This window comes from Antechinus flavipes, chromosome 3 (genome assembly GCF_016432865.1).
Source record: "Antechinus flavipes isolate AdamAnt ecotype Samford, QLD, Australia chromosome 3, AdamAnt_v2, whole genome shotgun sequence".
Classification (NCBI taxonomy): domain Eukaryota; kingdom Metazoa; phylum Chordata; class Mammalia; order Dasyuromorphia; family Dasyuridae; genus Antechinus; species Antechinus flavipes.
The window spans coordinates 400,801,745-400,873,833 of record NC_067400.1 but is presented as its reverse complement, the minus strand read 5'-3'; the positions used below and the strand labels follow the sequence as shown (position 1 = coordinate 400,873,833).

The window sequence follows — 72,089 nt, the reverse complement described above, 5'->3', positions numbered from 1 at the left end:
CAGGATGACACGCTCACTGCTGCAGCTCTGATTGGATGCAGCTCAGAGTGCGGTGTGTGTTTCACGGGAGTGGGGGCGGGGGAGAACGGTGCATACAGAGGGTACTGTAATGTAGCATGTAGCACAGGGATCACCTTCACTACAACAGCAATCTCAATAGGGCTTATTTTCGGGGGGAGGGCTTATTTTAGAGGAATCTTACACAGTAAGGAGAGGGCTTATTTTCGGGATAGGTCTTATTATCGGGGAATTCACGGTAGTGAATTCAAGTAATGAATTCACTATATCTTCAGAGAAAAAAGATGCAAAGAAGAACAAAACTACAATTATTATGTTCTAACCTGGAACTTGAGAACCAGGGCAAGTGGAAAAAAGGAAGTACAGAGAAAGCTGTTTGTATCAACTGGTTATGTTTCTTGCCCTTCTATTTCAATTTTATTGAAAATCTGCTGAATTTCTTGCTCTCAAAATAATGCTTTATAGTCATATAGCACTTGAAGGTTCAAAAAATAACCTAATATGGTCATTACATTTTTTTTTACAATTAAAAAAATTTGTTTCATAAAGAAGCACTTTCAATCAATCAATAAGTATTAAATAACACCTATATATTAGCTACTGTGATAGGTGCTAATGCTATAAATAAAAATAATTAGATAATTTCTATTCAGTAAGATCTTAAATTCACTTGGGAAAGAAAATACCATATACAAGGTGTGTGTATGTATGCGTGTAAATACAAAGACAAAGAAGGTTGTTGGAAAGGAAAAAAACTTTAATTGTCAGAATCAGTAAAGGCTTCATGTAGAAGCTGTTATTTGAGCCTATCTATGTACAAATATACACACACACACACACACACACACACACACATATATATATATATATATATATATGAATGGATGCACAAATAAATATTTACACATGTAATCACATGCTTCATTTATGAAGCTCTTAATATGTGCCGGACACTGTGCCAAGCACTGATAATTATAACTATAAGCAAAAAAGCAAGTCAGTTCCTGTCCTCAAGGAACTTAAATTCCAATGGGAAAAGATGGCACATAAAAGGCAGCTGAAAATCTCAGTGGGAAGGAAAAAAGTAGAAAAATACTTCAGTTTCAAAAGCTGAACTAGCTTAAAGGTGAGCATACCTGACACAGATACTTTCTCAAATGGAGGTTCCAAACGAATATATTGAGGAAAGAGAAGAATTCTATGAGCCACAAGTGAGGATAGAGTATATTCCAAACATGAGGATTGGCTAATACAAAGGCATAGAGATAAAAAGTGGACAGTCATGAGTGAGGAACAGAGGTTAGTTTGGCTAGATTATGGAAGGAGGGAAGAAGAAGAATATATAATGAGACTGGAAAGATAGCATGCATCAAGGTTGTAAAGGGCTTTAAAAATCAAAGGAATTCATATTTTCTTCTAAAGGCAATAAAAAGCCACTGGAATTTATTGAGTAGAAGAGTGATATGATCAGACCTGCTTAAGGAAAACCATTATCAGCCATGTGAAGGCCCAGAATGGCGTGAAGAGTTTCCAGGCAGGTAGACCAAAAAGGTCATTGCAACAATCCAAACAAGAGGTGACAAGGGCCTGAAGTAAGGTAGTGCTTGCATAAGTAGGGAGAAGAATGAATGTCAATATTTAAACCTTTTGATAGTTTGAGACTATTTCCTTTGGTTTAGTGTTTTTAAACAGGTTGAAAAGAAGCTTTTAGCTTAAATTCTGTTTTTTAAAAGATGATCCCACTTAAATGCTTTAGATCTGTTTGTGTTAGAAACTGAATTCAAAGAGAAGCAAAACTACTAATGAGAACTCAAGGGAAAGATCAAGAATAGCAACTGATGAGATATATATGATAAGAGTTAGAGTCAAGGGTAATGTCACAGTTCTGAATCTAAGAGACTGGAAGAATGGTGGTATCTTTGAAATAAATAGGCAATTTGTAAGGAAGGTAGGTATACAGAAAAAGGTACTAAGTTCTGTTTTGTATATTTTGAGTTTGACATGTTCAAAATGCTCATTTAAAATACTACTTAGACAGTTGGTAACACTGACAGAAGGTCAGGGAAGAGTTAAGTACTAAATATATAATCTGTAAATCATATATATATGGTATCATATATATATATATATATATATATGGATACATACATATATATATATATAGATACATACATATATATATATATATAATGATTAAACCTATAGGGGTTGATGAAACCACCAAGATCATTCCTTTGACTTTTCTTTAACTGATCATTCCTTTGATTCTTCTCTTTTTTGGTAGAAAGAGGAAAAATCAGTTCTCTTCTCTTTACCTGCTGGATATAGTTATGAAGTTACATAAGTTCATATTATCATGCACCCAATTTACAGAAATACTCTCAGTTTGTAAGATATGTAGATTTCAGTTAAGCTAAGAAATATCCCCAAAGTCTTTGTGTGTAGGTTGAAATCCCACTTCTAACGCATACAATGTAGCCTTGATCAAATTATTTAGTTCATCTCAGTGCTCCAAGCAATTCTCTAAGACCATAAATTGCAAAGAAGATACTAACCTGCATTAGAAGAGAAAATTCATCAGTGGAGCTCCCTATACCAAGAAAATTTTAGGTCCAATCCTTATCATTCCTCATTATGTATTTGCTTATAATAGATGTACAAGATCAAAAGATTTTACAGAGATATATTTTTCTCTCTTACCAAGTTAGTCAGAGGTGACAATCCTATAAATGTTGAAGGGACAGTTGTTTCAGTCAACTTAACCAACTAAAATTTAACTGTTTGTCTGGTTACCAGATAACCTAGAATTTTCTCTTTGTTTTAGAAATGCTTTGTTGAAATTTAAATTTTTATTTTTGCTATTAACATAGATCTGAATAATGAATAAAACGAGAATGCTTTTATATTTATAAATTATAATATTAATTTCTTTTAAATTTCATACTCACATATTATATTTATACTAAAATTATTTGGAAGTTGTTCATGTACATAAAATTCTCTTTTAAATGAAGAAAACCATAAAATAAGATTTAAAAGGTTGAGACTCAAGAACAAAAAATACCACCATCTTTTGAGTATGTCTCTGTTGGTATTCACATACAAACTCATGCATATGATTAAGATGATGAAAAACGATAATAGCAGTACAAGCCAGTTTTATTTATATTGAAATGTTTGGTATCCAAATGCTCCTGACCTTTAATTTGATGATGCAGAATTTTCTTATCAATTGGCACCTTATTGCTTCTATTATTGAAGCCAAAAACATTTAATTGATTTGAGTATCATAACAGTACTTGATCTGTTAGATGAGATGGAAAATATCTCTCTGACTATAATAACATTTGAATACAAATTTTAAAAGACAAATTATTTTATGATGTTAAATATTGAGCTCAGTTTTATTTCAATAGAAAAACATTGCTATAGAGGAACACTGAATTCCATTAGGTTAAATTGTTTTCTAGATTACTCTATTTTATTCAGTAATAGTTTGTCAACCCATTTAAATATATTGGTTTATTTTATATGGATACATTAAAAAACTAGAACACTACTACAGATTATAAATAAAAACCAAACCTAAGGTATCTCATTTTCTTTGGTTTGCACTATTGACCTTTCTGCAATGTGATTACCAAATAAAACAATTTCATTTCAGACAATTTATATTGCAGCAATATATATTTATGCAGGATAATGCAACAACAACAAAAAAGAGTATCTTCTACAAAAGCCTTTATTAAGGAAATACATATGTGTATGAGAGAGAAAGTGTGTGTGTGTGTGTGTGTGTGTGTGTGTGTGTGTGTGTGTGTATTAGGGCTCTCAGTACTGTACAAATTGATCAAGATTGTGTTTATATAATATGAATTAGACATGAGTATTTTTTTTAATTTCAGAATATATTTCAACTGTCAGAAAGTTCTGAGAGTTAAACATCAAATCATTTTATTCTTAAGTAGTATAAAGTATTAAGTCATTTTCTTCATTTTTTTTCCCTGAAATTTGATATATTAATGTCTTGCCTTTTATTTTGAGTAAATGACTTCAGGAATTTCTATGTCTATCAATCTGTATCTGATTCCATTCAATTTGGTTTTTCTTCTGGTATTAATCAAACATTGTACCTAAAGGAGAATAAATGACATAAAATAGAGGCTAAAGAGATTCCAAAATGAGAAACCAGATTGATCTTGTAAAATCCTATAAGGTCTTAAAAACTAAGCAGGTTAAGCTTACTGAAAGTTGAGGGAGCGGGGAAGGTCAGTTGGTATGGCAAAAGGAATTGGTGACTTGTTACATAATATTCTACCATTTGAGTGAAAATTATGTAAACAACTTCTTCACAAGATAGTGGAAAATTGACCAGAGTAATGATGATTTTAAAATCACAGGTAGAAGGAACCTTTGAGATAAATGAGTTTGAATCCCTCAGAGACAGAGCCCCAAAGAGGGTTTAGGTGACCTATCTGCATTTTGTTGTTGTTTAGTCATTGTTGTGTCCAACTTTCATGGAGCATAGAACTTAAGGCCCTTATATCTTCCATTTTCCTTCAAAGACTACCCAAGTTCATGTTTCTTGTTTCCATGATATTATCTATCTCATCCTTCACTATATCCTTTTTCTTTTGCTTTTAATCTTTCTCAACATCAGGGCCTTTTCCAGTGAGTCCCTCTTTTCATTATGTGGTCAAAGTATTTAAACTTCAGCTTCAATATTTGACTTTCCAATGAGTAGCCTGAGTTAATTTCTGCAAGTATTGACTGACCTGTTCAAGATCACTAAGTCATTAAGTGACGAATCTAAGATTTGAACCCAATTCTGATTCTAGACACAATGCTCTTTTCATTGCATTGTTTCTCATGTCACACAAAATATTACCGTAAGGTAACAAGAAATATTTAACAAGAACAGCAGAATGTACATATGCAAATAAGTGCTGTCTTCTTCAGAGTTGTGATCAAGAAAAACTAATTACCTATTCTAATGATCCTGCTGTTTCTCAAAACACTTTTTTTTTTGGCAAGGCAAATGGATTTAAATGATTTCTTCAAGATTACCCAGCTAGTAAATGTCTGAGGCTGGATTTAAACTCAGGTCCTCCTGACTTCAGGGCCGAAGTATTCAATTGTAATCCTAACTGTTGTAAGATGTCTCTTCCCCAAAGATTGATGGGGATTTTTTCAACCTACAAAAGGAAGAAAAACTCCTGTTTTACCTTCAAAAGTCCATCTCAAAGGGGTGTCACTACTTCAGCTGCTTTTAATCTTTCTACCCAGACATACAGGTGTCTACCTTAATCTTTGGCCAATGATTGGGCCAGCTGGCATCTCTAATGACTGTATGATCTGCACCTGTGTCTACCAATGTTAGAACCCTAATGTTAACTCAATGGAATTGACACAATGCTTATTGGTTCACACATTAGAGCAAATCCTTACAAGGTGTTAAGTCACTAGTATTGATAGAAACAATGCTTAAGTTAACACCTTTGAGAGTTCACACATTAGCTCACACATTTGGGAGATTTCAGTATGAGACTCACGAATTCACACCTCCCATAATCCCACTCTTGGAGGAGGAGTTAACCTTTGAGTTTACACCTCTAAAAGAGCATAAAACCAGCTGAGCTCAGTCAGGAGAGTTCAGTTGAAAAAGATTGAGAGGGGAGCATCAGTTGGAGATTGAGAAGCCAGGAGTCGGAGTTGAGCTAGAGGCAGAAGCTGGAAGAGCTAAAAGACAAGCTGCAGGAGCTCTTGGAACCAAGGAGGGAGAGAGGCCTCTAAGAAAGCTAACTGGGCCCAAGGAAAGAGATAAGACTTGGAAGGAGAAAATAAATGTTGGGATTTTATCAGCTGGCTGCACTTGAAGTGATTATTACTTTGAACTGAAACTAAGGCTGCCTCCAGAAAACCTCCCCAAGAAACCTGCCCACAGAGAACCATCATATATATTATAAAAAAGAAGAGAACATCACATGCCAGTCCTTCCAGTGGTATGCCATTTACATAGATAGTGAGCATAGGTAGGTCAGCTGTAACAGCTGCAGTCTAGAATATTCCTGGATTCTATAGCTTTATTCACTGCACCATCTAGTGCTCCTCTTGTTGTGCCACAGTTCCCTTTTATTGTCCTGCCTCAGTTTCCCTGAAGTGTTCTACTTCAGTTTCCCTAGTTACAACCCTCCTTTTCTGCCCATTAGAACTGAGATAATTAGGACCGTGGAGATCTGGCATTCCAGAAGATAAGACTAATGAGGGGAGGCACCTAGGATGACACAATGGAGGGAGGTAATGGAGAGATTACTGATATTCTAATGACATCTAAAATAGATAAACCTTTATCCTGTCAAACATTTAGAAGGAATGACTATAACCTAAAGATACAAACCTTTATCTCATCAACCATTTAAGAGGGAATGATTATAGCCTGGGGTTTTTGGGACAGAGCAACTGAGATAGACCTTTATCTCATCAAACATTTAGAGGGAAAGGTTATAACCTGAGGCAGAGTAACTAAATAAGACAATTAGGGAAACTAGGTCAGGACATCAAAAAAGAACTATGGCACAACAATAGGAAGCCAAATCCTCCACAAATAGCCCCAGAAAACCACCTGAAAATGTGCCAGAAGGAACAATGCTTTTTAAAAAGGTTAAAAAAAAAAAAAAAAAAAAAAGCTTTACTTTTTCTAGTCCAGAACTATTCAGAATAATTCCAAAATGTAAAGCAATCAAAAACCAAAGCAAGAAACAAAATCAGGAAGCAAGGACAGATTATTGCCTAGGTAGCACAACAAACAGTAAGTACAAAGGTAGGTTAGTACCTTTCAGATTAGGCCAAATCATTCCCCAAGCAATTTAGCACTCAGAACCCAAGAAGTTCTAAAACAAGCATATCAGGCTAGATATTGTCTCAGAAATTTAATGCCTAGGCAGTGCAACTCCCATAACAACCAAGAAATCTAAACAAGGCCATAGTAAGAGATATATCAGACCAGTGTTCAGGCAGCAAAGCACACCATTTTTGACAGCTCACTGCCTGGGCATCTCAGTGCACAGATAGCTACCCCCAAGATAGCAGAAAATAAGAGCAGATCAGTCCCCAGTCCTAGGTAGATGCACTAAAATTTCTCAGAATACAAACAGCCCATGGTAGAAGAAAAGGCAAGGGCAGAACCCAAGAAACAAAAAGTCTGGGGTCTCCCAGGATGCCTGATGCCAACATCATCAACAACATCTGAGTACCCTGTCAGGCTTCCAGATTAGGACAGAGTCAAACCCCAATTCAGAATTATGACAACAGAAAGAGACAGAGAAAGAACAAAGATACAACCTAGATCAAACCATCAGGAGACAGTGTCAAAAACCTGCCATTCCTTCAGAAGATAAGGCCTAGTCCTAGCTAACATATGAAGGAATCAGGGCATTTTTTTTCTTACACTATCAAAGAGTATGGAAGAGAGCAGTATCTAGCTCAAAGAGACATGCAGTTTCAAAAACTAGAAAAGCAAGAATAACTATGACTTAACAAGTTATGGCATATGACCATGATGGAATATAACTACATTATAAGAAATAATGAACTGGTTAATTTTAGAAAAACATGGATAGACTTGCACAAAGTAACAAAGAATGAAATGAGCAGAATCAAGAGAATGTCATATACAGTAAGAGGAATATTGTTTTAAGAACAACTTTGAGCAACTAAGACATTTAATTAAATTAACCCAAATTAATTACAAAGGACAGATGAAGGAAGATACTATCTGCAACCAGAGAAAGAACTGATTAGAATGATTTTACAAACATATACATACACACATATATATGTATATATACATAAGTATATATGTATATATTTACATGTAAAATACATAGATATGTTGTATATTCATACATTCACATATTTATGTCTAATGACATTGTGGTAAGAAGGGGAAAAATAATTTACATGATAAATTTATTATATTTTTTAAAAGAATAGCAAATTGTACATAATAGATTTAGTTCAATCATCTTTTTATTATTCTAGTGTATTATGGAAATATTTGGCTTTTTTCATAAATTAAAAATAAAATAAATACTTTTTAAAACCTAGAAAAGCAAATTGTGGTATATGAACATTATGGAATATTATTGTTCTGTAAGGAATGACCAGCAGGATGAATACAGAGAGGACTGGCGAGACTTACATGAACTGATGCTAAGTGAAATGAGCAGAACCAGGAGATCATTATATACCTCAACAATGATACTGTTTGAGGATGTATTCTGATGGAAGTGGATCTCTTCGATAAAGAGAGCTAACTCAGTTTCAATAGATCAAAGATGGACAGAAGCAGCTACACCCAAAGAAAGAACACTGGGAGATGAATATAAACTGCTTGCATTTTTTTTTCCCCCGGATTATTTATACCTTCTGAATTCAATTCTCCCTGTGCAACAAGAAAACTGTTCGGTTCTGTACACATATATTGTATCCAGGATATACTGTAACTTATTCAACATGTAAAGGATTGCTTGCCATCTGGGGAAGGGGGTGGAGGGAGGGAGGGGGAAAATCGGAACAGAAGTGAATGCAAGGGATAATGTTGTAAAAAAAATTACCCTGGCATGGGTTCTATCAATAAAAAGTTATTAAAAAAAAAAAAAACTAGAAAAGCAGCAAATAAAAAATTCCAAAAAAACCCAGCATATTAAGGATTCTTAATATCAAAGAAGAGATTAACAAAGTTGAAAGCAAAGTAAATCATTAAATTTATAACAAAATTAGGAACCAATTTAAGGAGGAAACAATAATATATGTGTTTGGGACAAAAAGACCTATCCAAATTGATTACTACAGAAATCACTCATAGAAAGCAGAATTATTTATTAGAATCTCGAGAAGTGGACCCCATCTTGGTCTGTGAGCAAAATTTCACAGCAGGATAGGGCCAGAGCTTTGAAAATGCTTACAGCTTTTATACATTTCAGACAAAGAACCTCCAAAATCCCACTCTCTATATGTTGTGATTGGTCACATAAATCTACTGTTCTCCTAGTTGGTCAGTGGAATGTAGTAGACAAGATGATATACAGCTTCTTCAGCCACAAAATCCAGGCCTTATCTAAAATCATGTGACTCCAGAGAAGCGGAAACTGAGGCCTATAAGGCTTGATCTATTTTAGAATCTGTAAGTTCTTCACCTTTTCCTACACAGTCCCCCCTGTTATTCATAAATATATTTGTACATATATTTCCTCATGAAGAACTAACATTGTGGTTAAATTCAATTAACATCTCTACACATTGCTTGTTAATCTCCTCATCTGGATCATCCCCTACTACTGCCTTCCATCATTCTTTCTGTAAAATCATCATTTTAGTGGCATCCTCCATATTGTAAGATTCTTCACAGTAATCTTTGAACTATTCTTGTTACCAATGTAATTATATAGGGTAAACATAGTGGCAACAGAATAATACTACTGATTGCAATGTCTATACCATAAGTGCTGTTTCCACAAGCCACCATCAAACCAAGACCACCAGCTATTTCTGAAGGGAGATTTCCAAATTTGTACAGGCACATGAACTATCCTGCGAATGCCCTTAGTAATTTCTTTTACTGCTTGTCTGTTATCATCAATTTGCATACAACAGGTGGACAAGTTTTGTTCCTCACAGACCCTTCCTTCCTCCTTCCTCTGCTAACAGATAATTTAAAACTAATCTAGATTATAAAACTACTTCTCTTGTCTGGGTGGTTTGATTGGCTAATAGATTAAGGGCCTGAGCAGTTTGGTTAGCTGTTATCTCTAAAACTGCTTGCAGTTGAATTAATCTGTTTAATATATATATATATATATACACACACACACACACATACACTGGTGTCCAATATCCCCAACTACCTTCTTGAGCCTATGTCGCCGTTCCATATTCCTTGATAATCTGATAATCTGTGCTGGGGCCAGGCATCTCCCCACCTATTAGCATCACCAGTTTGAATAGATTACGGGGTGTTCAACAAATAGGCTTCAACAAACATCCCTCATTACCCCCTAATAAATGTTGGTGGGCACAATTAAGCACTGACCCATATTACAAACAATATTTGACTTGCTCTCTCTGTTTCTATACTCACTACAATCTATATCTGCCCTCTCTGATTGACGAGTAAAAGTCCATTCACACTTACTCTCTCCCATCCATGGTCCTGTACCTGTTTGATTTAGGCAATGCCCCAATAAGATACCCCAGATCAATACCACTATCAAGATTTTACATTCAGAGTTCATCAGTTCCTTTTCAATATTTGTCTCAGCTCATTTTCTGGATTCAGTGTGGAAGTCCACACTCTTGGAGTGTCCACCGGTCCTTTAATTCTGGTGTGCTGAGTCCACCCTCTTTCCTGTGTAGCACCGCTATGTCTGATATCAAGAGGATTTGGAATGGTCCTTCCCAGGTTAGAGTCAGCTTGTCCTCCTTCCACCAGGACCCAGTCTTCAAGCTAGAACTTATACACTGTGAATCCTAAAGGAGGAGTCTGAGCAATAAGCCCCTTTAGTGGTAAAGTTTTCAGATGTTGCAGTACAGACATGATGCATTTCCTTAAAAACAACTCCTTGGTCTCAAATATTGGATCCAAGGAAGAATTTTGAATCCCTTTTGGATAAGGGTGACTATACAATAATTCATAAAGTGATAATCCCACATCCCTTCGGGGTTTTATTCTATTCTTAATAAGGTAAAGGGAAGGCACTTGGTCCAGAGCAATTGTGTCTCAACCAATTTAGTCAGTTGCTGTTTAATTTCCTTATCCATCCTTTCCATTTTGCCTGATGAGGGCAGTTGCCATGGGGTATGTAAGTCCCATGACATTTCTAGAGCTTAGGCCACAAATTGGAGAATCTTAGCTGTGAAATGCGGATCTTGGTCCGAATCTACCTGCTCCACCAACCCATACTCTGGAATGATATGCTCAAGGAGTACTTTTATAACTGCCAAGGCAGTTGCCCAGGCAAGGGGAAAGACCTTCACCCATAAGGTCAGATGGTACACTACGACCAACAGGTATTTGAGACGCCCCATTGTGGGCAGCTTGGTAAAGTCCACCTGAATGCTTTGGAAAGGCCTGACACCAGGGGGCCTTCCTCCTCTTTGGACTTGTCATTGGGCAGCTCTATTCATCCTCTGACAAACAGGACACCGGCTGACCAGTTGCCTGCTATTGTGTACAAGCCAGTGCCACAAACTTAGTCAGCACCACGTCACACAGGTCTTGGACACCCCAAGGACTGCCCTGATGTAAATGGTGGAGCACATGTCTCATACCTGCTGTGGTCAGTACCTCTCTGCCATCAGGGAGGAGCCAATGCCCCTCTTTATCCTCCTGAGCGCCAAGGCTTTGGACTTCCTGCTTCTCTTCTGGGGTAAGGGAAGGTGGAGCTTTGGAGGCAGAAATGCCAGAATTAGCATCATCATCTCCTCCGTACTTACAGATTCCTCTTCTCCAGCCCGTTTTGCCTACTCATCTGCAAAGCAGTTTTCCCGTGTCTCAAATGAATCTCCTCTTTGGTGCCCCTGAATCATTGCAACGTTCTTAGGTAACATAAGATTAGTCAAAATTTCAGTGACCAATGCCTTGTGTGCCAATCCTTTACCTTTACTGTTTCCATTCTTTCCCTCAAGTAATTTACAGGATCCAATTTCTTTTTCCCTTCACTTATACAATGACTTAAATATTTTACCTCACATTTCACAAATTGCAATTTATCTTAAAAAATTCTCAGTCCCTGTGTTCCTAAATAATTTAACAATAATTTAACAAATTGCTATTGACTTAGACAAGGTCACCAAGCTACATATTGTCCATAACAAAAACATTTTCAAAAGGACAGAGGCAAAAACTATTATCCTTGGAGTCTCTTTAAGTAATTGGCATCAATACAGTTACTTAAAACTTCCTATTTTTACATAAAAGACCCTGAAAAATTCTTAAAAACATCAATTAAACTTTTTTGAAATAACTCTTTCAAACTATATATCACATTTCTGATCATATTCTTTAAACACGAAAACCATTATGTATCTAAAGAAACAAATGTTCAATCAATTAACATCTTGTAAGAGCAGTGTATCCCTTTAAATGAGTTTGCTTTCTTCAGCCAAAAGCGGCTACACCTTTCCACTATTGCTCTCCCCCTGCAAAAGCACATCCCATCTCACAGCCATCTTTCTGTGACTATCTTTTCCAAACAATTCCTTCTTTTTCCCACTAATTTCTTCTTGAAATCATTTTCTCCCACTAATCAATCCTTCTTAAATCACCTTCATTCTCCTGTCTCTTCTCTCTGTCTCTCTCCTTCCAAAGCCTACTTGCTCAAACCTTCTCTAACATAGTTTAAACACTCCCAAACCAATAATTGCTTTTGTAAATCAATCTGTCTTGTCCCTTGTCTTTAAATCACATTTAAAAAAAAAAAAACTTTAAACTTCAAGATTCACAGTTAAGTTTGAACCAAATTTCATAAAACTCATAATATAGTTTACAAATTACTCAATATTTTTAAAAAGCAATATACCATTTAAGTAGGGAGATACAAATATGACTCCCCTTCCCCCCTCAAGGTAAGCTATTGGCATTTTGTTTAATAACCTCTATTTTAATTTGAAGTCCAACCAAACAATAAGGCAAAAAAAAAAAGTTTTTCTCTCTGGTTGTAAAGACCACAATATTCAAACAATTCTTAAGATTTTATCCTCTTAATAAACCTCACATGTGCAAGGCAAAAGTAAAATTATTTCAAAATTATTCCAATTTCAATTTTATTTCAATTTCAAAATTATAGTACCTCTTTAAATATAGTAAGTTCCCAAAACTCTTAATCAAATATTGTAGACAAACAACTACCCAGTTTAGCCTTCCTAAACTTTCTGTTCTCTAATTCCATGAAAGCAAACTTGCTAATAATGATTTTTCTTTCTTCTCCTGGGGAAAAAAAATTTTTTTTTTGAAGTATGCCTAGTTTTCCCACAGGTCCAACAGGTCAGAGCTCCCCCCGTGTTCAACTATTTACCTCTCTTACTCTATTTTTATTCCTCCCTTCCAATATCTGCAACTTCTTATTTCCAATCTTAACACACATATCAATTTAAAGTTATTTTAAAATTAACCAGTACTTTAGTTTGTGAAATTTCCTAAAATCTACCTAGATATTTCATCCAAACTTCTTTTCTTCAGTAAGCCAGAAAAGAGTTAGACACCAATCCTTGCTTTACCTTGAAAAAAATTTTTTTTCTTACTGAGTCCTGATAACAGGCTCCTTGTTTACAGGAGTGATAGCCACTGTTCTTCTATTTTCTCAAAACTTTCCAGACTTTCAATCTATATTCTTATTTTTCCCTTTCTTCCCCTCTTACCTCCCACAATTCAGCTTGATATTTTACCAAGCCTGCAACACAGAGGCTGAATTCTTATCTCTTATGAGCTTGCTAACTTTTAATACAAAACATAATGCAAAGCAGACAAACATACACACAGAGACAGACACAGAGCTCTGTTTTTCTTGAATTCCCTAGCTAATGTCCTGATAAATTCATGGACTGCTTCTACCACCCTGGACCCAGTCCAGGTTTTCAAGAAGGGGAAATACTGCAGCAGTATTTAATTAACTTCTTTTGACTTTTCTCTTTGTACTTTGGGACATTGTCCTAGTTATTTAATTGACTCCCAAGGGGACTATCAGTCAGAATTCCCTGCACCTTGTCCTGACATACAACTTTGGACTGTGATCAGTACCGGTGTAGATCACCCTCACACCAACAGTCACCCAAGAACGCTCTCAAAAGCCCTTTTCTTGGGGTCTGAGCAGTCCTCCATTTTTTTTAGAGAGCTTGTCTCTCCCTCGACCAATAGACCCCCAGGCTTTGACTCACACTTACCTCTCGAGTTATGCATAGATCTTCTAGACTGTGCCAGCTGTCAGGATTTGTCTATTGTCTTCTTCCTTCAATTCTGTATTCCACTGAGTACCCCTGTCTTGGGTCATTGTCTAAGAGGGAGGGAGGATGCATACCCAGAGCCAGAGACCATGGAGAAAACTGCTCCGAGGGTGCCTGTCCCTGTTCGGGGTGCACACAGCCATCTCCCCCAAAGACCCCATCCCGGACGAGCTCCCAACTATTTGGAACAAAAAGACCTATCCAAATGGACTACTACAGAAATCACTCATAGAAAGCAGAATTATTTATTAGAATCTCAAGAAGTAGACTCCATCCTGGTCTGTGAGCAAAATTTCACAGCAGGATAGGACCAGAGCCTTGAAAATGCTTACAGCTTTTATACATTTCAGACAAAGAACCTCCAAAATCCCACCCTCTATATGTTGTGATTGGTCACATAAATCTACTGTTCCCCTAGTTGGTCAGTGGAATGTAATAGACAAGATGATATACAGCTTCTTCAGCCACATAGTCTAGGCCTTATCTAAAATCATGTGACTCCAGAGAAGACGAAACTGAGGCTTATAAGGCTTGATCTACTTTAGAATCTGTAAGTTCTTCACCTTTTCCCACACATATGCAACTGCTAGTGTAATCTATAAAAACAGAAAAGTTAATAAAAGTGTTTGAATCAAAAATCATATTTCAAATGACTACTGATAAATTTGATTTCTTCCTCTGAAAACTGCCATTTCAAATCCTTTGACCATTTAGCAATTGAGAAATAGCTCTTATTTAAAAAAAAATTCACTCAGCTTTTATCTTTGAAAAATTAAATCTTCATCAGAGAAATTTGCAACAAAAATTTCCCTAGTTTCCTGCTTTCTCCTCATTAAGGCTTTACTGGTTTTATTTATATAAAAACTTAATTTTGTTTAATCAAAATTATCCAGTTTACCTCCTGTGAACATCTCTATCATTATTTGATCATGAACTCTTTCCCATTAATAGATTTGACAGATCATTTCTTTTATGTCCCCCTCATTTGCTTATGATCTAATCATTTATTTCTAAGTCAGGAACTGATGCAAAGTGAATTAAGGAGAACCATTAGCACCTTATACACAAGAACAGCAATATTGTAAAGAAAATCAACTGTAAAAGATTTAGTTACTCTAATCAATATAATAATTCAAAATGCCAAAAGACTAATTATGAAAAATACTATTGACCTCCAGATAAAGAACTGATGGAGTCAAAGTGCTGACTGAAAGATAATTTTTTTTCTCTTTCTTTTTCTTGTTTTCTTTTAACATAGTAAATGTGGAACTATATTTTATATAACGTCATATGTATAATGGAGATTGTATTTCAAGAATTCCCAATGGATGGGGGAGTTCATGGAGGGAGGTAGAGAATTCAGAACTGGAAAAAATAAAATTGAAAGAATATAAAGAGGAATTAATTAAACAGATCAGATATACCAAGCATACATGAATGCAAACATAGTAGACTAGTGTTCAATTAATCTAAAGACCCCAACTTCTTTTTTTTTTAATTAAAGCTTTTTTACTTTTCAAAACATATGCATGGATAACTCTGCAACATTAGCCCTTGAAAAATCTTGTGTTCTAATTCCCCCATCCCCACCCCTCTCCTCTGAATGAGAAGTAGTCCAATATATGTTAAACCTGGTAGAAATATATGTTAAATCAAATATATGCACACATATTTATACAATTATCTTGCTGTACAAGAAAAATCAAATCAAATCAGAAAAACAAATGATGAAGAAAATAAAATGCAAGCACACAACAACAAAAAGAATGAGAATGCATGTTGTGAAACACACTCATTTCCCACAGTCCTCTCTCTGGGTGTAGATGGCTCTTTTGATCACAAGACCATTGGTACTGAAGACCCCAACTCTGAGGTAAGGACTCACTAATAAAAACAAGTAGGAAGCAATATGACAGAAATAAAATGCAAGTCAATATTGCACATCATCTATCAAGTTTTTAAATATTGTACAAACAAAACTATGAATTATTTTAGCTATTCTAAAAAGGAATCTATAACTGTACCCAAAAAGTCACTAAACTATCCCATGTTCTTTGACTCAGTAATATCACCACTTGACATTATCAGCAGAGAACTCAAACCTGGAAAAAAAATTTAGAAAGAAATTTATCAAGTTCTCTAGCAAAGGGAAGAAAGGGAAGGGAGGGGAGGAGCCTATGCTCCTGATTCTCTATAAGTTTTACATTATATAGAATTCAAACAAAGATACACACACACACAGACACACACACACACACACAAATAGTTAGTTGACTAGCACATTTCCAGATAAAAAGGTTGCTTGAGGTGTATGGGTTATGTTATGTTATGCTTGGGATGTATAAGGGAAGCAAACCATATATTCCTTGAAGAAATTTTCAGCTCTTAGGAGGTTTCTGAGGTCAGCACAATCTGCAAGTTCTCGTTAAACATTAAACAAGTGTGGTCTTTAAGCACACAGGACTAATTTCAAAAAAATAAAGTTTTCTCACAATTTCCCTCCTTTGGAACCTTTAAGTCATTCTTATTATAGTGGAAGCATAATTAGAGAAGCAAAGAACTAAATTAAAGGTTAAAAGAAAGTTCATTAAAATAATCTGAGTCAGTAGAGTCATTCCTCACTCATATAAGTTCATCTTATAAAGAGCTTAATAGAATTTCTTTAAGGAGTTGTAGGGATCTGATTGGTGACATAATTTTCCCAACATCTCATAATCAGAGAAGTCGAACTAAGTAAGCATCAAGGACTTTAAGTCAACAAGCTTAAACTTGTGTCAGAAAACAAATGCACTACACAATACAGAAAAATCTCTGTCATTGAAAGCAACAAAAGGTAAACTATATAGTCACAGTATCACTAAAAGTTAAAGAAAAAAAGACATTTATATTTCCATATTTCCTTCAGTGTTAAAAAAAAAAAAGAATAAACTTAATCAAGCAGAATTGATAATCTCACACAAAATAGCTTGTAGTTCTCTAGTTCTTGTAAATTTTGGAATAGGCCTCATTTTCAGGGTCATTGTGAAAGGGCATTCCTCCTACTAAATCAGCTTCTCTGGTTCCAAGTCACTCACAAAGATTTCCTAGGTAATTCTGCTAAAAACCTACCAATGACAAAGCTTAATACAATTTAGTTGAGGCATAATACAGCATTTTACCATTCATTTGGTCTTCTAGTAATTATTTCATGTAGTGAAAACTAGTTCAAACCTTATGGAGCTAATGTTATACTGGTCCTTTTGTCATTATTCTTAATAGAAACATTTGAAAGCCAAATACATTTATCCTAGTTTTAAGAGAAAAAAAAACACAATGTAATCTTGTTGCTTTTCTCAAAGCAAGGTTATCACATCACATTTTTGTCCTATCTGCTTTGAGGATTTGTATTATCTTTATATCATCCAGAAAGAATGAGATACTTCAAAAACCTAATTTTGTACATAATTACATAACTATTATCAAATGGATAGCAAGTCTAAGAACTATCTTAAATTGAACCACAAATTCATAACAGAAAATTTAAAAACAATAAGATCTTTCATTCTTGAATCACATTAAAGTAACTTAGAAATACTGGCTTAATGCAACAAGATTCATCATATTAAAAAGTTTTTTTACACTTCATCTGTCTTGATCATAGAAAGTTTCTATGACAAGAAGAAGGGACATGGTTATAATAATATTTAAACTATCTCTTCAAGAGTAGAGACTGACCTGATATAATCAAAACAAAATAAAGCTTTCTAAGCTCTATTTGATTCCTGTTGAGTCAGTTAACCTATGTTGGAACAATCAATTATATAGAAAAGTTCCACATTATTCACAAGGTATTATAGTCGTGCTCAAAATTAATTGGGTGGGAAATTTTTCTATTAAAAGAGAAATAAAAACATAGAGAAAATTAGTCAAAAGGATACTACTTACCTTTGCCTATTCAAGGTCATCCCTTCAACCTTCCCAGATAGATATCCATTTACAGCAACTTTCAGACTGCATTCCTTTTGAGTAGTACATGGCATTTCCTTTGAATGATGGACTATTGATTTAATGACAATGCTAACAATCACACTTGAAATCAAAATTTACTATACCAAATTTCAGTTTCAAAAAAATTCACCTCAAATAATAGATTTTACTAAAAATTTACTAAATTTACTAAAAATACTAAAAATTATGGCGATACTGTTATTATTTTTTTGCATGTTGCAATAACAGTCAAAAATAAACACATATAAGGCATTATCATATTTATCCTTTCTAATTTAAATCTATACCGGAGCAAAAAAAAATCAATCATTTAGGAATTAAAAATAATCACTTTCTGGCATTTTGCAAATATAATAAATACAAAAGAGCTCACTCTAAAAATAAGCAAAATGCCAGCTACTATAAACCTCCAGACAATTGGATATCCATATTTCCTATTAAATCCTAGAGCAAAAATAAAATCTTTAATAAAACTAAGACCAATTGATACCATTAGCTCAAAGATTTCTATCTTCAATACATAGTAACTCAGGATACTTCAATAGTTTTCATAAGTAATAGCCCAACAACCTATCAGATAAAATTATTCTTTATTATGTGAAGAATTGTAAATTCTTTGCTTAATCTGTGAAAGATCTTAGGTTCTCATTAAATCACTTCCTTACTTTAGAATCTGATCATCTGTTGTCAGTAAGGCTAAGACCTTAAAACCTTGCCCAAATGGGAAGACTGAAAAACTTCACAGACAACAAAAAGGCAAGCTATACTTTTTCCCCAGATAGTAAGTTATTGTCATTGTTATCATCATTATTATCCATTTTAAAATAAAATATGTCCAATTAAATATTTTATAATTTTCACATTATGTCCACAATCTTTAAAAGCTCTATTTATAATCCAACAGCATTCAATTAAAAAGAAATTACTTTTCTAATGATGCAATTATATCAGTCTCTAGATTTTTTTTTAATTAACATTTTTTCTTGTATAATGATTTTGTAGAATTCACAATATAAAAATATTAGACTAACAGTAACATGGTATATTACATAGTTTTTAAAATATAATACAGAACTTTTGTCAAATAATATTAATTCAGGTGAATGAATTTATTAATCATCTTATATGGGAAATCATATAGCTAGCAATTTGGCATTCTATACTAATCACATTGAAAACACTCATATAGCTTTTACTATGTGCTAAGTAGTTTACTATTATTATATAATTTGATCCTCACAACAACCATAAGAGGTAGATGGTATTATTATCCAATTTAATAGATGAGGAAACTGAGGCAAACAGGAGCAAAGTGATTTGGTTCTGGGTCCCACAGCTAATAAATATGATTTGAATTCAGATTTTCCTGATCCATGCAGTTTTCAAGTATATTGCTTTAATACTAGTTATAAATGTATTATGTACTAAGTTCGGCTTTACAATGATTATTTTAATAAGAACATATTTCTCTTTAAATAAAACTATAATAAAATTTAGTTTCTGAACAAACTTCAACTCAATCAAATTTGGATTGATGATAAATGGTAATATTGAAAATTTCAATTATCTTGAGCCATTAGCTCCCAATACCTCAAATTATAGGTCCACTGCTTCCAGTTAGCACACTTTCTGTTGTTGTATAGCAGTCTCACAATTTCATCCTCTTTTGGAATCCATGAGCTTTTTAAGATTATGATATGCCCTTCTAATGATTCTTTGAGGAAAAAATTTTATAATGCTATACTCAATTTCATGCTGTAAATGTATTTCTATATTTTCCATTTGGCAAAGCTTAAAGCTTGATAAAACATAGTCTGTCTGAAATTGCCAATATATATTTCTCCAAAAAGCTTTTCATATTGTTCTTACCTCAATGAGATCAAAAATTTTCCCAAGTCTCTTTCCAAAGCTCTAGACCCATATTTCACATATTCTCCATTCACTCTGTCAGTACAAGAGGACTCCACACTTCTTTAAAGATTTCACCCATTGCTTCATCTCTACTTGTCTCTTGTTATGTTATTTTTTTTTCCTTTCAGAGGACTCTAATTAAAACCCTTGAAACTTAAAAACTTTATATTTTTAACAATCTTATTCTACTTTTCTTAACTTCATCTCATCTTCTTTTCAGTTATATTCTAATTTGACACTCTACTAAATCTCTCCTGTACAGAGTCATTGTATAATATCAATTAATTGTACTTCTCAAATTGCATAGTCTATTTCAATTTAGGTGGTTTTGTTACTAATTTATCTAAAAAATTCTGTTGAATCATTTCAAAATAACTTCAATTGTTTATTCTTTTATAGGTGAAACCATCATCTACCAGAACAAACACCTCCTAGGAAATGTTTTGTGTATATAATTTTAATCCTAACTATTGTTGTAGTTGTTGAGTTGCTTCAGTACTGTCTTGAATCTTTATGAGCTGATCTGGGATTTTCTTGGCAAAGATACAAGAGTGATTTGCCATTTCCTTCTTCAGTTCATTTTATAAATGAAGAATAGAAGTAAAAGGTTAAGTGAGTTGTCCAGCAAGTTAGTGAGGCCAGATTTGAACTCAGAAAGACGAGTCTGTCTGACTTCAGACCCAGCACTTTTCACTTCACTATCTGACTTCCCTCTTAACCCTAGCTACAAACCTCCAAAAATCCACTAAGATGTTTTAGCATTACCTCTGGATGTTATAATTATGCTTAAACTATCATTTTAAAATGAGCATTAAAGATTCTACATTTCAGTGATGATTTTAGTCTCTCATTTATAATGGCCTAAATTTCTGTAAACTAGGAAAAAGATGTCCTTTTTCGCTGTCACTCTTTACCCTCTGTAATTTTCAATCTATCCAAAGACTGTGAAGGCAAAGAAAATGAAAGAATTTCAGTTTTTATCCTTCTCTCTCACTGAAAGTCTAATCAAAAGTTTAATGAAAGTCCCTGCTCAATGTTACAGATAGATAGAAGAATTATTTTAGGTTTGAAGCTTCACTAATCTTTCCCACTCTTCTAAGCTCCCTTTCTGCTTGGTTGTTCCCCTTCAAAAAATCTCTCTAAGGTAATTGTGTGTGCTGGTGAACTTATGAAATAAAAGCCATAGTCAAAGTGTATCTCACTGCTTGCTAAATACAAATGCCCCTCACTAACCTAGGACTTCCCTAAGTGTAGAATGAGTGTAGAACTAATGCTAACCTCAACCTGATAAACAAGACAAGACACTAATACTAATAAAACAGTTCAACTCCTTTCCTGTCAGGTCACAAGGCTGAACTGGCAGCCTCTGGTTTCCAGTCCTGAATTACATAGATAGTAGATAGTATCAGAGAAGAGAAGTCTGACATATATATCAGTAGTTAAATCAATCTAATTTAGGGAATCCAAATAACAAGCTTTGGATGAACTCAAAACAACCTGTTAAGGACCCAAAACCCATTGGGAAAACATTTTTATAAAAAGTATGTCTAATAAAGATTTCATTTCTCAAATATATCCTTATCTCCAGTGGCTTCTCTGGAATGTGTCAAAGTTCAGCTTGTCCTCTAAAGTAAACTTTCAAGTTAGACAATTTTCTGTCCATGTAAAGCTAGTTGAAACAATATTAATAAATAATTCAGAACTTTTTTCCACATAAGCATCTGAAAGGCTTTCAGGTAGAAAGGAAATTAAACTTACTCTACTTGATCCCACAGGATAAATCTAGAAACAATGAATATTAGTTCTACACAGTCAAATTTAAGTTCTGTGTAAGAAAAGTTTTTTTAATAAAGAGAATAGTCCAAAACAGTTAACACAAGAAGTAGTGGGTCCACCATAATTGAAAATCATCAAACAGTGGCTATATAGCCCCTTGATAATTATGCCACTCGTGACAACAATTTAATTGAAGGTTATTTGTATAATTATTAGGAGTTTTAGAGGAGGTGACTTAATCAGACTTTGCTGCCCAAGTCCAAAATTTGGCAGCACACCAACCTATGCTAAGAAGAGAAATAGAAGAAAAATTCACACAAAAAATGTGTATGTCCAAATGAAATTTATTAAAAGATAATTTTTAAAACATTTTTATTTAAAGTTTTGAGTTCCAAATTTCATCCTTCCCTCCTTCCCTCTCTCTCCTACTCCTTAGGAAGTAGGTACCTAAGAAGGTAAGCAGATGTGGGTTATACATGTGCAATTATGTGAAACATTTCCATATTAGTCATTTTGTATAATAAGACTCAAATAAAAGAAAAAAATTAAAGAAAGTGAAAAAAAGTATGCTTCAGTCTGTAATCAAACAATATCAATTTTTACTCTGGAGGCTTCATTAGTCCTTTAGGACTAATTTATCAAATGGGGAATGACTTGTAGTTTTATAAATGTGACTGTTCTAATTTGAGAAATAAAGTCTTTATCAGAGATATTTGTTACAAAAATGTTTTCCCAATTTTGTTTTCCTTATAATTTTGGTTGTACTGGGTTTTTTTGTGTAAAAACTTTTTAATTTTATATGACCAAAGTAATCTATTTTACATTTCACAATATTCTCTATATCTTTTTTGGTTCTAACTTCTTCCATTCAGTTCACCATATATTGAATTGCTATGGTCTTTTACTATAATGTAATTTATATACAATCTATTATACTAATTCATCACTCTATTTCTTAGTACCAAATTGTTTTGATAATTTAAAAGACATTCTGTAAATGGATTAGATACAAGAGGAGTGTATGATCCTCCAATCTTCATTCATTTGGGAGCAATGATTTATCACTTTCAAATTGCATTTCAATTTTTCCCTTTTGAATAGGAAAAGTATTCTGTTCTAGAGGTGATAACTTACTCTTTGAGGGCTTTCAGGTGGTAATTGTTGAGGAAGCAACACTATCCATCTATATTTTGGGATTTTTGAGTTTTGTAATTGGTTGAGGAGGCAAGGGAAAGATAAAAGGAAATGAAGAGGGAATTTGATATTCTGTGGCTAATTCCTTCACTCAGAGAGAAGAAACAGTTTTTCTATGGCCTTGGCTAAACCTCTGAGAGACTCTCCTTTGTACAAGTAGAAATAGTCATGAGATCATAAAAGTAACAAAAATGCCAAAATTTGCTCATAGGCTAAATTTCCAATTAAACTTTTAACTCTCCAGTACTAGTTTCCAGTCTCTAAATCATGCAATAGGTACAATGAATATACTTATATTTCCTTAGAGCATTTTGATTATTACTTTACATAATGGAGTGTCTCTCATTTAAGAGAAGGATCAGTAAGCTCTTGCCCAGGGCTAAAATAGCCCCCAATATAATCAGTAGCATACATTCTTGTTTAGGTACTACTTGGTCTAAATCAGTAATTATTAAATTTGAATGTATTTGTATCATGAATCCCTTTGGAAGTCTGATAAAGTCCTATGAATCTCTTCTCAAAATAAAGATTTTCAATGCATAAAATAAAAGATAGAAGATTGTAAAGTAGGTCAATTGTATTGAATGAAGATTTTTTGTTTTTGTTTTTGTTATTAAAAAGCAGATTCGCAGACACCAGGTTGAAAAGTTCTGCTGCTTATTTGACCAGTTGAATTGAATTGAACAAAGACAAACATACAAAAAATTCCCTTTAAATCTGCATTTCTATATTTCATCTTTTTTAGTTATAAGCCTCTTTGTCCTTATTTGAGCTGACCTTTGGGAAGCAGACAAAGCCTTTCAAATGAGCAGTAATTGAAATTTTTGGAGTTTAGTAGAACTTGACAATCTCTGTGCTCCTTTAGCACAGGTCAGTAATTTCTCTTCACTTCCATATAGAAAGGAAATATTAAAGCACAAGTTCTGAAGTGCTCAGGATTTCTAGGTACCAACACAGTAGAACCCATATTAAAAACACAAATATTTGTATTATTTCCAGAAAAATATTTTTAAATCCTTTTAAAAATAATTCTAAACTATTTCCTGAACAATAGCACAATTTTGAATATATAAAAATATGATTAAAAATTTATATATTCAAAGACCGATACTTATTAGATTTTTCTAATTCTTTTTTACATTAAAATGACCAAGATTAAAATCATAGAACAGATGTTAGTTGCAATAAAATTGGAAGAAAAACAAAAAAGCTTTCTATATAGACTTACCTTAGAACATTAGCTTATTCCTTGGAAGAATTCTACTTTGTTCATTTTAAAGGCAAAATTTCCCCTCAGCATTGAAGCAACATTAAACAAGCACTGTACCAGATTTATGAATTCTAATCTCTTGGCTGCCATACTCCCAGGGTCATTAATGATAAACCTTTGAACCTAATAGTGAGTACCTGCAAGAAACTCAAAAATGCACATTTTAATTGAGAATTTGACAGTTTATTTCCCATGGATGCATATGAATAGGTCACATTAACATTAGCAAAAATTACACAAATATATTCTTTATTTTGAACGTGATTCATGGTTCATGGAAAGAAATGCTTCTTAACATGTAAACTTAGAAAATTGGTACTGAGCAAGTAAAGATTTTTTTTTATTATGTTGTGGCTCACTTTTATAGAGCTGTCTCCAAAACCATACTCAATAACAAGGCTCAAACTACATGAAATATATTCAACCTTATATTATATTATATTTTGATAACTAAAAACATATACAGTAATTTACTGAATAGAATTCAAAAAGGGACTGAATATATAGAGATACCTTTAAAGAAATGAATTGCATTTCCAATAAAAAAAGAACCTCATTTTTACACTAGAAACTCAAATAAAGCAATAGTGGGATAACTGGTGAAACAGATGGGGAGAAATTGAAAGACCTGATCCCTGGGAGGGAGAGTGCAACACTGAAGTAACTCTGGCTATGATAATAACTGAAATAAAGAACTGTCTACTATATATCTGAATGTATGGGTGAGAAGTCATGATAAATTCAAACAGAACCAAGTCACTATGTATCACACATTGAAACCACAACTTCATGGAAAGGAAAGTTCCCAGATCACAAAATTCGAGTTGGAAGAAACCTTGGACATTATGTGGTCTAATCTCTATTTGAACAAGAAACTTCCCTTAAAAAATGTCCCTAATAAGTAGCCATCAAACTTCTGTGAAGGATAATGAGGTATCCCAGCAATAGTTAGAAATAATCTGCTCCCCAACACCTAGTGCCTGTTTCCTTGTTCTCATTCCTCTAGACCAAATCTTGCTCCTCACATTCCCTCTCATCAACTTCTTACCCCTTCCTCTGTGCTCACTGTAAATCCATAAGTGACAAGCTTGCTTTCACCTTAAACCTTTTCCTTTCTCAATTCTTCCTTCTATTTCATTGTACTCACCGAGATCTGACTCTCTCGTGGTGGAGAGGCTTAAAAGACTCCCTTCAAACATTTATTGCACTTTCACTTATGGCTCTTCTCTCAATTCACTAATCATGGTGGAGGACTGGGAATACTTGTTCCTCATTGCTACCTTTAAACTCACACTCTATTATTCTAACTCAATAATCTCTCTTCCTTTGAGGATCATTCAGTCCGTGTATGGCACTTAATCCAGACTCTGATCCTGCTATCTGCCAATCTTCAGGACACTCTTCTTCCTTTCCCAATGAGTTCAATTCCTCACAGTCTTTCTCTTCTTCCCAACTCCGGACCTTCCACTAGGGACCTCCAATATACATATTAATACTCCTTCAAACAATCTAATTTCCCAGTTCCTCAATTTACTCATTTTCCATGATCTTCTTCTCCACCCTACATCAACTATACACAGATATGGTCCCTGGATATATTTGAAACCTTTCCAGTTTGGCACGACCTAAATAAAAGAACTTGTATGCACTTTTTAGAACCAAGGATCGTTTCCACCATAGTGAGATTTTTTCATAGAGGAAATATTTATTATTCATTTCCAACTATCTTTGATAAGGATGTATGAGCTCCAATTAGAATTTGAAGATGAAACATGATTACTGTTGTTATAATTGCATACAATCAGAAGTATAATAATTATGTTAATTGTATGGCTGAAAGGTTCAAGAAGACATCTTATAATTCCAGGTTCACTTCTACCTTTACAGGAGATAATAAATAAAGAGAGATTGACTGAGAAAATAAAAAATAAACAGAAATGGAAAGCAAATAGAAAATCTGCATGCTTTGTAACATAAATGGCATTTCTATGACATCAAATAGCAAGAGTTCATAGATAGAGATCACTGAGCTTGATACCTTAATTTTACATAGCAAGAGTTCACAGAGGTCATTGAGAATGATAACTTAATTTTACAGATATGGAAATTGAGACCCAAATATTATTGAGACCAGACCAGAAAAGGTTAAGCAGCTAGTGTCTAAGCCAGAATTTCAATCCAGTTGATCAAGAGATTTAAGTTTCAACCTACCCAGTTCCTCCTGCTTAATCTATAGTGTCAAATGTGTATAATCGAAGTGAATAGTAAAAAAGGAAAGCTTCATATTGAAATATATAATTGGCTATGAAATAACTGAAAGTAGACAAATTTCCCTAAATTAAGCCTGCTAGACAAACTATAAGTATAAAGTACCAAAGTATATAATAGAACCATAGAATTAGAAGGAAACATAAAAATTGTATAAGACCAGTCTCTTAATAAGTCAATGGCAGCAGCTGGACAAAGTGGCTAAGGAGTTCGCAGAAGGAATTATATAGCCTCATAAAAAGAGAGTTCTCAACCTAGATTTCTTAAGAGAAGAGGGAGGAATCTGGACAGTGCTAATATCCCAAATACAACTTACCAAGGCAAAAACATGGAACCATATAGCCTACATTACTATCATGTGCTATATGGATTGTACATGTCTAATGAGTGTTATTGACCCCAAAATACTTTCCCCTGGCGGGGAGGAGGCCCAGATCAGAGGCCATTATCAAAGAATAGGATGCTACAATGAAGGACAGAAAATTTTTTAATGATCATTATTAAAGTACAGCCGTGCATCTTTTATATGGTTTTGCATTCTTCCTCTAGTAGCCTTTGAAATGTAACACAATATAGTAAAAGTCTGATGTAATATAGGTAATAATCCTTTCACAAAAGTCATTGTCTTATCTTTCAATTCTACTCTATGTGAAATATCCTGTATTTGCCTCATAGGAATTGTTCCTTATTTAATTAATTTCACATTAAATATGAAAGTTTCAAGATATGGTTTCTATAAAGGAAGAAAATATGGTGTAATGGAAAGAAAATTTGACTCCATGCTCTTCCACTTACAAAATATGTGACATTAGTAAAAGTCTTTTTAACATCTCTAAGAATTACTCATCTGTAAACCAGAAATAATAATACCTTTCCTGCCTTGCTTGCAGGGTTGTTATGATAACCAAGTGCTTTAGATTATAATATTCTATTAGAATGTAGATATTTATAGCTGTTTGATGTTACAATGAAATCTGCTTTAACATAAAGAATAAGCTTTAACATAACTCAGAATTCAACATTCAGTGATATATTATTTTTTAATCCTACTGCTGCCTAAATAATTTAGGAGGAAATCAAGCCTTGATAGTAATGCAGTAACAGCAAGTTTAAAAAAAAAAAAAAATTGTCAGTTGCCTTGTAAAGTACTCCAAGGAATCTTTTTAAAACTCAACAAATACGTGAAATATTCGTGTTTACAATTTCAGCACAATTTTCATTCTTTTAATGATTACTGCAATGCTGATGTTATTAAAATAAGGAAAGAACATTAATAGAATTACTGAGATTTTTTTTTTTTTTAAAGATGTTGACTGCCATCTCTTGGACTGTACTGGCATTGTCCTTTTAAAAAATACTCCAAATTCAGCCTCCAAATTCTACATATATGGAGTTCTTTCAGGATAGGGGAAGAAAAATAAACTTTTAAATTTTAGTTGGGGAAAAGATAAACATGTAAAGTTTATTTATTATAATTTGAACATTTAGTTTTAGAATCACTAGTGTAATACAGGTATCTTATTGAACTAATCCAGTCACATGCTTCTATTTAAAGCCCTTCTGGCCCCAGAGAAGGGCCCAAAGTCCAAGTATGAGATACAAAATAAGTCACTGTGTACTTTTCCCAGCCTCTAGTTCCCACCATATGACTCTAGAATTAATTTCCTAGTCGAGAATGATTGCTTTGATGGCATAATTGTACCCAATATACAAATGCCCCAACATCTTAGGGGACATGCATTTAGAGGAATAAAATTATCTGTGCTCCCTGATCTCTAGCACCTCTCTACCAGTTTAAATATGGAAGTAAATAAGAATGGCTGACCTAGATTTATATAAAATATCATGAAAATTTAGGTATCTTAGTAGAGAATTGTTTTCCACATCAATAAACTGGCCAGAAAAATAAACATATATTATTTTAATTTATTGGATTACATATGTGAAAGAGGATGTTGCTAAAACATCATTGTGTTCTGGCAAATTTGTGAGATTTCCACAATAGAAATTTTAATAAAATAAGATTAATATGCATTGGCATATTTTATATTCAGTTTCTGCTGCAAATCACTGCTTAGACTATTCTGTTTATTCACTGATTCCTCCATTACTGACAAGAAATAGGTTCTAACTTGTCTTTTCATGTCTAGTCTTTGGTTTTATAATGATCTCTATATAGTGCAGAGTTTTGCAATATCAACCAAAGTATCATTCTCCTTTCTACTATGCTCTCTGGCCCATCTATGATCTCAATAGTAATTATCTCTTTTGTTACATCAGTCATTGAGGATGCTAAAGATAAGTCAACCCCATTGAAGAAAATTGATAAGTTGGATTCTATCAAGAAAAAACCACAACTAAAAATTAGTTTAGTCATTAAACCTTATTTTTATTTTGTTTGCATAGAAGTCACATTAGTGAGATGCTCATTAAATACTGGCAAATCCCTAGAAATCTAATCTCACTTGTGGTGTTCAAAGAAGATATAGATAAGAAATGACATTTCAATCTATTCCCAACTTTTATAGTACTTAAATTTTTTTTTTCCTTTCATAATCAGGATGCTAATGAATTACTGAGATAACCTGTTCCCCCTATTTTTGATCATCACAAAGGAAAATACACTATATTTTTCCTACAAAAGTTGATACCACCATTTTTGTTTCCTAATTCCAACTATTTCTAAAAAGAAAAAGGCCTAGATCTCTTAACTATTATCAAATAAAATGAACTCCCTGTAACAATAAATCCAAAGTAATGATCAAGTATTTATCTTTAAATGTGTCTATTTTTAGGTATATACTTGATAATTACTTTATCTTATTTTATCTAGACCTATTTCAACCATTTATGAGTTGAGATGTATACATGTTAACCTTTCACAAATCTCAGGAAAAGTCAAATACAATTTCAATTTATATTTTCTTTGAAATTCATTATTTTTGAAAATTAAATTATATCCGAGAGGCAGTTTGGCACAATAGTTAGAAAAAAAAGCTTGCCTTAGGATTTTTACATAATCTCATTTATCTTAGAATGAATCTGAACAAATCATTTAACCTCTCTCTGCCCAATGACAATTTTTAGAAGCAGTTTCCTCATCAGAGTTTCCAATACTTATGAAATCATAGCACATTTTCCACTAAAAAAAAAAAAAGTGTATTCCATTTTCTGGTTGATTTTTTTCAGATAGATAAATAAATAGATAGTGTTCAAATTTAACAAATAAAAATTACATATGCTTTCATATTTTAAAATCAACTCCTAAACTTCTGGAATATATAAGATTTATTCCTTTCAACTATTATTTTGTAACTTTCTTAAATTAGGCACATAAGCTCCTTGATGCAGAAACTGCCTTTCTTTTTATCTTCTACCCCCAATCCCTAGAATTTAATAAATGATTGCTGAATGAATAAAGAATCCAGCAGGTTTTTTTTTTTTTTTCACTAAAACAGAAAAGTTAATGATTAGTATAATCTTGAAGTGTCAAATTGTCTAACTACTATACTATCAAAACAATTATCAGCTTCTATAATTTTTAGGACTTCTTCCTAAAATTCATGGTGTTAGAATGGGAGAAAGGAACAATATAAGCATTTATAGAGTGCTCATTATATAAATAGGAACTGTGCTAAGTGAGCACTTTTACATGTATTATTTCTTTTCATCCCATAGAATCAACAAGAATGATATAATTAATATAATATATAAGAGCAACAAACTAGTAGAATTGTCCAGCCTTCTAATTTTTATGAAAATTCTTACTTGCCCACAGATAAAGGTTGTGGATTATTTGCTCTAAGTTTGCTAAATGCTCTTGTCCAGATATATGTCAAGTCAATAATATAATCACATCAGAACTTCAGGCCTGCTCTCAACCCACAAAGAAGTGTACCTTTCCAAACTATAAAGAAAAAATGCAAATTGAGGATTCTATAAGGAACTATACTACACTACTTCAAAATGTACTTGGAACAAAGAGGGAACAATCTAAAATACAGAATGTACACCATAAATAAGAGTTCTCCTTAAAGAGAAAACTATAAGGAAGTAGCATTATAGCTAGAAAATTAAAGAGAAGTCAGTCAAGACAACTGAGTTCCAATTCAGGCTTTAACACTGCCTAGCTATGTGATCTTGAAAGTGATTTAATCTTCTTGGCCTTTATTTTTCTTATTCATAAAATTAAGGAACTGGTCCCTTCCAGAATAACATTCTATGATTTTCCATTAATGAGGTTCTCTCCTTATATTGTAGCTTTCCTGAATATTTTAGTAGCTCAGGTCCTCCTACCTTAGAAATGTTTGAATCTGATCTCATTTATATACATTGTTCAAAAAAGCAAAGAACAGAAAGAAGAAATATATTTGGTTTAGTGAAAATACTCCAATAAGGAAAAAAAATACTCTAAGCTCAAAACAAAAGAAAAATAAGGCAAAAGACTCTAAAATTAAAAAAATATATTTTTTTCTAATCTCTATTTTTAAATCCTATGATAATCTTCAAAAACTAAATTACAAATGAATTGATTTCACTTTTTAAAATAATACCCCATCATGTTTTTAATAGGTGCTAATAAACTCAAATGCAATAATTTTGCTGTATCTCACTGTGAATATAAATAAATTATTTTTAACAAATAATAAAACACAGTGATGACATGAAAATAACATTACCTCAAATTTGACAAACATCAACTATTTTGAAATTTGTCTTGTTCAATTAGAAATTATTTGAGAATGAATAGTAAAGAAAATCTCTGATGTTATAAAATATTAATAATTTTAAAATACATAACATTAGAACAATCATTATCATGTCAATAAGTATTGATTATCCATGTAATATTGTTATTGTCTAACTCACTATACAGGCAGTCTGGAATTAGACTACAAAAATCCTATGGAATGGTAAAGTGGAATATATTAATCAACATGAAATTTCTAAGCGTAAATTTTGCTTTCTTTTAAAAATGTAATTTTATGTATTTAAAAAACCCAAACCATAAAGGTAAAAAAGAACTTAGAAAAGCTTTTACTGAAATGAAGGAAGCAGTAAGTATGGTTTCAGAGTATACTAGTTATGACATCTGGTGGCTATATTATAAATAGCAAGAAAGCCAATTCTTCCACTTGGAATCTAAAGCACATTTGTGGGAATGGGCAATTGTTTATTATATATCATTCAATTAATCATTTTTTTTAATTCCCTTCATTTTTCCAATGTAATCATTTAAGAATTTATTTAAGATTCTATTCTTGTAAGTTAATAAAGATGATTTAAATTTACAAAAAACTACAAGCAATTGAAATTTTTAGAAAAACCTTAGTTTAGATTCCGATCATTTCATCATATTTGTCAATAATATATATACACACACACATACACATGTATATTTATTCTGGTCAACTGTAAAAAAGTCAAATTATTGGAGTCACTAAACTATATATATGTGTGTGTGTGTGTGTGTGTGTGTGTGTATAACTATCCCTTCTAGTGCATGTCAACTTAGAAAATCATATATACTATTATCCATAGTCTATTGTATTTTTTAATTTTGTTAAATACTTTCCAATTTCATTTAAATATTTTTCAGACAGTACTTGGATCTGCAGGCCAGCTACACGTTAAACACTTGTACTCTAGGTCACCATTAGACTATTGCAATAGACTAGATATGAAGCATTGAGAATCTGCACCAGAGGACTGGCTTTGTCAGAGGAGAGAATGGAATGTATTCCAAGAGATGTTGCAAAGATAAAGTTAACAATTGTTGGCAACCAATTGGATGGATAGGGGGAAGAGGGAGAGATGATATCTCCTACATTGTGAGCCTGAGGAACCAGGGGGATGGTTCTCCTGCACATATACCCTACCACTACAATAGAGAAGGTAAGAGGGAGTAAGAGTTAAGGAGGAAAGATAATGAACTCTATTTTGGACATGTTTAGTTTAAAATGTCTATTGAACATCCACTTTAAGATATCTGAAAGACAGTTGGAGATGTGAGACTGCCAAGATGCTAAGGGAGGATAGATAGGTTGATTTGAGAATTGTCAGCAGCATGGAAATGGTAATTAAATTCATGATAGTTTCACCAAGTAAAGTAAAAGTCCTACCCATTATCCTTAGTATTTATTGAAAACCCTGGGCTGTAATCTTCCTATTTCTACAGAACTCTTTTATCTTCTCTCCATCCTATTACTTGCCCCTACTTTCATCTTCTGTATATTAAAAGAAAGGTAAATTTGTCAGATTATGACCAGATACTACCTTAACATACAAATTCAGAATTCTGAAGAGAACAAGTAACATGGAACTATCTGAATGACATGTGGCTATTTAATAGTATAATTTAACACTTCCTTGGGAAGGTTCCTCCAGACATACATAACATGACTTGATCTTAAAAGGATTCATTCAAACCTTTACAAGGGCATGGCATTCTGCAACTTCTTTGGCTTCCTCAACTCAAGACTCAGAAGACAAATGAGTTCAGGCCAGGCTAGTACAGGTCTTTCTGAATGCATCATCATTTTAGTGTCCTCCATTGATCTAACATAAATATTCATTATTTAGCCCAGGAGTTAGTAATATTTATGGATACTAAAAATTGAGTGCTAGGTTGGAATTCAGAAGATCTAGGTTTAAAATTTATCTGTGACAAACTATTTAATTATGGGCAACTCACTTAGGCCTTTTTGGGCCTGAATATCCTCATCTGTGAAAATGAGGGGTTTGAACTAGATAATCTCTAAGATCCCATCTAATTTAAATTTAGCATCCTACAGAACAGTTCCAGAACTGAAATGAGTAACTAAAGACCTATGGGAGAGGGGGGCGAGGTGCTGGGGGGGGGGGGGGGAATGCTCAAAGATTTCACTGGTCTAAGTAGAAGATATTGAAACAATTGCTTGAGTTGTGCTCAGACTTTGGAGTAGAAGAGTTTACATTTCCAGTTTGATAGGTCCCAAGGAAAAAGAGGCCTTCCAACGAAAGAAATATGAAGTTCACTCCCAAAATTCAGCATCACTGAGTGGTAGGACCATCACTTCCTGAGTCTTGGTTACTGTGCTTTGGCCTAGATGAGTGATTTCATAAATGCAGGCATGTCTCATACTGGGCACTCTCTCCATTAATTCAGATCAACTTATCTAACTTCTGGTCACACAAGTTTTCTAGGACACTAAGATGTTTAATGATTTACCCTGATCACAGAGCTGGCTTCAAAATTGTCCCTCACTGTATTATCCCCTTCAATACAGACTTCTATGATTGCATCATCTTAATTATTTTTCATCGCTGAGTATATATACTGCCCAGAAGAGTAGTGATAACTCCATTTTGCTGTCCTGATCAGACTTCTGAGGCACTGTATTCTCTTATGGGAATTACATTTTAGAAAGGGCACTAGCTCTCTCCAAAAACAAATAAAGAAATAACAATGAGATCAGGCAGGATGTTGATTGAGGAAAAGATGTTTTCCTCAGCCTTCATCCCACTTGATCTCATTGTAGCCTTTGAAAACTACTGATCACACTCTTCTTTAGGTTTTCATGACCCCTACCTCTAGTCTTCCACCCCAAAAAGATTGCATGCCATTTATAGCATCAAGCAGCTTCAATTATGATTGAGGAAAAACATATAAAATGTTTTTTAAAAATTATTTCTCCTTCATTTATATGACACTTCTAGAAATTAGAAAGTTCACGACATCTATTTTAGGGACAGCTATAATGTTGTCATGACAATGAAGCAAATCCGAAAGTCACATGTATTCAATTGTGAATTCTGAGAGTAAACAAGTTCTATTTGTCCCTTGGTACACCATAATTCTAGCATTTTATTAAGCATAATTGTTTAACATTTTGAAAAAAAATCATTTTATACCTGAAAAATGGTACATATCAGACAAGAGTTAAAAGCTACTGTGAAACCACTTTCAGATGTTAATGATCAAGAGTTGGGAGAAGAAAAGCTTTATTTTTCTAACTACCGTCAGCATTTTATAATTACATGATTTAGTTATGGTGTTAATATAGTATTAATTTACAGATTAATAATTTTTTGAAGAGTTACAAATTTCAAAAATGCCACCTCACTACTGCTTCATTAGTTCATCTCCCAATGTCCAAAAATATATTTGAGAAAAAAAACAAGGGACTTCTTGAAATATTTGCAGTTTTGTTTGTTGTTCAGTTATGTCAGGTTCTTCATGACCCTATTTAGGGTTTATTGACAAAGATACTGAAATAGTTTGCCATTTCCTTCTCCAGATCATTTTACAGATGAGGAAACTGAGGCAAATAAGATTAAGTAACTTGTACAGGGTCACACAGTTAATAAATGTGTCTGGGGACAATTCAGAACTCAGGTCTTCCTAATCCCAGGCCTAGTGTGAGTAGAAATCCCATATGGATTTTCATAATTGAATGTGGGGGTGAGCAAATTTGACTATCAGTAAATATTTGACTTGAATACCTTTTTTCTATAATCTTATATATCTAAGATCATGTAAAAATTTCTCAGGCAAAAAACTGGAAAAAGTTAGTCTTACTCTATCTACTGTGCCATTCAGTTAATATTTACATAGATGTTCCCCAAAGATGATTTAACGGCTTTAAGATTCTTTATTAAAATATTTTAAATCTATTATTCTCATAATATAAATAGGCAGCCAAGAATATGTAAAATAGACAGCTGGCTTCAAAGAAAAACTAAAGAAGCCTTTTAACCTCTTAGTATGCTGGACAAAACTGTATTTACATCGATAGAAGTTTGCATTGGCAGATGTTTTTTTATACAGGAGATCCCAAACAAAAAGTCACAGGTTCAACTCCTATCTCAATTCTAAGATAAGTTAGAGATTATATCTGACTTATCCTGCAGGAAAGTAGGAAGGGAATGGGATAAAAAGGAGAGGGTGATATAAGAGAGAGCATATTGGGAGAGCAAGTGGTCTGTAGAAAAACTTTTGAAGAAGTACAGGATGAAAGCAGAAAATAGAATAAATGGAAGGAAATAAGAGTTAACAATAGTAATTATAACAAGATTTTTGAAGCAATTTTTTCGTTTCTCAAAGGGAACTGAGTCAAATTTTTAAAAAAAGAAAAAAAAAGTCATGCCCCAATTGATAGATATGTACAATGCCCCAAGGGGTTATAAAATTATGCATATTCTTTGACCTAACATTACCACTTCTAGGCATAAATCCTCAGAGATTTTTTTTTAAAAAGGAAAACAACCTATATGTACACAAATACAGCAGCTCTTTTCAGAGCAAGAAATTGTAAACTGAGGAAATGCCTATCAATTGGGGAACGACTGAATAAACTGTGACGTGACTATAATACGATATTATTGTTCTATGGGAAATGATGAGCAGGATATTGAAAAAAACCTGGAAAGTCCTCTAAAGTTATACTGTGTACAAAATAGCAATGTTTTGAGTTGATCAGCTGTGAAAGACTTTGCTATCACTCAGCCATACAATGATTCACAACTACTAAGAAAGAATGAGAAATCCTATTCATAACTAGAAAAAGGACTGATTGTGTCTGCATACAGATTGAAGCTTACTTTTTAAAATTTTACTTTTCTTGAGGATTTTTTTAGGGGAAAGATGTTTTATTTCACAACATGACATGACAAAACTTCACTTGTGCTTTCTTAATGGTAGCTGAGGATAGGGATGACTTCTAAAGCAAAGTTTTAAAAAATTAACGTAAAAAAATTGCTTCAAATATAATTGGGGAAAATAAAAATATTAATATTAAATCTTAAAAGTAGAGAACTTTAGACATGGCAACTCAAAAAAAAAAAGTAATGGTAAATAGAAGAGGTTATGAATCAGATTTGGGCTCTTGTAACTCTAACTGTAAGTAAGCTAAATGGGAGATTGTCAAACTAATATATCCTAAAGTTGGGAAAGACTGAATCATAGATATCATCCTCAATATAAAAGAAATCAAGAAAAAGAAAACTGCAGTGAAATATATGATTTCATCATGAGATGCTTTCTGTGCCTCCATTTTGGGGAATTGCCTAAACCAAATTAGCATGCCTCAACTGTCCTCTCAAAAATTAAACTTCTCAGGAGGCCTATAGCTCTTATACCTTGGGTTTCTCACAAAGTCCTATTCTCATTGCTCAATTCCTGAGTCTCATTTTAGAAAGAGATCTAGGTCTGAATTTTTTATTCTTCTCCCTGCTCTACTTCCCCTTCTGGCATTTCCACCCTTCCCAACCCTACCATCCCACCCTGCTTTTTTCAGCTTCTTTATATATGTTATCCCCTGTTGGAATGTAAAATCCTTAAGATCCTTTTTTTGCCTTTTTTAATAGTTTGTGTTTGTATTCCTAGTACTTACTACTAGAACACTTCCTGGCAGAATAAGCACTTAATATTTTTTACTAGGTGGTTAACAGATGCTCTTTGAAGCACAAAAAGTTTTGATAAAGTTATGACAGACAACATTAATACTGTGCAATAATTCTCATTTTATTTATTTATTCCAATGACAAAAATATAACAATGTCAACATTCCATCATCAGAATGATAGTTAGGATGTTAACAGTGAATATATGCAGAGAACAGGATAAGCAGAGAATAAATATTCTTTTCAAATGTATACAGAATACATACAAAAATACTAAATTATAAATGGCAGAAATAATATATTCTGTTTTATTAAACTAGAATCAATAGTTGTCCAAGAAAATATAAAGTACTAAATAAAACCAGTTAACAAGCACTTATTACTAAGTATTACCACACACTGGTCTCAAGTAAAGGAGATGTCTGTTAAGAGTAATGTTTCAATTTGATATTCCTGAATAACATGTATCATATCTAGAGATAATTTGTTCTTGATTTGAATGGGAATTCCATCTGACAAAAAAGGGACATTTTTTTTCTATGTTTAACAGTTTTATCTGATCACATATACCCGGAAGTCTTCATCTTCGTTTATCCACTACTCTGTTTGGCTGCCAATCTCTTATCTCTTTCTTCAGCAATGGTGAGACGGATACCTTTTCCACGAGGCAGAGAAATCCAAGGCTTATTACCTTTGCCAATAACAAAAATATTTGAAAGCCTAGTGGCAAAGCTATTGCCATTGGCATCCTTCACATGGACAACATCAAAAGAACCTGGATGTTTCTCCCTGTTGGTGATCACACCAATTCGACCCAAGTTAGCACCACCAGTCACCATACACAAGTTGCCAGTATCAAACTTGATGAAATCAGTTATCTTGCCAGTCTCTAAATCAATCTGGACTGTGTCATTCACTTTGATTAAAGGATCTGGATAACGGATTGTACGGGCATCATGGGTCACCAGATGAGGGATGCCTTTTGTAGCCACAAAGATTTTTCTCACTTTGCACAATTTATATTTTGCCTCCTCAGCTGTGATGCGATGAACAGCAAAACGGCCCTTGGTGTCATATACCAGACGGAAATGTTCTCCTGTCTTATCGATGCTGATGACATCCATAAAGCCAGCAGGATAGGTAATATCAGTACGGACTTTACCATCAATTTTGATGAACCGCTGCATGCAGATCTTCTTTACCTCATCTCCTGTCAAGGCATATTTAAGTCTATTTCTAAGAAAGATGATAAGAGGGAGGCACTCTCGTAGCTTGTGGGGGCCTGTGGAAGGTCTAGGAGCAAAAACACCAGTTAATTTATCAAGCATCCAATGCTTTGGGGCTGCCACACGCTTCAAGTGTTTCTTGGGACCACGAGCCATGGCTGTGCTGAATCTAGGGAAAGATCACAACAAGAAATTAACAATTAGACTAACCTCAAAGGAAGAAACAAGACAAATCATCATCCCCTCCCCCAAAATGTGTACACACACACACACCCCCTCAGATGGAACTCACAGGTACATTCTTTCAAACTAAGAACAAATTATCCCTAGATAACACAGGTTATTCAAAAATATCAAGATGAAACATTACTATTAATGGACATTATGTCTCCTTCCACTTGGGACTGGCATGTGACAAACAGTGGACTCAATGTTTGTTAACCAATTTCTATCAATCTCTTATCTAGTGCATCTAAAAAAATCCAACTATCTCAATAAAAAAATTGAGACAATAAAATGAAATCAGGAAAAATCACAGGATACACTAATATAAAACAAAATAGGATAATTATAAAATGCAACCAAAATAAGTCTAAACTGATTATAGTAAAAAATGACAACTTCCAAATTCATTTATACATTAAAAGTAATACCAATCAAAGCACTAAAGGATTTCTAACAAAACTAGATAAAAGACATTGTAAAACATACATGGGAAAAACAAACAGAAAATATCAAGGGATGCAATGTGGTAAAAAAACAAAAAAAAAAAAAAAACAAAAAAAAAAAACAAATGACTATGGCATTGCCATTTTCAGACTTCAAAATAAATTACAGATAGATTTATCATCAAAATTATCAGATCGATTGTAGGTGAAAAATGAAACAAAACAAAAATATATCAATGAAATAAGATAGCAGATGTATATGAAATATTAATGTTTGATAAAGTTATAGAAATTTTGTAAAATAAAAACTGGGGAAAGGATTCATTTCACATGTATTAGGGAAGACGTCAATAGATTGGTTGAATCATTGATGATTACCGGGGTAGGGGGGGGAAGGGGAGAGTTTAACATCATTAATAAATTAAAAAGATGCAAAATGAAACCCTGAGCTATCCTCTAATAGGCAAAGATTAAAGAAAACCAGAACAAATGAGTACAATCTTATTAAAAATCCATCTAACAGATCTGTAGAATTTATAAAATCTCCTCTGACCTACTAATTTCATTAGTAGGAATATGCCATCACTACATTTTTAAAATCTTTTTCTAAATATATTAGAGAGAATATGTATTTTAACAATCATTTTACTTCAGTACATCATAGATTCACAATTTCATCAGTATTACTGGTACTTCCACCATCAATGATACATACCAAACACTTCATTAGGTATCTCATGAATTTCTGTTTCTAAAACAATCAACCACTGGTTAATTAAACCTCTGATTAAGGATCTCTCTGAATTTAGCTTGGCTAATCCTCAATTGTCAAACATTCCTTTATTACCAAATAAGTATCAAACTCAAAGGTCTTCTAACTCAGCAGGACCCACCATATTATTGCTTCTATGCAACAGAAATATTTCCAAGCACCCTGTATTAACAAATCCTAGTTTTTTGTTTTACTGAGCACAGATTAAAACCAACTCCCCCTCCCCCCCCCCAAAAAAAATTAGTCTAGGAACTTAGAAATAGTCTAGGTACTTATCTTTCTAAGCAAGCTACATGATTCATCTATGCCAAGATCCTGTCTTTGATTTCCATATCTATGGATCTTTTCTGCTATGATTTTTCTCAGCAATATTTTGCCCAAAGAAAACACTGACATCTGATAGAATATAAAATATGAATGGAATTATTTTGTCTCTGAAAAAAATATGCCCAATCATGGGGCATGAAAAGCTCTTATATTAATTCTTTTGTCAGTGGCTATACTGGAGTTTCACAGTTATTCCCGTATTTATCTTCAATGATGTTCTGTAACATGCATTTATGTTCAATAAACTAAGGTTGGATCATACTATCTCAAAGATAAGAAATTCTTTTTTTACAATAGCTTTTTCTTTTTCCAAATACATACGAAAATAGTTTTCAACATTCCCCTTCAAATTTTTCTCCTTCCTTTCATTCCCTCACCAGACAGCAAGCAATCCAACATAGTATAAAATATGTACAATTCTTCTAAACATATTTCCACAATCATGCAGCACAAGAAAAATCAGATCAAGAGGGACAAAACAACAAATAAGATGAAAATTATATACTTTGATCCACATTCATGTCCATAGTTCTCTTTCTAGATGCAGATGGCTCTTTCCATCACATTACTGGAACTGCCTTGAATCACTTCATTGCTGAAAAGAGCCAAGTCCATCAGTTGATCATCACATTATCTTCTTGTTGCTATATACAATGTTTTCTTGGTTATACTCACTTAGCATCAATTTACTTTACATTAGCATCAGTTCAAGTTAAGTCTTTCCGTCAGCTTGCTCATAATTTCTTATAAAATACTAATATTTCATTACATTAAATATCACAACTTATTCAACCATTCCCCAACAGATGGGCATCCATCCACTCAGTTTCTAGTTCCTTACCATTATAAAAAAGGCTGCTACAAACATTTTTGCATATGTGAGTCCTTTTCCTTTTTTCAGGATCTCTGTGGGATACAGTCCCAAAAGAGACAGTGTTGGATCAAAGGGTACTCAGAGTTTGATAGCTCTTTGGTCACAGCTCTTTAAAATGATTAGATCAGTTCATACCTCCACCAACAATATAGTAAGTATTCCAATTTTCCCATATCCCCTCCAACAGTTACCATTATCTTTTCCTGTCATTTAATTGATCTGAGAGGTGTGAAATGGTACCTCATAATTATCTTAATTTGTATTTCTCTAATCAATAGTGATTTAGAGCATTTTTTCATATGCTAGAAATGTCTTTAATTTCTTTATATGAAAATCATCTGTTTATATCCTTTGATCACTATCAATTGGGGAATGACTTGTATTCTTATAAATGTTAGTCAATTCTCTACCTGTTTTAGAAATAAGGCCTTTATCACAACACTGAATGCAAAAACTTTTCCCCAGCTTTCTGCTTCTCTTTTAATCTTGACTATATTGGTTTTGTTTGTACAAAAACTTTTCAATCTAATGTAATCAATATTATAAGAGAAAATTCTATGATTTACTTATTTCAAAAATCAAATTTAATTGAATTCAACAAACTAATCCAACACATATTAAGTGATTTCCTATATGGAAGGTACCAGGGATTACAAAAGAAAACAATCTAATAGTGCTTAGATATGCAAATAAAAACTTAAGTGCTTAAGTCAAACATAGAAGACTGAAACTTTTGGGAAGGATCAGTTAAAGAACAGCTTGGAAGGGGCAAGCATAGATAATACAAGATAGTGTTGGCCTCAAGAATGCCTAAATAGGAATTCTGAATCAATACCTTTTTGTGGGATCCTGTGAAATTAACCTCTTAGCCTCAGTTTCCTCATCTATGAAATAGGGATACTTAAGCTATATCACAACTATGGTGATCAAATTAGTTAATATACCAAAGCTATAGAAGCATTAATAATTACAACTATTAACAGAGATAGTAATTGGAATACTAGACAAAAAACTGATAGATTTGAGATTAAAGGACCTTAGTATCCATCCACAATCTGGCAATTATTCCCCATGTGTCATTTAGTCTATAGGGATCTAATTTTCTTCATGTGCAAAGTGAGGAGGTTTGACTAAATCAAATTTAAATTAATTGAATTCAATCTAAACCAATCCAACACACATTAAGTACCTTCTGTGTGCAAGATACCAGGGATTATAACAATATAGACCTCCAAGGGCCCTTTCAGTTCTGAATCTATGACATTTTAGCAGCTAGATATGTGGAAGCAGTTTGATAGTCTGCAAGAATACATATAGAAAAAAGTAGTTACTAATAGGATCAGAAAATGGCAAGTAGTCTAGTCTAGATACAGTTTAAAATGTGTCACTTTGAAAATTTCTTTAACGTTTAGATTTGGAATAATGCTTATTGATAAATTTGTTTCTGACAGACTTGTACCTAAAAAGAGTATAGCACTGATAATTAGACTTTTCATAAAGTATTTTCTTTCGAAGAAAAGATATATAAGCAAATTATGAGACCAAAGGGAAAGATTCCAAAAGAAAAAAAAAATTAACCTTTTTTTTAGTTTTATGAATAATTTATCTCAAAAATATTGACTAAAACAAAAATTTATTTGTAAACCCTAATAAAGTTGTAATGCTCTTTGCAAAGATTTAGGCCATGAAAAGTATAACAAAGAGCCAACACAGTCAAACTTGAGAAAATCTTAATTTACTGAATTGCTTCCCTTCTTTATAAAAATTTTTGTCATATAAGACTGCTCCCTAGATAAGGGAGGAGGGAAACAAGGCGATATAAAAGCAAGATATCAATGAAATTTCAAAAATAACAACAATAAAATTTCCAAAAAATGGTATTTAATACTGTTCCCTGGTATCATCAAAATACATATTTTGAGCATTTTGAAGTTTTAATTTGATAGGTAGAGTATTAAGGATCCAAGTTGGTAAGGAATGAACAAAACTAGAATTTTTAAAGACAGATCCTATTTTCAATACAACAAAAACCCCATCTTAAAAAAAGTGCAGATAATAACCTCTGGATAAAATGTTATAGTTTAACTTACTTTCATACATTAATTGGAAATAAAATTATTTTGCCTCTTATTTATAACATTACACAAACAAAAGAACTTTAGTGTCATTACAAAACATTACTCAATAAGCATAGTTGCCTTTCATTGCTCTTTAATATAAATACAGAAAGATATGAGTATTTATAAAATCATGGGAAGTATGGGATAAGTAGGAATATTTATCAAAATCAAAAATATTTTAAACATGACATACCTTAAAGTTCAATTAAAATAAAGTCTACACTGAACATTAAGCTTCATTTTTATTCCCATAAAGTAATACAAGATGTCCTTTTTAAATATTTTTCAAACATATTCTCATTCTCTTTCTCTCAGACAAACACACAATCAGAAATCTTCACCATTATCTACAGGACATAATACAAAATTTTCTGCATAGAATTTAAAATGCAGCAAGATCTAGCTTCTTTCTAAGTCTCTATTTCACTTTGTCTTCATTCCCTGGACATTCCAAAGTGGCAAACCGCTGCTGTTCCTAAAAACAACAAAACATTTTCTGCAGCAATGCTTCTGTGCAAAGTGGTATAACATATGTGAAACACCATTTATCCTTCATAAAATCCATAGCTTCCTTAACAGCACATGACTCAAAGGCACAAGGCTTTCTTGAATCCTCTTATTTAGTGCTCCTTCCCTCACTAAATTATCTATATGTCTTGCATCTTTCTTTTAATCATACTTATTAAACCCAAATTGCCTCAGCCAAAAAAAAAAAAAAAAAATCCCAACAAATGACTGACTGCAACACTATAGTGAGGAAATCAATGAGTGGTTTTGTTTCTTTTTAAAGAAGCTACTGAGACATTAAGGCCACGTGTACTTTTCAATGAGGGTGGGCAGTTTCCACCACTTAAAGTGTTTTCTTAAGATCATCCGGTCTCTTAAGATGGTACCATCAACATAGAAAAATTAAGATACCTGGGGACCCCAGACCCAACACATAAGCGGAGAAATAGGATCTCCTTCAAACCTCTCGCCCTCCAAATACACACCTGGAATCAAGAGCACCAGTCAAATGAGCCTCGGGTCTCTCGATAAGTTCTCAGCTGTCCTGGGTACGATTGGCGATTTGGAACCCACCTTAACTTCACTCAAGGAGGCAACGCGGCTTTAGTTCACACAATTCGCAAAGAATGGTGGTCACTCCAGAATATGCCTGACCTGATAACAAGAAATGAAAGTTAAATTGATAGGTGTTTGACAAACAGAAAGAAGGTAGTAAAGTCACTCCTAAAATAAGAATCGACTTACCCGTAGGAAACCACGAGGTCGTATTAGAACTTCCGCTCTCTCAGCCACACCTTCCGGGGCGTTCTAAGCGTACCTGCCAGACGTCAGTCGCGCAGGACCTCCTGAAGGGGCCTGAGGTAGCAGGACGATGTGACGCAGAGGGATTTCCTATCCTCCCCTCTCCCAACACGCTAAAACGGCGCATGCGTATCCCTGCTTCCGGTTGCTTCTATACAGGGAGCCCCCACAATGCTCCGCGGCACCGGTTCCGACCTGTCGCAAAGGCCGCTTTTCGGCCGGGCGTGAACGATTCGCCTTCCGCGCTGGGCTGCGGTGGCGGCGGTGGCCTTCTTCCCTTCCCCTTTTCCCCTCCATTCGGGTTTGAGCGGGGCAGTGCCCTGAGCCTGGGCCGTCTCCGCCATGCCCCCCAAAAAACAGGCTCAGGCCGGGGGCAACAAGAAAGCAGAACAGAAAAAGAAGGAGAAAATCATTGAGGTAAGAGAGCGGCCCCTCCTTCTTCCCTCCGGAACTGGGCCCTCCTGAGCTCCCGCGCCCGGGTCCCGCAGGCCCTTCTATTCCTTGAGTCCACGTGTCTCATCTCAATTCCAATCCTGCCCCCTCGCAACCTTCCCAGTTTTGTGGCCTCCTCGCCCTCTTCCCACCCTCTTAACTTCTATTATCCTTGATCCTTATAATGACGCTTCTCTTCCAATCGTCATAGTGACTATGACCAGTGGCTGGTATGCGCTAGGAATGGGGGGAGGGAAAAGGAGAGGCAGGTACTGCTCTTGCTGCCCCTCCCCCACCTTTGCAAAACCTGTACTCACATTCACTTTGTATTCTCTTTGGGGATTTTGTAGAAGTACGACCATCCCCGCCACCCCCGTTCCCCAGTGTCCTCTCCTATATAGACTGAGGGTCTTTGTCCTTTCCATCCAGTACACTATGCTTGAAGAGTTGGAAGGGTCATATTTGGTTCCGCCAGTGATTTCTCTCTTAGCCTAGCAATTCCTTCAACTTTCTGGGCCTCGGCTTTCTCCCTTCCCCTACAGTCGCACAAAGACAGACAAATGCAAAGAAAAAAAGATTTCAAAAAATGTTTAGAGGTTTTTTGGTCCCATTCTCCCAGTATTATTGCCATTCTTATGTCCTCTGTAGGGAAACTACAAAAATAACTTACAAGACTTACCCGATTTAAATAGTTTGGGGGGAGGGATCAGAGTAATTAAAATAGAATTTAGAAAATTTGTCCCTCCAAAATTATACATTGCCATAAACTCTTGGTGTCTGTTTAGAGTTAATTTAAGAGGTGTTAAAGTCAAAAGCAAATTTTTAAATTTGGAAGTTTTTAAAAATAGTTCAACTTACCATGTGCTTCTAGTTCTAGAATCTGAAGAAAGTGACATAAAATTCTTAGTGCCTTAAAAGGATTATCCTAAAATTCCTATCGTTACTTAGTGTTAGTGTAACTCATAATTTTAAAAGAGGTAAGTTTTTCAAGACATGTGTAATAGCTTTTATCTGTTTCCATCAGAAAAAAAATTTGAGATTCTTATTTCTCCAGTGCTTTTAAAAGTTAGTTCTCTTAGGGTTTAGTTGATTCTGTTACCACTTAATAGTTATGAAAGTCCAGTATATGTAGACCAAACCTCTTCCATTGTCAATTTGAAACATTTTATTTCAGTAAAATATTTATGAACAAGTATTTGATAAAATAATTTGTAACAGTATAAAAGGTATTTCCACTCTCAGATTTTTTTTTTTTTAAAGGAAGAGCTTATTCCATTTTCAGATTGTCACAAAATAACATTAAGAAAGCTCAAATCTTTTCTCACCTCACCTGAAGCCATACTGTGTTTCAGTTAAGAATTGTAGGTGGAGAGTTGTTACCATTATTTGAAAGATTAAGTGGAGAATGGGCTGCCTCCCACTTTACTGGAAATATTTTTGGATTTTTTCACCTGCCTCTAGTTAGGGAGAAGAAAGTAGAATGGCCTTTTACTTATCTATCTGCTTTCCCCAAACCCATGTCCTGTATATTGCACCATATCTCACACTTTACTCAGATATCATGAAATCAAAAAATGATTGTTGCTTGAATTACTTTATACTTCAACAACAGGACTGACATTACAAAGGTATTCTGGGGCTGTGATTTCATTCAACCATCTAAGTGTCTACTTTATGTACCTTTCAGTTATGTAATATGTTGGATTTTTTTTTTTCTCTAGCTTATTTGGATTTTTCTAGTTTTTAGGAAGTTTATAGTCACTTGCAGTTTTCCATTTTCAGCCAGAGTGTTTTCTGCTAGGTATGTTCTATTCAAATAACAAACTTGTTTCTTAACCAAAATTTTTTTTAAGCTTCATTTCTAAATAATTCTATCATTGCTTCTAGAAAGAACTTCAAAGGTCATCTAATCTAATTTTTGAAGGGCAGTTTAGAATTTGTCCAAATACATCAAACTTCTTTTTAAAATAAATTTAAACTAACTCTTTAGGTTTGTTTTGCTCAATAGAGAAATCTCCAGAGAAAAATATATCTCGTTACAAGAAAGCATTAGCATGACAAATCAAATATCAAAATTTAACTCTAGCCAGCTATTCAAACCCCCCCCCAAAAAAAAAATACAGCTTATTTAAATTAAGAAGAATAAAGTTGGTAACTGGGGTTTCAAAACCTGTTTAGAATTATGCCTTAAATTTGCTTAGCCAGTTCTCCCCCATACCTCTGTGTATTTTCAATCTACAAGTTTTTACTACCATTATTGTGTTTTTATTTTATTTTTGATGTAAAGACATTTCCATGTTAACAGATTTGTTGTGCAAATCTTATAAAATTTAAGAACTGGTTATGTTCAATTTTGTGCTATATGCAGATGAATGAACATTTCATTCTATAATACTTAATGCTGTATAAGTGAAAAATGGAATTTGACAACTAACTCATTAGATATTAAAGTTGCTCCTTTTGTCAGTAAGCATTTATCAGGAGATTACTTTGTGCAAAGAACCATGCCAAATATTGGGAATACAGAAAGGCAGGAAATAATTTATAGTATGCGGTATCTCACTGTCTAGTAGAAGACAGAAAAGGAAGAATATTTAAATTAGAAACCTGGAAGATAAGGATATAGAGCCTTTTGGCATAAATAGGAAAGTTTGAGAGAGGGGAGTGTTTGTGAAGAGGATATTGAGTTTGTTTTTGGATGTGTTGGGATTGAGGCATTTTAAAATATTCAATAATTGGTGATGGGAGACTGAAAATCAAGAGATAGATTGGTTCTTTATATGTCATTCTAAAAATTATCTGTATTTAGGTGATTTGAACACATGAAAGTTGATAGTTACCAAAAGAGAACATAAAGAAAAGGTCCTAGAACATAATCTTGAAGAACACCCACAATTAAAGTACAGGGCAATAATAATGAGCCAGCAAAGGAGATTGAGTAAAGAAGTGGGTAGTCAGGGAGGAAAATAACTGGGAAAAGTATTCAAAAATGTCAAAAGAAAAAGATTTTAAGAAGGACATGGACTGAGAAAAAACTAAACAAATTCAGTAATCTTTATTCATTAGTAAATGAAAAGAATAGTTTTTAATGAGTTTAAAAATCATTTTGAAGATAGGAAATGGAGACAAAAAGTAGAGACAATTTTTTTCCCCAGAATATTTGCCAATAAAGAGAGGAGAAATTAAGGCAATTTTTTTGAAGGAGATGGTAAGGGCTAATGTTTTTCTTTGTCAGCAAGGCCAGATCAGCCCCTAACCTGTGGGTGGCCAGAACCAAACCAAGCAGGCTACACAAAAGAGTAAAGGATTAAACAGAATTTTATTTCAAAGTGAGGAACAAGCAAGGACATCTTTACTATAGCCCTAGCCCTAATGGGGGGACATGGGTTGCTTGAAATGTGTAATTGTGAGAAAACTCCTTTGCATCCGTCTTTGATTCTTAATTTCCTGTTACCCTTGATAAAGGTCTCTAAGTAGCACAGAGAGATGGTCCAGTTTCCCTGCCATGTAGCACTAGGTTCAAACAATGCAATAAGTTTTCTCCTAATTGCCATAATTACATAATTACAGAAAGGTCAGGTAAAAATCAAACCACTAAAGGGCTCACAGTGGACTTTTTTTAAGAAGGGAGATTCACATGTCACCCAGGTAACCAAGAAAAAATTTAAAACAATACTAAGGTGAAATGATAATTATCTTCACTAGTCTCTGTATACTAATAATGCATTCTCAATATCCTCTTAATCAACATCTTTTGAGTCCCAGATGTTTCACATAGTCATCTGATCCAAATATATCTTTTCTTGAACCAGTATACTTATTATTCTCAGGACAACTCTGAGATGGGCTCTGGTTCCATATCTAGAGGTTCCTCGATAAATCTGAACTAATATTATTTAGTATAGTCATTGAAATTTGGTTCTTAACTTTACGTACTATATGCTATTTCTGCCCTTACCTAAATCTGTATGTAATCTTGTAAGAATCTTGTAGAAATTTATGAGGGTCCAACTGCAAAATGAACTCTTCTGCCTTTTAAAATTATCACATAAATACTTTAGTAATGGTGAAACAATTTCACTTTATCATCATACAATTTACAGGTAAATCCAATTTTTAGAACTTAATACAAAAACATATGCAAAGCCTGAATTTCTATGGTAGATAAATTTTGGAAGTCAATTCTGTATCTGTTTATAATTCTTATAGAAGTCTAATCCTGTTATTTTTCAAAATTTATTATTCCACTTAATTAGAAAACTATTACATTATACCTTTGTGTTATTTGTTTAATCATTTCTCTCTTAGAAAAATATTAACTTTTTTTATTAAAATTTGGTCACAAATATATGTTGAAGTTGTAAGATGTTCATACTTGTATCCTGTTATATAGTAACTCAGATATCAATTGCATTTCCAAATTATCCCATATAAATATCATTGATCTTAATATCTTTGCCATTTTAAAATCACTTTAGAGTTATAAGGTATGGAACAATTTCATTCAATTAAAGCAATAATAATAATAATATAGTGCTTAGCATACATCAATCACTGTATTAAATTTTGCTTTATGTAATGTATATAATATATACGTGTGTGTGTGTGTGTGTGTGTGTGTGTGTAAACACAACAACCCAGGAACGAGTACCATTATTTTCTCTTTACACATTAACTGGGACAAACAGATACAGTAACTTGCTGAAGATTAATTTAAAAAAAGAAAAGAAAAAGAAATTCTGCAACCCAAATAGAGAAGGATGAACTTCTCTACCAAGGGCAGAGGCCACCTGGGCACTGCTATTTTGCCCACGCACACGTGCACACACATGCTAGGTGCTACCAAGGGCACCAGGATCTTCCTGGGTAACAACAAGGCTTGCCAAGGGCTAGGTCTGCACTGAAGAGACTGATTAGGTTAGAACGGGATAGGAGGGAGGCAGAAGGTGCTGGCTGCAAAATGGGTATCCCAGGTCAAGATCTTTCTAATAGCATTAGCTCCTGGCCTTAGAGCAAAGTGGATGCTGGCACCATTTGCAGTTTCTGGGCAAGATTTACTACACCTAAAGTTATGTTCCCAGGCTTGCTTTAGAAAGGCAGATTGCTGGATGCCCAGGGCCATAGACTACCCCGGGTCACGGCCAGTGTATGGCACTTCTGCAGCCCATCCTCCAAGTGGACCTTCTTAGACAATGAACTACAAAGCTGAAGAGGTAAAACAATTCAAATTTCCCTACATTTTTCTAATGTTTTTCCTTCTAACATCTGAGGGTGTAGGAATGAGAGGGGTTAACTGGGAGAAAGTTTGTTGATCTTTGAAAGTAATAGGTGATCTCTGGTTTAAAAAAAATCATTCAAGGAAGGGTTAAGAAAAGGTTGCAGTTTACCATTTTTTTTTCTCCCTTTTTTCCTTTCTTCATTCTGGAATTAATTTAAAATTAGCTACCTTTCTTCTTGCTCTGGAACAATGAAGCTATTTATCTTGCTGTTTACTTTCAACATCTTTAATTTTTATTTTTCGTTCAAATATATTCTATAGAATAGTACCCAGAATTTTATTAAGATATTTCAGAAAGGAATGAGTTCCTAAAATTACCCTGAAGTCTGAGGAATTTTGCTTTGTGATCATAAATGATTAATCTTTAAATTCCTTAATCTGCTAAAATGTTTTTAGTAGCTCCACAAATTTTGATTATTTAACTCTATGTCTAATTCCAACATAGCCAAAGCTGAAATCACAGGAGGAAAGATAACTTACAAGGTTTTGTTTTGGTTTTTTCCTCTAATAACTTAATCTCCTACACAAAGCCTAAAGTGGGAATTATTCTTGCTTACTGGGGCAATTGTTTCAACTATGAAAGTTCATTAATTTGTCCCAGTGTTCTAAACTCTCTGACTACAGACCTTAAAAGTGGCTGACTGTATTTTAAATCTTTCAAAGTAAGAGATTGCAATGCAGACAAGACACAGACGTTTTACAAACAATTCTTAATGGAGTACACACAATTACAACTCTAATTCTAACTAGTTAGACTGAGACACATTGTACCAAGGTATGCACACAATCACAGGTTTTACTGGACTGTGTGGTGAAGGACCAGGGTTATGCCAAGAGGCCTGTTTACAAGAGGTGTACAGTTAAGAAAGAGTATTCTAGACCTAGGAAGGGGCCCTGGACTTAACCTCAACCAAGGAAGGAGCTCAGATTACAGCAGAAACAAAGGCAGGGGATTCTACAGAGAGTGGATGGATCAGACTCTGGAGAAATAATTCTCTACTGGTACTTAATCTGTGGATGAATCAGATTCTGGAGAAATAATTCTCTACTGGTACTTAATCTGTTCCTACTGGTACTGGAGAGTCTAATGGTCCAGTTCTGTTACCAGTTCCACTTCTGACACCAATTAATGTCAGCTGATTAGAATGGCCTTTAACCTGAGGCTGGCCAGAACCAAACAAAGCAGGTAAATAGGAGAGTAAGGAATTAAACAGAAGTTTGATTTCAAAGTAAGGAAAACTGCTTGCAAGCAAGGACATCTAAGCTAAGCCCTATTCCTGGGAGGGGGACTCTTTCATTTGGGGAGATCTCAGTATTTATAACCAGTGATTGCACAGTGGGTTATAGCTCTGACAATGAAGGATTCATAATGGGGCTTCATGATGAGAAATAATTCTGGGTGGCTGAGAACATTCAGAGAGTGAATGCAAATACTTGTTATACTACTGTCAGGGCACAACTTGCTTGCAGAGCCTTATCTCTGGTTAACAGGATATCTCCTAATATCTTGATAGTTATGGGGGTTTTTTTAGGATTAAAGGGAAGTGAGCATGTTTTTAAGGCAACGGGGAAGAAATCAGTAGATAAGGAGAGATTGAAGATTCGTGAATGACATGATTGGCTTTGCAAGTCTGTTGGAGAAGATGATAGAGCACAGAATCATATACAGGTATAGTCGAATTATCTTTGACAGGGAGAAGAGCTGCTATTAGAGATTAGAAAAAGGAGAGTGGGGTTTTCAGATGAAGAGAATGGAAGAGGTAACTCAATTAAAAGGCATCAATTGTTTCAGTAAAATTAAGAGGCAAGTTCCTCGATGTAGAAGTGAAAGAAGAGGGAGATATAAAAGGCTTAAGAAGGACAAAGAAGTTTTATAATAGCTTCTATGAAGAATGGGAGAATCAATTGGGGAAGAGTTAGAGGACTATTTTGCTGCTGAGTGGGCCTAATTAATATTGGATAATCCAGGATAAATTTGGCAAGAGATAAATTGAGCCTTGTAATAACTGAGATTAGAGAGCCCAGTAAGTGTGGAGTTAACATGGCTAATTAAGGGCAGCATTCAGAAGGAGAAAAAATGAACTAAGGTAAATGGCCTGAGCTGGTACTAAGAGATGAAAGAATTGAAGTTCTCAAGAGCAAAGAATTGGTTTAGGAAGGGTGACACGTAGGAAGAGAAGGAATAATTGGTAATTATCATTAGACTATATATCATATAGACTATGGAGTGAAATTAACAAAAACAATTAGTTTGTATTCTAAATGCACATCTATGTGTTCAAATGTATCTCAAGATAAACATGCATCCAAAAAATGACTGATTAAAAAAGTAATGTGACAAAATAAACCAGACTTTGAAAAATGTACTTATATCTTTTGTCTTTAAAAAAACTCTTTAGGATCTTGCAAGTGCTTTGGAATCATCAACATCAAATACATTTTATTGTCAGTTGAACAGAAGTGCTAGTTAGCAGGTCTATCTATTGAAATCGTTGTTTTTAACATTGTTAGTGAAAGGAGTTTTATCTTTGTAAAAATTAGGTGCTAGTCACCTTACTATTTATTAATTAACAAGGTGATGTTAGACAAGTCACTTGACCTTCAAAGAAGTTGAACTAACTGAATTCTTTAGGGATGTTTAGATACTTTCAGACACTAATATGGCAGCTTATAATAATTCTCTATTTATCTTCCAATCAAGTAAGTATTAAGTACCTATTCTGTGTCTAGCAGTGTGCTAGAATTGGGTATGAAAAGCTGAGAACAAAAGGAGTCTGTGTTCCATTGGAAGAACAATAAGTACATGTATCTACAAAATAAATACAAGGGTGATTTGAAAGACTAAAAATCATGAAAAGGCCTGTGTAGAAGGTGGAACTTTAAAGGAAACTGGAAGTTTTAAGAAGTAAAAGTGAGGACATAATGTATTTCAAGCAGAAGAAGGGGGAGGACACAATGCAAAAAAGAGTATAAAAAGAAAAGTGGGGAAACACAAGAAAGCCAATTTGATACTAAAACAGAGTGTCTGAAGTAAAATATAGTCAGACTGGAAAAGTAATTTGAAAACTAGTTTTAAAGTTAATGAGGAGAGAAGATTCTGGGAAGAAGACAGAACAGATCAGAAAATTCTAAGTTCTCCAGATTTCTGCTATAACAAAATTAAATTGCACTTCAAAAATGTTGGCCAGTGAAAAGCACATAAGACCTTGTCTTCTATTAAAAAAAAAAAATCTTTTCTTGGGCTTTTAAGTTGTTTCTTGATTTCTCAAGAAGTCATTAGATTTCATTTGTTCAGTTTTAATTTTTAAGGAATTTCCTTCATTGAGCTTTTGTATTTCATTTACCATTTGGTCTATTCTTTTTTATTTTAATTTTCTTCTGCATATATGTTTTAATCTTCCTTGTCACCATTGTAACTCTATATGGTCAGAATTTTTTTTCTTGTTGTTGGCTTATTTCCCCAACCTATTTGTTGATTTTTAATTCTTTGTTAAAATAGGGTTTTGCTTCCGCGGTAAAGGGTATACTATATTCCAATCTTTAGGAGTTTTGTGCAGCTTCTTGGGACCTATAAGTTTTTGTTTTTTCAAAGGTAGTATAATCTAAGGAGATTTACTCCTATTCTGATCTGTACACTAATCTTGGAATGACCATAAGAACTTTTTTCTGCCCTGGAATTATAACAAGGATTTCTGCTCCACTGTGGCCACAGGCTTTAATGTGTTTGTGCTCCTCCTCGCCCTGGGACTGCCACCTAGGACTTTTATCTCTCTCCAAGTATAGGAAAAAAAAACAGAGGACTGCTTCAATGCTAACAAAGAGATCCCAATTATTCAACTTCCTACCATTTGTAGACTGAGAGTTCCAGGAGATAGTTCCTACAACTACTGATTGAGTGGTTGTAATGTCAGGATAGCTTTCTGGGGGACCTCCGGACAGGCCTTTGTCTCAGCAGGATAGACATCATAAGGATAGTCAGGAATAGAGTCTAAAGTCTTTTATTGTCTCCTTCACAATATGTGTCTATCACAGTCTGACCCAGTCTTGATTTTAGTGGAGGAGTGCAGGAGGCAGAAGAGCCACCAGGAGGATGGCCAAAGATGGAATGTCTCATTTCCAGTCCTCTCAGCCCTTAAATACCTCAGTATGATTATGATTACATCATTATAGCACACTAAATATATGTGAATTAGAGAACCATTACATGTTTACTAAGTATATATCAACTAGAGAACCATTATCTCATCAATTACATTAAGTTAACACCTTATTGTAAGTATCCTTGTTTCAAGTATACTTCTTCAGAGTTCCGGCCCTCTACAAGTGGTCCTAAGGCCTGATCCTGGTTTGCTAGAGTTGGGTCTGCACCTGTACTGGACTGTGCTTTACTCTCAGTTGTAAATAGACCCAGTTGTAAATTACTCAGTTATAATAGACCTTTCCTGCTGATTTACTAAGTTGTTTTTGGTTGGAAAATTATTTCAAGCTATTCTTTTGTGTGTTCTGCTAATCCAGGAATTGTTTTACTGATGATATTCAGAGAGGTTTGGGGGACAGCTCAGGCAAGTCCCTGCCTTTTCCCCTAGCGCCTTGGTTTCATTCCTTTCAGAAATAGCAGCTTACAGGAAAGAGGAGAAATTGAAGGAAGACCAATTAGGAAATCATTGCTGTAGTCCATGAGAGATGTTGGAAGTCACTCTTAATTTAGGACTTTAACACACCTCTTCTGGACCTTTACAATAATCTTTTCATTTGATTTTCTAATTAGTTGGACTAAGTACTAACTTTCCAAATACTTTTATTTATTAGTAAATTTGTCTCTCCAAAGTCTCTTTTTCATCTTTGCCAGTTTGGTTAATGTGAGATATTTAACTAATATTTCTTTTACTAGCAAGCTTATATTTGGGGGGTGGGTCTCTAAAAACATGTATCCCTTGACTTTTTGATCTATTAGGAATTTCTACTGGTCTTGAATATTTTTCTCCCTTCCCTATGCATCTTAGGTATGAGATTTTTATTTTTAATGCAAATTACTTTTTTTTTTTTTTTAATGATCACCTTTCTACCTTATTTGGTTCTCACAAGCCACAGCTATGAAAAAAGGTTTCCTTTTATTCTCATAAATCTTTGTATGATAGGACTTTTTTACATATATGTTGAGTATATATTTGAAGCTTATTATTTATGATTTTTTTAAAGCAATTTATGATGCTGCACTAAATCTCTGCCATAGTATACTACTTTCTAGTTTTGTTTTCATGGTACATGGTAGATGCATATTGATTAATTTGTGGAATACCACACAGTTGTATTTGATAACATTTGAGTCTTGCTTATGATGCATACCCATTTCTGTATTTTAACTAGTGCAAATGGTTTTGAGGATTGTTTATAATTCCGGGGGGGGGGGGGGGGGAGTTGTTTTTTGATCTACCTTATCTGCAGGTATTAGGAAGTATATTGATCACTTGGCTATGTTAAATGTGATTTTTGGATAGGAACCTCTATTAGAATTAAGGCATAAAAGGAAGTTTGTTGATGTAAGAGAGAACTTAATGACTAGGTAAAAACCTTTGTCTTTTTTCTTGGTGAAGACAATTTTATGATATTTCTCATTTAGGACAAAACTTTTGGTTTGAAGAATAAGAAAGGAGCAAAGCAACAGAAGTTCATCAAGGCTGTGACTCATCAAGTTAAATTTGGTCAACAAAATCCACGACAGGTAAGTAATTTTCTTGTTAAGCTTAATCGTATAACTTAGCCGAGAAATAGAAATAGTATTTTATCATATGAATTGTTATTGTACATTTTAATGAGCCCCTTTCATTCTTTAAGCTACTTTGACTTTGGTTTTAACGATATTTGCTCTAACACTGTTATGAACAAGAAATATCTGTTAATTGGAACTTTGTTCAGAAAATTGATTCTCTTTTCGTTTGATTCTGTTGGTGTCTTCCTGTTAATTATATATACACTTCTGACTCCCGAAGAGGGAATAATCTTGTTTTTTAGCCCATAACTGATAGAGGACAAGATTTGCAAATTAATAATAATTATAATAATATGAGTTTTTGGTTTTTGTCAAGTTCTTTCTTCCCCTTCCTTGAGCATCATCTTTTATACCAAAAAAATTTTTTAAAAAAATGAGAAAAACAGTTCAGCAAAACTAACCAACATATTTTAAAAGTCTGATACTGTATGTAGTGTTCCATGTGCCTGTTCCTCTACTCTCTAAGGAAATGGAAAGTGGTAACTTCTCTTTTTTGAGCCGTCCAAATTGGACATTATTATTTCTCTACATGCAGCTTTAAATATTTTCTTGTTCGTGAAGAACATTATTGTAATCATTCTGTATGTTGTTTTTCTAGTTCTGCCTATTTAATTTTTGCATCACTTTTCCTCATCAGTTTTATTAATTCTTACATCATAGTAATAGTCTTTTACATTTCTCTCTATAAGAGACTTTTCAGTCATAACCCAGTCTATGGACATCTATTTGTTTACAATTCTTTACTGATATAAAAAATTCTTGTTGTAAATATTTTGGTGTATTATTAATAATCTTGGAATATATACCAAAAGTCCTAATATTTGGATCAAACTATATGGGCATTTTTGTCATGATTCCAAGTTGTTTTTCAGAATTGAACCAATTCACAGCTCCACCAACAAGGTATCAGTAGGCCTCTGTTTCACAACCCATTCCACATTTACTATTCCTATTTTTTTGTCATCTTTGCTGATTTTCCAGAAGTGAGATGAAACCCCAAGTTATTTGGTATGCATTTCTTTTGAGAATTCTTTATTCATATTTTTTGACTGCTTATCCATTGAGGAATAACTTTTAACTTCATATATTTCAAAAATATAATTTTATGTTTAATTATGAAATTTACAATGTAGCTCATATGTTTTCTCATTATACAAGAAATTAAAAGTAGCAGATTAGAAGAGTCAGTATAAGTTGTATCTTAAAGGCATACTATGCTTTAAATTACAGCCAGTCAAAGATTTGGAAAAAGTTACATTAACTAAAACAACAGATATAAGAAAAAAGAACTAATTAAGAGAACTGATGGAGCAGAAACAATAGGAACATTGGTGTTGGGCAGTGAGATAGTAGAGTATGATAACTTCATTTTGGGACATATTGTAAAGAAGGTGAACAGAGTATGTCATGAGAAGATAGATTTGTAAGAAAATATGCATAGGACCGCATGGTCTAAACTTGTACAGAAGAAATCATAGGGGGATTAGTAAACATTCAAAGATGAATAAAAACAGTTTTGTTTAGAAGAAAAAAGACAAGGGTTTACACTTGTGTAAACACTAGCATGTCAGTTGAGCAAGCTCATTATAAATAAATTTAAAAAAAAAATTTTTTTTAAAGCATGGCATGAACTTACTAAATGGTGTCAAGAACTAAGGTTGCGTAGGAATTGTACAAGAGTGGGTGTATCTTACTTTTCAAAAATTCTTTTATGTGAAATACTTCATAGTCATCACATAGTTCCAAATAAATAATGTTACCTAATGTACTGCAAGAATTTTGTGCGTGCATGCATCCATAAATTCACTACTTTGTTCAAGTAGATTTATACAATTGAATTTAAATGGTATTGGCCAAGTTTACAGAACTAGCATTCTTCTTAGTTTGGAATATTCTTCTTTTGCTGGGTGCATGAAATCTCTTGGGGAGAGGAAGGAAAGAAGAGGAAAAATGTTTTATTGAGAAGGCTGTAGACTTGAACTAGCATCCTACTTTCTTCAGTAAGACTAGGAAGTTATTTTTCATTAAGTGGATTTATGAAGAATATACCTGTACTGACCAGCATAAGACTGTAGGAACTTCCATCTATTGTCACTTTTCTGTTGATCTTTGCAGTAAGATTTTAACAAATGCACCTCTTAAAGAAACTTGGTAGGAGGGGAAATTGATTTAATTGTGTTTTAGTCAAGAGAATATGGTTCAGAAGATTTTTAATAAGTGTATGAAGTACTTGGGAAATACCTATTAATCAAAATGTTTTAAAAACAAAGCTAACAGTCCTTTGTAAGTTTGCTATATTTTTTTTTTGAGGTATTTTCTAGTATGTATATTTACTTTGAAGAATTACTATAAAACCAAAAAGAAAAAAAAATATGACTTTAAGAAAGTGATTTATTGTATGCTAATTATTTCATAGCTATCCATTCCAACTAAAGGAAAAAGTCATTACTATTAGATAGACAAGGATAATGCCTGCATTGTATAATATAAAATTTTCTCTGTGCTATGGGAGTATAGCTTAATGTATGATATAACCAATCTATAGCATAGCAATGCTTTGTTGTGTTTGATCTTTGAAATGTAAGTAATCTAAAACTAATATTTTAAATCTGAAATAATAGGCTGCACAAAATGAAGGTGATAAAAAATTGAAGAAAGATGACAAGAAGAAAGAACTTCAGGAGCTAAATGAACTATTCAAACCAGTAGTTGCTGCTCAGAAAATAAGTAAAGGTAAAATCGGAGATTCAGTTTCTTATTGTTAAGCATAACTCATTAAAAACTTTTAATCTGTTTTATTTGTATTTGTATTTTCAAAACATACTTACTAAAAATAACTAGCTTGTAACTAATGATCTTTTAGGCTCAGTCCACCACTGATTAATAATTCCTTTTTTTTCTGTTTGAGTCTATTTCTTTGTTCCTCATACATGGCATAATATGTGACATTAAAAAATTTTTTAATTGAATTAAAATTAATTTTTATACTTTTATATAGTACCTTAAGATAACTACAGGTAGTCTGAGACATTAATTTTGTGACTGCTTTTCCTACCCCCCAAAAAAGTCAGAATAGTCAAAAAACTTGAGTTACTGATATTGCTATTACCATGATCTGACCTCTTCCCTAAACGTTCTTATTTCTGCACCTCATCTTTGCATGGCTGTGACCCTGTATAATTCAAAGCCTTAGCTACTTAGTCTGTGTCTCTAAGCTACATGAAAGCGTGTTACCAGCCTAGAGGACCCATTCATCAGGTATATAACTAACTTAACTACTTTGCCACCTCACCTCATTCCAGCTCTCTTCTTTTTGAAGAAAAGGGCCATTGCCCCATGCCCCTTCATCCTAGATCTCTTTCTCTCTTGTTCATTTAGTCATCCTTTTCTCAATTCTTATGTTTTCTGCATTTTTTGACACTATCAATACAATTCCGTCTTCTAGGTAGTTTCTTCTTATGTCAGTTGGACAAATTGCTGTGTGTAGTACATAACATTTCATCTCCATGTTTTGCCCCTTGCCAAAGAATAAGTTGTCTATTCATCTCTTGTTTCAAAGAATCCTATGCTTCTTTCAGACTTCATGCTTATAAAAATGTCCACATGCAAATTACATTGTATATGTTTTTCTTTTTTTTTTCTCTTTGCATTAATATATTGTGTACATTTTATTTTTCAGAAAGTTCTTTGAGGGCAGGGATGGTTTCATTTTGATATTTGTGTGCTTGTATGTAGCACATGCTTGTCACAAAGTAATTTAAAGAGGTTTGTTGAATTAAATTAAATAGTAAAGAGATAACCAAATTTGATGGTTGTGAAGTGATCTTGCAGTTATCAGAAAGACTTAATACATAATAGATGTGTTAACCACAGGCAAATATCTTAATCTCTCGGTGCCCCAACTGCTCTTATCTTTAAGTTATGAATTAGTTACTAATATTCTTCTATGGAGGAGTTTCTATATTTGTTTACCCTATGATATCATAAATCTGGACTTTTAAAAATGAATAGGATTATTTATATATAATTATAGCTCTGTCTTTTATCAGTTCATTGAACTCAGTCAGTTTATTCCAAAGCTTACTATAGTCCATACTGAAATGGTTCCTCTTGTTTCTTATGGTGATAATAATAACTGATTCACTTATTTGGAATTTATATCCTGCCTACTTCCAAACAGGATCACTAGAAGATTATAATGCCAAATTTTATCTTTTCATTTGATATAGGTGCAGATCCCAAATCAGTAGTATGTGCATTTTTCAAACAAGGGCAATGTACTAAAGGAGATAAATGTAAGTTCTCCCATGATTTATCTCTGGAAAGAAAATGTGAAAAACGAAGTGTTTATATAGATGCAAGAGATGAAGAACTTGAAAAAGGTATGTAGTTTTTCTAGCATCAAATACGAATATTACTTTTTAGTTCATTGGTAGTTGGGTTCAGTACCTTAAAGAACTTGCTTGAGTAAACATATAATTTGAATTGCTTGCCTAAAAATTGCTCTTTCTCTTTTGACTTGTAAAATCATAATTCCTTATCATTTGGGGGTTGTTAAATTAAAAATATGTAAAGAACAATAAATTGTACTAGCAGTAATTTTGTGATGTTATTTACTTTGAATAAAATATCCAGTTTTTTCTTAGAACAAATGTGTAGAGAGGGATAAACTGTTATTATATTAATTTTAACATCTTTCATATCTAGATACCATGGATAATTGGGATGAGAAAAAGCTAGAAGAAGTGGTGAACAAGAAGCATGGTGAGGCGGAAAAGAAAAAACCAAAAACTCAAATAGTATGTCCTTTTCTTGAATTGAGTTTGCAGTATTTGTTATCATTAGGGAGAAATTAATGTGGCAAGGTATTTGGCCTCTTTAAAATAGGTCATGCCTTAAATTAATCTGTTATTTCATTGATTTGGTCATCCATCCAATGGTGCATATTCCAATCATTTTCTACAATCCCATCTCATAGGCCAATTCATTGTTTATCTAGAATATCTGCCCAAAATAATTACCTAGAACATCTGGTCTTCCAAATGCATGGCATAGTCAGAACAGTAGATTTTTTTTTCATTCATTTAACTCCTATAGATTATTAGGCTGATCCCTGGGTAGGGATGTGAGAATGCCAACAGGATGGAGGTATTGTCACCCTTTCCCCATTGTAATTCCTGTCTCTCCTATCTCCTGGATTTTATTTCCCTAAAAGCTTTAACCTCTAAGCCAATTATATTTTTCTATATATTGTGGAGGAGGGGAGATGGCAGGACATAAAGAGAATTATCTCATTCTCCCACCTCTGTTTAACTGCTTGTCCTAAGTCAGGGAGTCAAAGGTAAGCTTCTTAAGAAGAGTTGGTGCTTGTGTTCCCTTGGTTTCTCTGAGGGGAACTAAATTTCAACCACTTAGTTGGAAAAAAATGCCGACATTGGGATCTGGAAAATTGAATGTTAATTCTTTGTCTCACACAATTCCCAACTTCTGTTTACTTTGTAAAAATAGGTTCTTGCTATTTGTAGGGGTTAATTTTTACATTTGGATCCTTCATGATATTTTCTCCATAACATTCATTTTTTTAACTTACCATGTCTTCCCCATTTCATGCTTTGCCTGAAATTTTATAACTTCTTAAAAAGTAATCATGAGTTTAGAGGCAAATCAGAATCCTTCCTTTATTTTTTCCTATCCATGAAAATTGGATTTAAATTTTGGAATTAAAATTTCAGTTGGTATAATTTTTAATTATTAAAGTAAAAGGAAACATTTTTCCATTTAGGGAGACAAGTTTTAGATGGAGAATGGCTTTAACAGTCCAAGGTATTGATATGATGATGTTCATATGATCTGCCCTAGGTCAAGAACTAAGGCAGATAATACAAATTTTAATAATCATAGCAATTTGTAGTTATTTCTAATTTATAATTCTTTAGTATGCTTTGTCTTTTCATGCCTCCATATTTCTTAATGCCTAAATTGTCATTAGAAATTAACAGTGCCTACATAATTATCTCAGATTACTAAGCTTGTATTTTATAAGGCAAATAAACATTTAAGATAGATTATTTTATTATTATCTTTGATGGCTATTAACATAAACTTTATAAATGTTAATGCTGAATTATATGAATATTTCTTTAAGAATTCAATTAAATCTATGGTGGGTAGGTATGTGTGTATAAGTATAATTTTTAATTAATTGACCATTACATTATTTTACAATTTAAAAGCTCCAAAGTTTTTCTTTGCATTTTTATTTTCTTTAAAACAATTGTTTTTAAGTTGAAATTTTGTGTAGACAAGAATTTACCTTTTCTGTATTCTGAATATTGTCACAAAAAATGTTCAAGGACAGAGGAGCAATTATCCATGAACATTATTGTTTCTTTACAGGTGTGTAAGCATTTTCTTGATGCTATCGAAAACAACAAATACGGCTGGTTTTGGGTTTGCCCAGGGGGTGGTGATAATTGTATGTATCGTCATGCTCTTCCTCCTGGTTTTGTATTAAAAAAAGATAAGAAGAAAGAAGAAAAAGAAGATGAAATTTCATTAGAAGATTTAATAGAAAGAGAGGTAACTATAAGTTTTGTTTTATTTTTTTTTCCTCTGACCCTAAAGAAAGCCTTTATTTGTGAGTTTTTAATGTTTACCACTTGAGGGCAGCAGCACTGTTTTATTTGAAAACTATGATTGGTATAGCCTGTTTAATTGTAAAGATTTTATTGTTCTGACATTGAGCTTATATGTTATTTTAGTGAGATAGCTTCAAGCTTTTGCTCGGTAACTAGCTGGCTCAATGAGTAGAGTGCTAGGACTGAATTTGGAAGACCTGAGTTCTCAGATACTCACTACTTGTATGATCCTGGGCAGGTCAGTGAATTAACCTCGTTTGCCTTAATCAGTTGGTAAAGGAAATGGCACACCACTCCATTAACTTTTCCAAGAAAATCCATGTGGAATCACAAAGTCAGACATAACTGAAGAAGATAAGAGAAAGAATCAAAACCTTTCTCTTTTGCAACTTTAATTATAGTGAGAGTTTTATCAAAAAGAAAGGAATGAGCAAATCAATTTAAAAGCATTTTTTTAAAAGTATTTAAAAGTATTAATGCTTAATGTGTGTCACTTACTATAGCTTAGAAAACTCCCCCAAATTCCTGGGGGAAATAACACCTAAAAGAAAGTTCACCTGCAGGGTAAATGGCAAGGCCTTAAAATCTTGGGTTGGGTTACCTAATAGTTTATTTGATGTGCCAATGGACTTGAAACCTGTAAGCCTCTTCTCAGAATAATGTTTTTAAGTTCATAAAATAAAATAACTAGGATTATAAAAGAAACCAGCTGTATTGAAAAAGGGTATATGTGTGATTAGAGATGTTGAACTTCAAGTTAAGATTCCTTGGCCTGCAGCATCTTTAGCAGGCACCAGTGAGATAAGTAGGACTTGGTAGGTCTCCATTTCATCAGAAGGAATGGAGTTGTTGATTACCACCTCATTTATGGCCTGTCGGCAATCAAGCAGCTCAGCCAAGGAAGAAAGAAGAATAGGGCTTGAAACTGACTGAAATGAAATGTGGATTGTTTGGGTGTCTTAAGGTTTGTTCTTTCTGTCTCAGCACAGATAATTTGCAATAGAGTAAAATTATATAAATGAGCAATTTATATTATATGGGTTCATCGGAAACCTAATTCCTAGATTTACAGATTACATGATTCATGATCTTCAGTTAACATTTTTATTTTTCATTTGTCCTTATCAATAATTAAATTACAAGAAAAAAATTAAACTTTTATTTCACTGCTTTCTTGGGTGATAAATATTTAATTTTTTTGGCTCTTGAGAATATAGTTCTTATATGAAGTACTTTTGAGAATTGCTTCTAATTTTATTTTTAAAAACTTGACTATTCAAAGTTTGATACAATTAGATTTTAATACATTAAATTGAACCTCATTTTTAAAGAATTATTGTCTTTTGATGTTTTGGGGGGGAAACTTAAATGTTAACCTTATTTTAATAAAAAAGAGTCTTCAGAAATAGTTCTTAGAAACAGGGACATTATAAAGGAGCTATCCTTTTGATACAATATTGGAAATATGACTTTCTTTAAAAAAAAAAAAAGGTATTAACTATTTTTTAATCTCTCCTAGCGTTCTGCCCTAGGACCAAATGTTACCAAAATCACTTTAGAGTCTTTTCTTGCATGGAAGAAAAGAAAAAGACAAGAAAAAATTGATAAGCTTGAACAAGATATGGAAAGAAGAAAAGCAGATTTTAAAGCAGGAAAAGCACTGGTGGTAGGTTCTAAAATAATTATGTTAGTATTAATGGTTGTATCCATATATGGTTCATTAGACAAAACACTTGCTGTAGACAAGTTTTTTCATTTTTTTTAATTCTGAAATTCTGACATTGAATATGCAATATAATATGTATGTGTGTGTATACATGACCAGATCAGTGGCCGTGAAGTATTTGAATTTCGTCCTGAGCTAGTTGATGATGATGATGAAGAAGCTGATGATACCCAGTATACCCAAGGAACTGGTGGTGATGAGGTAAAATAATATTTTTGATGGCTAATTATGACTTAGTTGTTGTTAAAAACGATAGATTTTAAAGATAGTGTTGAATCCAGTCCCCTCATTTAAAAGGAGGGAGATGAAGCTTCTTAACATCACACAAGTAACAAAGCTATAGTCAAGTCTAGGGCCTCTGATTTCAGAATCCAATTCTCTCCTCATCAGATCATCCTACAGAATCCAGAGCATTTTGTAGAAAACTAAGTAAAACAAACCAAAAAAAATCAATAGCAGAACAGAATTATTGGGAGTTGGGGCGGGGAGAGGGGAGAGGTGAAGAATGTAAAAGAAGTAATGGGGAAAGCAGAGTCAACAAAACAATCATATTTGTGAATATACATGGCAGTAATAGCAAATAGATTGGCTAAATTCTTCTGGAAAAGGGTAGTAAGGATAAAATAACATTTCAGGGAATGGCCATTTGCCCTTAAGATGTAGTACTCAGGAGCTCAAAAAGAAATTAAATAGGCATAAATTGCTTAGATTGTCATTCAGAGTTGAGCATTTTTACCTAGTGTCATGTAACATTAGTTTGTTAAGAGGTCATTTGAGAGTTGATATTTAGATAGTTCTGAAAAGTGTTGTACAAAAATTACATTAGTGACTGATTGTTATAACATTCATAATTCTAACAGAATAATTCTAACAGAATTTTCATTTTTGTGCTTTTTCTTGAAGGTTGAAGATCTGGTAAGAGTAAATGATATAGATTTGAGCCAGTATATTCCAAAGGATGTGGATGAGACTGGTATCACTGTGGCTAGTCTTGAAAGATTCAGTACATATACTTCAGTAGAGAAGGATGGTAAGTAGGCTAATTTATGTATATTTCCAAGATGAAGAAAATTGAATTAAGTTATAGTAAAAAACAAAAACTTTTCTCAAGAATTAAAAGTCACAAGAAATGTGTGTTTTTTGTTTTTTTTGATATATCTCTGCTCCTAATTGTTAAGAAATGAATATAATAGTAAAAGATGACTATAACATTGTATATATTTCCCTTGGTTTATAACTTGCACTTGAGAACTAGATAAAGTATATTTTCTTTATATCTTAGATAACATGATATAGCACTTTATTTTGTAAAATTTCCTTAATTTTGGTGTAGTCTTTTGCCCTATTTAATAATTACAATAGTTTTGAGACTTCACTATTCTTTAAAAATTAGACAGTCAATCGACATAGATTATTACTGGAAAGTACACAAGACAGATAGTATATTTGAAAGTTCTATTTCAAATATTACTTAATGAACATCTTACAGAATCTGTATAGATTTTAGCAGCAAACTATTAATTTTATAGGTTAGATCAGGAACCAAACAGTGAAATGGTAAGAAGATTATAAGTTGCAGAGCTGAAACCTAGGTCTACAGACTCCAAATTACAGCAGTATGCTGAAACTACTAGATAAATTGTCTGTCATAAAGAAACTTTAGGTTTTGTATAATTTTTTTAAAAAAAGCACTATTTCAGCTTATTTATCACTTCTATCATGTTAGTAATAGAATTATAATTGCATTGTTTAATGTTACTAGAGTTTTAATACACATATATGTGTAATCAACTTGGTAGTTTGACATCATTCTGACATACAAGATTTTTATAAAAGTCATACTTCAATACTGTGATGGATCTTATATCTTAGGACTTTCTCCATTAAATACTTAAGTACTCTCTATATTGTACAGATTCCACTCCATCCATGTGTCTTCTCATCCTGTCTGAATCTTGTCCACATACTGCATACATTCTTCAAAAGAGATCCACCAAAAGTATCTAATTCACTGAATATTTACTGATATCTACTTTGTACAAGCAAGTGTACTACATCCTTAAGGAAGAGATAGAAATGAGTAAGACACATCTCTTCTTTCAAGGAACTTTGTTTTTGGGTAGACGTATATGTTTTGTTCTCAGTAATACCATAATATATGACAGTGAAACAAATACTAAGAGTCTCTTATAAACCAGTTTTTACGTGGGAAAAAGAATAAATAGGAGATTTTCAGCCAAGTGATGGAATGGCTATTTTATTTTCAAGTTTATTGATTTTCTTTATTTTCAGATAATAAATTGAGTGAAGCTTCAGGAGGTGGGGCAGAAAATGGAGAACAAAGTGATTTGGAAGAAAATAATGAAGAAGAACAGGAAAATGGAGTTATTGGTGCTGTTCCTGTTGATGAAAATCTTTTTACTGGAGAGGATTTGGATGAACTAGAAGAAGAATTAAACACACTTGATCTAGAGGAATGACAACAAGCAAGTCAAATGAAAAAAAATTTTCAGCTCAGCATAAATAGAAATTGACTACAATAATTTTTTTTTTCTCCTGTCTAGAATTCTTAAACAGGATGTTTATGGTTTCTCACACTGATTTGGGGAGGTACCCTTTCCTCAAAAAAAAAAAAAAAAAAAAAAAAAGGATTATTCATCCTTACCACCTCTATTCTGACCTTGACTACACCTCATAGTAAGTTCAGAGTAGGTCATAAGAAATCTGAAATATAATGGTCATTACGAAAAAGATTTTGTAAATAATCGAAGTAGAAAGTATAACTGCTTTTTTCCAACTTGTGAGTTTCATTGGGCATGTGTTATTACCAAGTACAACATACATATTGAAAATATCCCTCATTTAAGCTGCATCTTTTTGATGAGTGATTTGATTTCATTTGTATTTATATATTTTAAAAAAAACTGCCTAAAATAAGAGCACTGTACTTCATAAATAGACTACTTATGCAGATTCAGTGTTGGGTTTCTTTGGATAATTAATCAGATGGACATTAAAGATGCAGGTTCTTTAAACTGACAGCATCATCTGGAATGCCCTTTGTAAACCGTTTTAAATTTTCCCTCTGCATTTTTTTGCCAACAAAGTTGTAAATAAAGACCATCAAACGTTAAAAATCAAAATATGGGCTTTTTATTTTTTATGATTTTATAATTTTTTATATATTTCATAAAGTATGTTGGCCATTCTGTATATTTGTATGAAAATTTTTGTCTTGATTCCACTTTGGAAATTAAATTTCTTCTAAATAGGTTGACAGTAATTGGTAGTAGCAGACATAGACCCTCAGGACTGTATTGTTCAACTAGTATGCAGGTTTAAACCTAAGCAATTCTAATCTACTAAGAAATCCATTTACATTAATAACAATAGCCTCCAAGACATCTATTTACTACCTAACCTAAAGTGAAAGTGATACTATATTCAAGTGATCTCTTAAACTGTTTAAAAACTTTTAAGCATTAATTTCTCTACTATTAGCTAAAACGGAGTGCACCATCAGAATACTTAAGGATTATTAATGTGATCTAAAGCTTAAGATAATTGACATTGGCAATCTAGTCTTTTATCTTTAAAAATTAGTGTGACAAAAATAAAATCATTTTTCTTTTAAAAGAGACTGGCCTTTGACACAACAAAGATAAATGATTTGATTATGCCTGACAGATCCCTAAACCATAAAACTTATAACTGGATACCTAATTAACAAATGAAATAGTAAAGAGTTGGTTATATCCACAATATCATAAGAGAATTTAGGCATAAAGTGAAATTACAATAACTAGCTTCTTTTCTGAAAAAGTGATGGTGATAATAAAACAGCTTAGTTCCTTGAAAATAACTCTGATTGTTAGCCTAGTAATCACCCTGGGATCTCAGGAGTCCTAGAACATCTCTGGAACTAAAGTGAGACCCTGGGGCATTAGTGAAATACAAAACCATCAGTATTATTCAGTGAGTAGTTTTAATTATCCATAAATATGGTAATACAGACAACTTTGGTAGAGAATGTTTATCCAAATAATATGCTTATTTCTCCCTTGTATCATAAATTATAAATGTTCAGAATTAAGACAGTTCTTCAAATGCAACTGTATCATCAATTACCATTGTTAATGATTCAGAGTGGGTATTATTAAAAGAAATTTAATAAAGAGTGTTGTGGTAGAAAGAGCACTGGCCCTAGAATCAGAGGAGACAAGTTTAAATCCTTCCTCTAACATATCTGTGTGACCTTGGGCAAGTAACTTGGTTTCCCTGGTGCTCAATTTCTTCATCTGTAAAATGACTGGATTTGACTGACCTCTGAGGACCCTTTTACCCCTAAATCTGATCCTATGAATTATAGCCTCTGGGCTCTAATCTCTTTCTTGCTAATTAGCTATTTAGTCTTAAACAGATTACTTCATTTCTCCACTCTCATTTTCTGTTAAATCTAGGAGATGCACTGGATTAATCTCTGAAGTCCTTTGCTTCACTTAATCAGATTTCTAATTTGTAAAGATGTTAATCACCCAAAAGTTGCTTTTATCTAAAAAGTGCTATCATTGGAACTTGTCAAACCTTTGTGAAACAGGCGCCATGCTTACAAGGATTGGATTCATTTCTTACCAAAGTAAAAAGGCATATTTAACTGGAATTCTTTATGTGGAAAAGCAAAATTTCTAAAATTTAAATATAAGAGTTATGTCTTAACTTTTCATTATCTAGGACCCTGATAGCTTTTTGAAAATGTTCATCACCATATATTATTAAATAACATTGAATTTTTAGCAATGATTTTCAAAACTATTTAAGAACCTGGTCATTGGAGGAGAGGTAAGTGATATTTTCCCCCCTCCTTTGTCCTCATTTTGTAAACTAAATAAAGATCTTTCACGTGCTAAATCAAGAGAAGTGAAAGATGACATTGACTTTGGGCTTTGGTTTTTGCTGCATTAATATGGGCCAATATAAATACTAAAATAAGATGACAGATATTTTGATGACATAACTCAAGTTTAATTCTCTGGTCAAAGAAAAAGATTGTTAGTGCCTTAAATTAATATATGATTTTTGAAGCCGCCAAATACCTAAAATACCCGAGTGAAAAAAAAAGGAGTAATGTTTCAGTATTAAAAATTTGCCCACATGTAGTTGACCATAATTTCCCTTCAGCAAGTTAGTTTTTTTACTCACTGTGCTGCTGTGTTGCTTCCATCTATTGGAGTCACGTACATTGGAAATGCAAAATTATTTACTCAGGCAGCTATCAGCATAATGGATATTATATCAGGCCTAGAGTCAGACTTAAGTTTGAATTTTCTCTCAAATTCTCATGAGTCTGGATAAATCTGCCTTAGTTTCCTCAACTGAAAATGGGAATAATAATAGTACCTATCTCACAGGGTTGTTGTGAGCATCAAATGAGATAGTATTTATAAAAACTGTTTAGCACAGCACCTGGCATATAGTAGACACTGTCATAAATACTTTATTCTCTTTTATTCCCTTTTAATTTTAATATTAACCAGAAGAAAATGAAGTGGTCCTCTGAAGTATTGCAATGATAAATGTTTAAAAAAAAAAGAGAGAGAGAGAGAGAGATTACTTTTGACTTTTCCATACCATGTTTACCTTTCATTTGTTCAAATAAATGTGAGTTAATGCTACTTTTTGGAAGTTTTCCAGATTACCTTAAAGCTAATTCTTTTTTTTCCCTTGCTCTCAAGTTGTTTAATACAGTTTTGTAAGTTATCTTTTTTCACTCTTGGCAAATGAGAAAATACTTTTGATCTTAATTTAGCATTGGTTTATTAAGCCCAGTCTTTAACCTTAAGCTTTTCATTGTAAAATAAGACTAGAATATAGATGGAAACTTTATCTTGCCATTTGATGTATTTGGTAAGATGCAGTCATTTTTCCAAAAGTTTGAAAACAGTATTCTATTTGTTGAAAAGTCATTATTCTCTACGATAGTTTTGTGAGTTATTTTTGTTGGTTATTGGCAAACTGCTTTTGAAAATGCAAGGTGTTTAAAATAGTTACATTATAGATTTTATTTTACCTTTATTCACCATTATCAGAAGGCAAGGAATGTCTGGCTTACTGTTAATGTGTGTGCATAATTGTTTCAGCTTAATTTTTTTGGTCATTGGATTTGTCAAGCTAAGTTTATTCTATCTGTTGTAATGTTTAGAGCAATTATGTCTAATTCAAATAGAAATGGAATATACTAATCCATACCTAAAGATTCTAACTCACATATTGCCTTAGTTTTAAAATGTAATGTTAATTAATTTTTATTGTATTTTAATTTATATTGCTAAATATTTTCCAATTATATTTTATTCTGATTGAGCCCACACTGTGCCATATGTCTGACAATTCTCAATTCAAGTATGGTGCTAATAAGTTGAATTAAGAATTTGTAGTTGGAAGTAACTTCAGAAAGTATAAGTTAAGTGGCTTGTCAACGTTCATGTGGTATCTAGTTAGTGTCAAAAGTTAGTGTTTGGTTATCATTCAAACCACTTAATTTCTCCCAGGGGGGGGAAAAAAAAAGCTTCACAGACTGTCTTAATTTGTGCCAATAAGTTTAAAGCAGGACCCTGTTTGGATTTTTTTTCCATCTTTTACTCAGTTTTAACAACCTCTCAGTAAATATGTATGAGGATAGATGATGTTTGGTCAGCTTGGTACCTACCCCTCAGCACTGCTAGAAGCTATATTATGGTGTCTTTTTTTCAGTGACAGAACAGTGTCTTTATAAATATTTCACCCTGTTGACTACTCTGTCCTATTTAATAGCCTCCCATTGTTCTTCCTGATTTTTTTTTTAAGGTTCCTCTTCTTAATCCAGCTTTACTCTTGAAATTCATCTCTCCATACTTCTTTCTCTTGATCTCATCCATCCCATCCATCCCCATAACTCAAAGAATCTTCAAACATCACTAACTGTCCAATATCTCTTAGTGTTTCTCAACTCTGGTTTCATTTTTCCAATTGGATGTCTCCACATTAAAAACTTGATCCAAAGTTTAATTCATCTGTCTCTTCTCCAAGCCTTTTTCTCCCCCAGCTTCTAAATTTTTTTTGATATCATATTCCATGTCATCTAGATTCTCAACCCCAGAACCATCCTAAGGTATTTCCCCACCCACATATCTAATGAGTACAAGTCTTTGCAGTTTTTTCTAACCTTTCCAATCTGTCATCCTTCTATTCAAAACCTTCCTTAGTTTCCCATTCCTTGCCAAATAAAGGATGTACTCTTAGTCCTGATTCCAGGAAAGACTTCCACACTCTGACTCCAATCTTTCTAATATTTCTCATATTACTCCTGTACTAGTCTGTTCATTAGCCATAAATTTTTTTTCTTCAGCAATCAAAGCTGATTAATTTCTTTGTAAAGTTAACTATTCCTCATTGGATTGAATCTGCCACCTTGGTCTTAGCCTTTTCCTATAATATTCAAAGCTGATTAATTTCTTTGTAAAGTTAACTATTCCTCAGTGGATTGAGTCTGCCACCTTGGTCTTAGCCTATCCAGAATGACAGTTTTAATTAATAAATACTGAAATGGTCTTAATGGGAGCTATATATTTTCTCTCTAAATCCAGCTTGTATAAAATTTGAGTATGTTGTACAATTGTTTTGCTTCTTTTTTCATTTCATACTGTCTTCTATCAAGACAGTAATTACCACCTTTGACCAATTAATTCATCTTTAGAACATTCCAGTTTTGATATCACTTAATTAGCTGTGTATTTCCATTCACATTTCAACTGTCTTATCTTTCCATCTGTGTACATCCTAAGTAGCATAAAACTAAACTTATCTCTCCAGACAAGACTATTCTTCATTTTAAGTTGGAACAGTGTAATGAGATTTGAATAATTCTATTATTCTTGTATATAATTTCAGTATCAGTTCTTTACCTTAATGATCCTTATTCTCCACATTTTGGTAATGTATATCTGTGTGTCATATCGTAAAGAAACTTGTGAAATTCCAGATATGTGAATAGTATTAAAGCTTTTATTGTTACCTGCATTTACTATACTTAAGTTGTCAGAATAACCACAGTTTGTAAAGATTTCAAGTGACCTGGGTCGAAGCTTATTTTCAGGTTGTGAATGATTG

General features: G+C 33.3%; 2 protein-coding genes across 3 annotated transcripts; one reads left to right on the top strand and one right to left on the bottom strand.

Moving 5' to 3' along the window:
• Window positions 1-36,905: 36,905 nt before the first annotated feature.
• On the bottom strand, window positions 36,906-44,175 carry LOC127554492 (40S ribosomal protein S4, Y). Of its 2 annotated transcripts, XM_051986064.1 has the most exons (3): window positions 44,044-44,175; window positions 43,785-43,953; window positions 36,906-38,200 (listed from the first exon to the last, which is right to left on the bottom strand). In XM_051986064.1, exon 3 carries the CDS (start codon window positions 38,185-38,187, stop codon window positions 37,396-37,398), a length of 792 nt encoding a protein of 263 aa, XP_051842024.1. In that variant the 5' UTR covers window positions 38,188-38,200; window positions 43,785-43,953; window positions 44,044-44,175; the 3' UTR covers window positions 36,906-37,395. The 2 variants fall into 2 exon arrangements, with proteins under 2 accessions (XP_051842024.1, XP_051842025.1); XM_051986065.1 differs by lacking the exons at window positions 43,785-43,953; window positions 44,044-44,175 and adding an exon at window positions 40,304-40,432.
• A 140-nt stretch (window positions 44,176-44,315) lies between these two features.
• On the top strand, window positions 44,316-67,087 carry ZC3H15 (zinc finger CCCH-type containing 15). Its single transcript, XM_051986063.1, has 10 exons — window positions 44,316-44,517; window positions 55,431-55,532; window positions 58,202-58,313; window positions 59,810-59,962; window positions 60,288-60,379; window positions 61,977-62,159; window positions 63,738-63,884; window positions 64,044-64,145; window positions 64,848-64,974; window positions 66,237-67,087. The coding sequence occupies exons 1-10, from the start codon at window positions 44,443-44,445 to the stop codon at window positions 66,422-66,424; spliced, it is 1,281 nt and encodes a 426-aa protein (XP_051842023.1). The 5' UTR covers window positions 44,316-44,442; the 3' UTR covers window positions 66,425-67,087.
• The last annotated feature ends 5,002 nt before the right edge of the window (window positions 67,088-72,089 follow it).

What these genes read in the sequence shown, in the direction of transcription:
- ZC3H15 (XM_051986063.1), top strand. Translation starts at nt 44,443, where the DNA reads ATGCCCCCCAAAAAACAGGCTCAGGCCGGGGGCAACAAGAAAGCAGAA. An exon ending in AAGATTTAATAGAAAGAGAG is followed by an intron (nt 62,160 to 63,737) that starts GTAACTATAAGT and finishes AATCTCTCCTAG; the next exon opens with CGTTCTGCCCTAGGACCAAA. An exon ending in AAGCAGGAAAAGCACTGGTG is followed by an intron (nt 63,885 to 64,043) that starts GTAGGTTCTAAA and finishes ATACATGACCAG; the next exon opens with ATCAGTGGCCGTGAAGTATT.
- LOC127554492 (XM_051986064.1), bottom strand. Translation starts at nt 38,187, where the DNA reads ATGGCTCGTGGTCCCAAGAAACACTTGAAGCGTGTGGCAGCCCCAAAG.